The sequence below is a fragment of the Psittacula echo genome, assembly GCF_963264785.1.
Source record: "Psittacula echo genome assembly, chromosome: 29".
Taxonomy (NCBI): Eukaryota; Metazoa; Chordata; class Aves; order Psittaciformes; family Psittacidae; genus Psittacula; species Psittacula echo.
The window spans coordinates 634,131-698,588 of NC_137764.1; the positions used below are offsets into that span (position 1 = coordinate 634,131).

General features: G+C 60.8%; 10 protein-coding genes across 21 annotated transcripts in view; 7 read left to right on the forward strand and 3 right to left on the reverse strand.

Annotated features, from left to right (window-relative positions):
- The window catches only part of SAMD4B (sterile alpha motif domain containing 4B), a gene marked incomplete at its 3' end in the record, with an annotated part of 5,278 nt that extends 3,798 nt beyond the window's left edge, over positions 1–1,480 (reverse strand). The window contains exon 1 of the mRNA XM_080636078.1: positions 1,029–1,480. Within this exon, the coding sequence (XP_080492204.1) occupies positions 1,029–1,224 (196 nt within the window). The remainder of the gene's footprint in view (positions 1–1,028) is intronic.
- A 3,476-nt stretch (positions 1,481–4,956) lies between these two features.
- Positions 4,957–12,044, forward strand: LRFN1 (leucine rich repeat and fibronectin type III domain containing 1; the record flags this gene model as incomplete). The annotated part of the gene is made up of 2 exons (XM_080636044.1): positions 4,957–6,302; positions 11,447–12,044. 2 exons carry the CDS (start codon positions 4,957–4,959, stop codon positions 12,042–12,044), a joined length of 1,944 nt encoding a protein of 647 aa, XP_080492170.1.
- Positions 12,045–13,814: 1,770 nt separating this feature from the next.
- SYCN (syncollin) lies at positions 13,815–14,210 on the forward strand (the record flags this gene model as incomplete). Its single annotated transcript, XM_080636079.1, has 1 exon — positions 13,815–14,210. The coding sequence occupies one exon, from the start codon at positions 13,815–13,817 to the stop codon at positions 14,208–14,210; it is 396 nt and encodes a 131-aa protein (XP_080492205.1).
- A 685-nt stretch (positions 14,211–14,895) lies between these two features.
- Positions 14,896–25,406, reverse strand: PAK4 (p21 (RAC1) activated kinase 4). 6 transcript variants are annotated; one of them, XM_080636058.1, is made up of 11 exons: positions 25,301–25,406; positions 25,096–25,158; positions 24,653–24,796; positions 19,190–19,402; positions 17,888–18,496; positions 16,605–17,021; positions 16,368–16,501; positions 16,036–16,162; positions 15,829–15,954; positions 15,609–15,743; positions 14,896–15,526 (listed from the first exon to the last, which is right to left on the reverse strand). In XM_080636058.1, exons 4-11 carry the CDS (start codon positions 19,391–19,393, stop codon positions 15,371–15,373), a joined length of 1,908 nt encoding a protein of 635 aa, XP_080492184.1. In that variant the 5' UTR covers positions 19,394–19,402; positions 24,653–24,796; positions 25,096–25,158; positions 25,301–25,406; the 3' UTR covers positions 14,896–15,370. The 6 variants fall into 6 exon arrangements, with proteins under 6 accessions (XP_080492184.1, XP_080492182.1, XP_080492179.1 ...); XM_080636056.1 differs by having other exon boundaries at positions 15,829–16,162; positions 24,653–24,793; XM_080636053.1 differs by having other exon boundaries at positions 15,829–16,162.
- Positions 25,407–25,573: 167 nt separating this feature from the next.
- Positions 25,574–26,562, forward strand: MRPS12 (mitochondrial ribosomal protein S12). Of its 3 annotated transcripts, none has more exons than XM_080636006.1 (3): positions 25,574–25,640; positions 25,713–25,793; positions 25,863–26,325. In XM_080636006.1, the coding sequence occupies exons 2-3, from the start codon at positions 25,745–25,747 to the stop codon at positions 26,225–26,227; spliced, it is 414 nt and encodes a 137-aa protein (XP_080492132.1). In that variant the 5' UTR covers positions 25,574–25,640; positions 25,713–25,744; the 3' UTR covers positions 26,228–26,325. The 3 variants fall into 3 exon arrangements, 2 of the variants coding, with proteins under 2 accessions (XP_080492132.1, XP_080492131.1); XR_013958597.1 differs by adding an exon at positions 26,545–26,562 and having other exon boundaries at positions 25,575–25,793; positions 25,863–26,283; XM_080636005.1 differs by having other exon boundaries at positions 25,575–25,793.
- A 5-nt stretch (positions 26,563–26,567) lies between these two features.
- On the forward strand, positions 26,568–30,560 carry SARS2 (seryl-tRNA synthetase 2, mitochondrial; the record flags this gene model as incomplete). The annotated part of the gene is made up of 16 exons (XM_080636003.1): positions 26,568–26,825; positions 26,945–27,040; positions 27,887–27,916; positions 28,023–28,163; positions 28,244–28,298; positions 28,409–28,472; positions 28,557–28,662; positions 28,766–28,813; positions 28,933–29,041; positions 29,114–29,159; positions 29,298–29,385; positions 29,475–29,587; positions 29,676–29,769; positions 29,859–29,951; positions 30,038–30,103; positions 30,188–30,560. The coding sequence occupies 16 exons, from the start codon at positions 26,568–26,570 to the stop codon at positions 30,305–30,307; spliced, it is 1,527 nt and encodes a 508-aa protein (XP_080492129.1). The 3' UTR covers positions 30,308–30,560.
- Positions 30,561–30,574: 14 nt separating this feature from the next.
- Positions 30,575–32,394, reverse strand: NFKBIB (NFKB inhibitor beta). The gene is made up of 5 exons (XM_080636004.1): positions 32,064–32,394; positions 31,862–31,967; positions 31,541–31,760; positions 31,350–31,438; positions 30,575–31,262 (listed from the first exon to the last, which is right to left on the reverse strand). The coding sequence occupies exons 1-5, from the start codon at positions 32,279–32,281 to the stop codon at positions 30,819–30,821; spliced, it is 1,077 nt and encodes a 358-aa protein (XP_080492130.1). The 5' UTR covers positions 32,282–32,394; the 3' UTR covers positions 30,575–30,818.
- A 435-nt stretch (positions 32,395–32,829) lies between these two features.
- SIRT2 (sirtuin 2) lies at positions 32,830–35,713 on the forward strand. 4 transcript variants are annotated; one of them, XM_080635989.1, is made up of 15 exons: positions 32,832–33,067; positions 33,157–33,196; positions 33,287–33,403; positions 33,537–33,578; positions 33,660–33,766; positions 33,851–33,907; positions 33,994–34,062; positions 34,165–34,294; positions 34,521–34,580; positions 34,674–34,729; positions 34,841–34,913; positions 35,039–35,090; positions 35,212–35,279; positions 35,368–35,434; positions 35,534–35,713. In XM_080635989.1, the coding sequence occupies exons 1-15, from the start codon at positions 32,879–32,881 to the stop codon at positions 35,553–35,555; spliced, it is 1,149 nt and encodes a 382-aa protein (XP_080492115.1). In that variant the 5' UTR covers positions 32,832–32,878; the 3' UTR covers positions 35,556–35,713. The 4 variants fall into 4 exon arrangements, with proteins under 4 accessions (XP_080492114.1, XP_080492116.1, XP_080492115.1 ...); XM_080635987.1 differs by having other exon boundaries at positions 32,833–33,067; positions 34,841–34,917; XM_080635988.1 differs by lacking the exons at positions 34,521–34,580; positions 34,674–34,729 and having other exon boundaries at positions 32,830–33,067.
- A 610-nt stretch (positions 35,714–36,323) lies between these two features.
- HNRNPL (heterogeneous nuclear ribonucleoprotein L) lies at positions 36,324–42,917 on the forward strand. Its single transcript, XM_080635986.1, is given in 14 exon segments — positions 36,324–36,847; positions 37,266–37,384; positions 37,462–37,699; positions 38,191–38,367; positions 38,372–38,377; positions 38,381–38,521; positions 38,641–38,713; positions 40,907–40,978; positions 41,121–41,401; positions 41,492–41,613; positions 41,696–41,897; positions 42,332–42,389; positions 42,475–42,570; positions 42,653–42,917. Coding segments are annotated over 14 exon segments (1,863 nt in total). The 5' UTR covers positions 36,324–36,628; the 3' UTR covers positions 42,712–42,917.
- Positions 42,918–43,037: 120 nt separating this feature from the next.
- ECH1 (enoyl-CoA hydratase 1) lies at positions 43,038–45,809 on the forward strand. 2 transcript variants are annotated; one of them, XR_013958590.1, is made up of 10 exons: positions 43,038–43,217; positions 43,751–44,009; positions 44,097–44,185; positions 44,329–44,453; positions 44,535–44,583; positions 44,655–44,719; positions 44,862–44,932; positions 45,026–45,092; positions 45,177–45,327; positions 45,672–45,807. XR_013958590.1 is itself a non-coding variant. In XM_080635975.1 (10 exons), the coding sequence occupies exons 1-10, from the start codon at positions 43,187–43,189 to the stop codon at positions 45,774–45,776; spliced, it is 1,017 nt and encodes a 338-aa protein (XP_080492101.1). In that variant the 5' UTR covers positions 43,038–43,186; the 3' UTR covers positions 45,777–45,809. The 2 variants fall into 2 exon arrangements, 1 of the variants encoding a protein (XP_080492101.1); XM_080635975.1 differs by having other exon boundaries at positions 45,026–45,097; positions 45,672–45,809.
- Positions 45,810–64,458: the final 18,649 nt, after the last annotated feature.

Genomic DNA, 64,458 nt, shown 5'->3' on the forward strand with positions numbered 1-64,458 from the left:
TGAGCCCTTATGGGTGGCCCTGGGTGGTCACTGAGCCCTTATGGGTGGCCCTGGGTGGTCACTGAGCCCTTATGGGTGGCCCTTGGTGGTCATTGAGCCCTTATGGGTGGCCCTTGGTGGTCATTGAGCCCTTATGGGTGGCCCTTGGTGGTCACTGAGCCCTTATGGGTGGCCCTGGGTGGTCACTGAGCCCTTATGGGTGGCCCTGGGTGGTCACTGAGCCCTTATGGGTGGCCCTGGGTGGTCACTGAGCCCTTATGGGTGGCCCTTGGTGGTCATTGAGCCCTTATGGGTGGCCCTTGGTGGTCATTGAGCCCTTATGGGTGGCCCTTGGTGGTCACTGAGCCCTTATGGGTGGCCCTGGGTGGTCACTGAGCCCTTATGGGTGGCCCTTGGTGGTCATTGAGCCCTTATGGGTGGCCCTTGGTGGTCATTGAGCCCTTATGGGTGGCCCTTGGTGGTCATTGAGCCCTTATGGGTGGCCCTTGGTGGTCACTGAGCCCTTATGGGTGGCCCTTGGTGGTCATTGAGCCCTTATGGGTGGCCCTTGGTGGTCACTGAGCCCTTATGGGTGGCCCTTGGTGGTCACTGAGCCCTTATGGGTGGCCCTGGGTGGTCACTGAGCCCTTATGGGTGGCCCTTGCTGGTCATTGAGCCCTTATGGGTGGCCCTTGCTGGTCACTGAGCCCTTATGGGTGGCCCTGGGTGGTCACTGAGCCCTTGTGGGTGGCCCTTGGTGGTCATTGAGCCCTTATGGGTGGCCCTTGGTGGTCATTGAGCCCTTATGGGTGGCCCTTGGTGGTCATTGAGCCCTTATGGGTGGCCCTGGGTGGTCATTGAGCCCTTATGGGTGGCCCTGGGTGGTCACTGAGCCCTTATGGGTGGCCCTGGGTGGTCATTGAGCCCTTATGGGTGGCTGTGGGGTCACCCCCCGCAAGGCCCCCCCCCAGCACCCCCATGCCCCCCGGAGCCCCGTCCGGAGCCCCTCACGCTCCCATCGCCGCCCCCCGCTCCCCGGCCGCGCTCACCGGCGCTGTTGGCCTCGGCCTCCCGGAGGTGGATGTCGGTGCAATCGGCCAGCGAGTGCTCGAGGCAGAGCTGCAGGAACCGCGCCTGGGTGCGGGTGACGCGCTTGAGCAGCGAGAGCAGCGCCACGGTCTGCTCGCACTCGTTCCACGCCTTGAACCACCCCGCCACGATCCCCACCTGGTCCCGGAACATCATCACGGGGGCCCCCGGCGGCACCGGGTCACCGGTTACCGCGGAGGGGCGGACGCGGGCCCGGCCCTCACATGGCGGCGATGGCGGCAGCTGCTGCCGGGGCCGGGGCGGGCGGAGGCCGCGGGAATGGCCGGGCCCGGTGCGGGGGGAGCCGGGGCCGAGGCCGCGATCGTGCCCCGGGGCCGCCGCTCACCCGCCGCCGCCGTCAACGTCAGCGCGTAAGTGCGCGACTGCGTCACCGCGCGTGCGCCCGGCGATGCCACCCCGCCCCCTTCCGCCGCACGCACGGAGATGGCCAATGGGAGAGCGCGGCGTGGGGGGTTCCGGGCACTGATTGGGTGGTGGAGATGTCAATCAGGGGGCACGGGGGAGGTGGCCGGCAGGCTGGGAGGGACACGCCCCTTTGCGACGAACACGCCCCTTCCCCAGGCAGAGGCCACACCCCCTTCTGGGTTGGCTCCGCCCCTCCCGCGCCGGGAGGGCGGGGCTTACTTGAGGGGGCGTGGTCTGTGCGGGAGGGTCTGTGGCGCCCCCTGCTGCGGGGAGCAGGGCCCCAGAGTGACCCCGTGTCCCCAGTGCGGCCCCAGTGTCCCCAGTATAACCCAGTATAACCCACTATAGCCCCAGTGTCCCCAGTATAACCCAGTATAACCCAGTATAGCCCCAGTGTCCCCAGTGCGGCCCCAGTGTCCCCAGGATAACCCAGTATAACCCAGTATAGCCCCAGTGTCCCCAGTGCGGCCCCAGTATAACCCAGTATAGCCCCAGTGTCCTCAGTATAGCCCCAGTGTCCCCAGTATAACCCAGTATAGCCCCAGTGTCCCCAGTATAACCCAGTGCAGCCCCAGTGTCCCCACTATCGCCCCAGTGCGGCCCCAGTGTCCCCACTGTAGCCCCAGTGTCCCCAGCATAGCCCCAATGCGTCTGCAGGGTCTCCAGCACAGCCCCAGTGCGGATCCAGTGTCCCCAGTACAGCCCCAGTGCGGCCCCAGCGTTCCCAGTCCAGGTCCCGCAGTGTCCCCAGTGTAACTGCAGTGGCCCAGTGGCTCCCAGTGAACCCCCAGTGTGGCCGCAGTGGCCCCCACTGCAGCCCCCGTGGCTCTCAGTGTCCCCCACTGAACCCCAGTGTCCCCAGTCCATGACCCCAGCATCCCCGGTGTCCTCAGTGCTTCCAGTCCATGTCCCCAGTGCCTCCCAGTGCCCCCCAGTGCCCCCCAGTACGCTCTAGCCCAGGCCCCCAGTGCCCCCAGCCGGTGTCCCCGGTGTGACCCGGTATCCCCAGTGCATCCCATTGTCCCCCATTGTCCCCCATTGTCCCCCATTGTCCCCAGCGTGCCCCAGCGCCGGGATCGGCCCGAGGTACCGGTAGCTCCGGGCCCCGCCGCGTCCGCGGCTCCGCCCCCCCGGCCCCGCCCCGGCGGCTTCTGCGGCTCCAGCGGCGGCGGCCTGGACCGGCGGGCGCGGGGCTGCACCGGGACCCGCCCGGGACCCCGCGGGGACCCCCCGGTAACATCCGGTGCCCCCCCCAGCACCCGGTACCCCCCCCCCCCCCCATCCCGGTGCCCATCCCTGCATCCCGGTGCCCCGATCCCGGCATCCCCCGCCACGATCCCGACCCCCGGTCCCCCCCCGGCGTCCCGGTACCGGCATCTCGGTGCCCCCCTCAGCATCCCGGTCCCCATCCCTGCATCCCGGTACGCTCCGGTAACCCCCGCTGCCCCCCCCAGCATCCCCATCCCTGTATCCCGGTGCCCCCCCCTCCATCCCCATCCCGATCCCTGTATTCCGGTTCCCCTCCATCCTGATCCCGATATCCCGGTGCCCGCCCCATCCCCTGATATCCCCGTGCCCCCCATCCCTGTATCCCGGTTCCCCCACCCCGATCCCGGTATCCGGGTCCCCCCCATCCCGGCCATGGTCCCCCCGCGGGGCGGGGCCTGAACCGGGCCCGTTCCCCCCCCCGGAGCCGCGATGGGAACGTCCGTGGGCTGAACCCCAGGTACGGGGAGGGGAACTGGGCTCTGCTGCGCTGTACTGGGCTGTACTGAGCTGTACTGGGCTGTACTGGGCTGTTCTGGGCTGTACTGGGCTGTACTGGGCTGTTCTGGGCTGTTCTGGGCTGTACTGGGCTGTACTGGGCTGTTCTGGGCTGTACTGGGCTGTACTGGGCTGTTCTGGGCTGTACTGGGCTGTACTGGGCTGTTCTGGGCTGTTCTGGGCTGTTCTGGGCTGTTCTGGGCTGTACTGGGCTGTTCTGGGCTGTTCTGGGCTGTACTGGGCTGTACTGGGCTGTTCTGGGCTGTACTGGGCTGTACTGGGCTGTTCTGGGCTGTTCCGGGCCGTACTGGGCCATGTGCTTTCATACTGGGCTGCGTGCTCTCATACTGGGGCTGTACTGGGCCATACTGGGCTGCACTGGGCTGTATTAAGCTGTGCTAGGCCTTGTTAGACTGTAATGTGCCATGAAGAGTATTGCCAGGTGATACTGGGCTGGACTGGGCTGGACTGGGCTGGACTGCAGTGCATGGAGCTGTATTGGGCTGGACTGGTCCATTCTGGTCTGTACTGGTGGGTCCATACTGGTCTGTACTGGTGGGTCCATATTGGTCCATTCTGGTCTGGACTGGTCCATTCTGGTCTGGACTGGTCCATACTGGTCTGTACTGGTCCATCTGCTCCCACAGGCCCCGCGGCGACACCCAGAAGGGACCAGGATGGAGCCTTGAGAGGTGAGAGGTCACAGGGGGACACATGGGATCCTATGGGACATACGGGGACACGGGATCACATGGGATCTCCTGGGATGTCATGGGATACACAGGATCACACGGGATCACATGGCATCATGTGGGATGGCACAGGACACGTGGGATCACAAGGGATCATGTGGGATGGCACAGGACACGTGGGATCACAAGGGATCATGTGGGATTGCACAGGACACGTGGGATCACAAGGGATCATGTGGGATTACACAGGACACGTGGGATCACAAGGGATCATGTGGGATTGCACAGGACACATGGGATCACAAGGGATCATGTGGGATTACACAGGACACGTGGGATCACAAGGGATCATGTGGGATGGCACAGGACACGTGGGATCACAAGGGATCATGTGGGATGGCACAGGACACGTGGGATCACAAGGGATCATGTGGGATTGCACAGGACACGTGGGATCACAAGGGATCATGTGGGATTGCACAGGACACGTGGGATCACAAGGGATCATGTGGGATGGCACAGGACACGTGGGATCACAAGGGATCATGTGGGATTACACAGGACACGTGGGATCACAAGGGATCATGTGGGATGGCACAGGACACGTGGGATCACAAGGGATCATGTGGGATTGCACAGGACACGTGGGATCACAAGGGATCATGTGGGATGGCACAGGACACGTGGGATCACAAGGGATCATGTGGGATGGCACAGGACACGTGGGATCACAAGGGATCATGTGGGATGGCACAGGACACGTGGGATCACAAGGGATCATGTGGGATTACACAGGATCTCCTGGGATGTCACAGGGTGCATGGGATAGCACAGGATCACACGGGATCTCTGGGGTGTGGGAGCTCCCAGGGGCGCCCAGGATCACAGGGACCAGATGGGGATGCTCCTGGCCCCATGGCCCCCCCCGCACCCCATGAGCCCCATCCTGCCCCTCGTCCGCCCCACGCCTGACCCCGCTCTCACCGCAGGCGCCGCGGGGCGCAGGATGGCGAAGCTGCTGGTGCCGCTGGTGGTGCTGGGGGCGGTGGCGGGGGGGCCCCCGCGCTGCCCCCCCCGCTGCCTGTGCCCCGCGGCCGCGCCGAGCCCCACGCTGCTGTGCGCCCGCACGGGGCTGCTGGCGGTGCCGCCGCTGCTGGACCGCGGCGCCGTGGAGCTGCGCTTGGCCGACAACTTCATCGGCGCCGTCGGCCGCTCCGACTTCGCCAACATGAGCAGCCTCGTGCACCTCACGCTGTCCCGCAACGGCCTCCGCCGCCTGGCGCCCGGCGCCTTCGCCGACCTCCGCGCCCTCCGCGCCCTGCACCTCGACGGTAACCGGCTGCCGGCGCTCAGCGGCGCCCAGCTCCGCGGCCTGGCCAACCTGCGCCACCTCATCCTGGCCAACAACCAATTGGCCGCCATCGAGCCGGCCGCCTTCGCCGCCTTCGCCGCCACCGTGGAGGACCTGGACCTGTCGCACAACAACCTCCCGGCGCTGCCCTGGGACGCCGTGGCCTCCATGGCCAGCTTGGCCACGCTCACGCTGGACCACAACCTCCTGGAGCGCATCCCCGCCGGCACCGTGGCGCGGTTGCCGCGCTTGGCGCGCCTCGACCTCACCGCCAACCGGCTCCGCGCGCTGCCGCCGGTGCCGGGGCCGCCGGGCCCCACGTTGGCGGCGGGGGGGAACCCGCTCCATTGCAACTGCGAGCTGCTGTGGCTGCGCCGCGTGGCGCAACCGGACCGGCTGGAGAGCTGCGCCTCGCCGGCACCGCTGGCCGGGCGCCTGCTGTGGGCAGTGCCCGAGGAGGAGCTGACGTGCAGCGCGCCCGCCATCGCCACCGCGGCCGCGCACCCGCCCGCCGTCGTCGAGGGGCAGCCCTTGAGGCTGGCGTGCGCGGCCGGGGGGGACCCGCCGCCGGCGCTGCATTGGCTGGGCCCGGACGGGCGCTTGGTGCAGAACGGCTCTCGCCGCGCCGTGGGGCACGACGGCACCTTGGAGCTGCGCGTGGCCACGCTCGGGGACCACGGCGCCTTCACCTGCGTGGCCTCCAACGCCGCCGGCGAGGCGGCCGCGCGCGTGGCCGTGGCCGTGCTGCCGCTCCCGGTGCCTCACGGCGAGGCCGGCGGTGACGGCGCTGGCGGTGCCGCCGCCGCCGCGGGACCCGGCGCCTCGGACATGGCGCGCGCCGGGGGCAACGAGACGCGGGCGCCGGGCGAGCGGCGCGTGGTGGCGGCCGAGGTGACGGCGGCATCGGCGCGCATCCGGTGGCTGCCGCAGCGCCACGTGCCCGGCGTCCGCGTCTTCCAGATCCAGTACAACAGCTCCGGGGACGAGGCGCCCGTCTACAGGTACGGGGGGGAGGGTACAGGGGGCTATGGGCAGACCCTATGGGGTGGGCCTAGGGGGTCCTGGATGGGTTTTGGGGCTCCCTTTCGGGGTTTGTGGGGCCCTGAGGAACTCAGGAGTGTCCGGGGGGGTCCTCAAGGGGGTTTATGGGGTCTGGGGGGCTCCTGAAGGGGTTGGGAGGGGCTGAAGGGACTCTGAGGGGTCTGGCTTGTTCTGTGGGTGCCTGGGCAGGCTTTGTGTGCTCTGCGGGTGCTCTATGGATGCTCTATGGATGCTCTATGTGTGCTCTATGGATGCTCTATGAGTGCTCTATGGATGCTCTATGGATGCTCTATGTGTGCTCTATGCGTGCTCTATGTGTGCTCTATGCGTGCTCTATGTGTGCTCTATGGATGCTCTATGTGTGCTCTATGTGTGCTCTATGCGTGCTCTATGGATGCTCTATGAGTGCTCTATGTGTGCTCTATGTGTGCTCTATGCGTGCTCTATGGATGCTCTATGTGTGCTCTATGTGTGCTCTATGCGTGCTCTATGTGTGCTCTATGTGTGCTCTATGAGTGCTCTATGGATGCTCTATGGATGCTCTATGTGTGCTCTATGGATGCTCTATGAGTGCTCTATGGATGCTCTATGTGTGCTCTATGCGTGCTCTATGGATGCTCTATGTGTGCTCCATGTGTGCTCTATGGATGCTCTATGGATGGATGCTCTATGTGTGCTCTACGGATGCTCTATGGATGGATGCTCTATGTGTGCTCTATGCGTGCTCTATGGATGCTCTATGAGTGCTCTATGTGTGCTCTATGTGTGCTCTATGCGTGCTCTATGGATGCTCTATGTGTGCTCTATGTGTGCTCTATGCGTGCTCTATGTGTGCTCTATGTGTGCTCTATGAGTGCTCTATGGATGCTCTATGGATGCTCTATGTGTGCTCTATGTGTGCTCTATGGATGCTCTATGGATGCTCTATGTGTGCTCTATGTGTGCTCTATGTGTGCTCTATGTGTGCTCTGCGGGTGCTCTATGGATGCTCTATGGATGCTCTATGTGTGCTCTATGTGTGCTCTATGCGTGCTCTATGGATGCTCTATGGATGCTCTATGTGTGCTCTATGTGTGCTCTATGGATGCTCTATGGATGCTCTATGGATGCTCTATGTGTGCTCTATGTGTGCTCTATGTGTGCTCTGCGGGTGCTCTATGTGTGCTCTATGGATGCTCTATGTGTGCTCTATGTGTGCTCTATGTGTGCTCTATGGATGCTCTATGGATGCTCTATGTGTGCTCTATGTGTGCTCTATGTGTGCTCTATGGATGCTCTATGGATGCTCTATGTGTGCTCTATGTGTGCTCTATGTGTGCTCTGCGGGTGCTCTATGTGTGCTCTATGGATGCTCTATGTGTGCTCTATGTGTGCTCTATGTGTGCTCTATGAGTGCTCTATGGATGCTCTATGGATGCTCTATGTGTGCTCTATGGATGCTCTATGGATGCTCTATGTGTGCTCTATGTGTGCTCTATGTGTGCTCTATGAGTGTTCTATGGATGCTCTATGGATGCTCTATGTATGCTCTATGGATGCTCTATGAGTGCTCTATGGATGCTCTATGGATGCTCTATGTGTGCTCTATGTGTGCTCTATGTGTGCTCTATGGATGCTCTATGAGTGCTCTATGTGTGCTCTATGGATGGATGCTCTATGTGTGCTCTATGGATGCTCTATGTGTGCTCTATGTCTGCTCTATGCGTGCTCTATGGATGCTCTATGTGTGCTCTATGGATGGATGCTCTATGAGTGCTCTATGTGTGCTCTATGGATGGATGCTCTATGAGTGCTCTATGTGTGCTCTATGTGTGCTCTATGTGTGCTCTATGCGTGCTCTATGGATGCTCTATGTGTGCTCTATGCTCTATGGATGCTCTATGTCTGCTCTATGCGTGCTCTATGGATGCTCTATGTGTGCTCTATGGATGCTCTATGGATGGATGCTCTATGTGTGCTCTATGTGTGCTCTATGGATGCTCCATGTGTGCTCTATGTGTGCTCTATGTGTGCTCTATGTGTGCTCTATGCGTGCTCTATGGATGCTCTATGTGTGCTCTATGTGTGCTCTATGTCTGCTCTATGCGTGCTCTACGGATGCTCTATGGATGCTCTATGTGTGCTCTATGTGTGCTCTATGTGTGCTCTATGCGTGCTCTATGTGTGCTCTATGTGTGCTCTAAGCGTGCTCTATGGATGCTCTATGTGTGCTCTATGGATGCTCTATGGATACTCTATGTGTGCTCTATGGATGGATGCGCTATGTGTGCTCTATGGATGCTCTATGTGTGCTCTATGTGTGCTCTATGCGTGCTCTATGCGTGCTCTATGTGTGCTCTATGGATGGATGCTCTATGTGTGCTCTATGAGTGCTCTATGTGTGCTCTATGTGTGCTCTAAGCGTGCTCTATGGATGCTCTATGTGTGCTCTATGGATGCTCTATGGATACTCTATGTGTGCTCTATGGATGGATGCGCTATGTGTGCTCTATGGATGCTCTATGTGTGCTCTATGTGTGCTCTATGTGTGCTCTATGCGTGCTCTATGGATGCTCTATGTCTGCTCTATGTGTGCTCTATGTGTGTTCTATGGATACTCTATGTGTGCTCTATGGATGCTCTATGTGTGCTCTATGGATGCTCTATGGATACTCTATGTGTGCTCTATGGATGCTCTATGTGTGCTCTATGTGTGCTCTATGCGTGCTCTATGCGTGCTCTATGTGTGCTCTATGGATGGATGCTCTATGTGTGCTCTATGAGTGCTCTATGTGTGCTCTATGTGTGCTCTAAGCGTGCTCTATGGATGCTCTATGTGTGCTCTATGGATGCTCTATGGATACTCTATGTGTGCTCTATGGATGGATGCGCTATGTGTGCTCTATGGATGCTCTATGTGTGCTCTATGTGTGCTCTATGTGTGCTCTATGCGTGCTCTATGGATGCTCTATGGATGGATGCTCTATGGATGCTCTATGGATGCTCTATGGATGGATGCTCTATGTGTGCTCTATGGATGCTCTATGTGTGCTCTCTGGATGCTCTATGTGTGCTCTATGTGTGCTCTATGTGTGCTCTATGCGTGCTCTATGTGTGCTCTATGGATGGATGCTCTATGTGTGCTCTATGAGTGCTCTATGTGTGCTCTATGTGTGCTCTAAGCGTGCTCTATGGATGCTCTATGCGTGCTCTATGGATGCTCTATGTGTGCTCTATGTGTGCTCTATGCGTGCTCTATGCGTGCTCTATGTGTGCTCTATGGATGGATGCTCTATGTGTGCTCTATGAGTGCTCTATGTGTGCTCTATGTGTGCTCTAAGCGTGCTCTATGGATGCTCTATGTGTGCTCTATGGATGCTCTATGGATACTCTATGTGTGCTCTATGGATGGATGCGCTATGTGTGCTCTATGGATGCTCTATGTGTGCTCTATGTGTGCTCTATGAGTGCTCTATGTGTGCTCTATGTGTGCTCTAAGCGTGCTCTATGGATGCTCTATGTGTGCTCTATGGATGCTCTATGGATACTCTATGTGTGCTCTATGGATGGATGCGCTATGTGTGCTCTATGGATGCTCTATGTGTGCTCTATGTGTGCTCTATGCGTGCTCTATGCGTGCTCTATGTGTGCTCTATGGATGGATGCTCTATGTGTGCTCTATGAGTGCTCTATGTGTGCTCTATGTGTGCTCTAAGCGTGCTCTATGGATGCTCTATGTGTGCTCTATGGATGCTCTATGGATACTCTATGTGTGCTCTATGGATGGATGCGCTATGTGTGCTCTATGGATGCTCTATGTGTGCTCTATGTGTGCTCTATGTGTGCTCTATGCGTGCTCTATGGATGCTCTATGTCTGCTCTATGTGTGCTCTATGTGTGTTCTATGGATACTCTATGTGTGCTCTATGGATGCTCTATGTGTGCTCTATGGATGCTCTATGGATACTCTATGTGTGCTCTATGGATGCTCTATGTGTGCTCTATGTGTGCTCTATGCGTGCTCTATGGATGCTCTATGTGTGCTCTATGGATGCTCTATGGATACTCTATGTGTGCTCTATGGATGGATGCGCTATGTGTGCTCTATGGATGCTCTATGTGTGCTCTATGTGTGCTCTATGCGTGCTCTATGGATGCTCTATGGATGGATGCTCTATGGATGCTCTATGGATGCTCTATGGATGGATGCTCTATGTGTGCTCTATGGATGCTCTATGTGTGCTCTATGTGTGCTCTATGGATGCTCTATGTGTGCTCTATGCTCTATGGATGCTCTATGGATGGATGCTCTATGTGTGCTCTATGCGTGCTCTATGGATGCTCTATGGATGGATGCTCTATGTGTGCTCCATGTGTGCTCTATGGATGCTCTATGGATGGATGCTCTATGTGTGCTCTATGGATGCTCTATGTGTGCTTCATGGATGGATGCTCTATGTGTGCTCCATGTGTGCTCTATGGATGCTCTATGGATGGATGCTCCATGTGTGCTCTATGGATGCTCTATGGATGGATGCTCTATGTGTGCTCTATGGATGCTCTATGTGTGCTTCATGGATGGATGCTCTATGTGTGCCCTATGTGTGCTTCATGGATGGATGCTCTGGGTGCTCTAGGTGTGCTCTACGGATGCCCTGTGCACGAATGCTCTATGGATGGTCCAAGTGCCTCTATATGTCTCTATGCGTCTCTGTGTGCCTTTATGTGTCTCTATGTACCTCTATATGTCTCTATGTGCTTCTATGTGTCTCTGTATGTGCCTCGCTTCTATGTGTCTCTCTCTGTGCCTGTCTCTCTGTGCCTGTATCTGTCTCTCTGTGTCTCTATGGCTCTCTCTGTGCCTGTGTCTCTGTATGTGTCTCTATGGCTCTCTCTGTGCCTGTATGTGTCTCTGTGTCTCTGTATGTGTCTCTATGGCTCTCTCTGTGCCTGTATGTGTCTCTGTGTCTCTGTATGTGTCTCTATGGCTCTCTCTGTGCCTGTATCTGTCTCTCTGTGTCTCTATGGCTCTCTCTGTGCCTGTATGTGTCTCTGTGTCCCTGTATGTGTCTCTATGGCTCTCTCTGTGTCTCTATGGGTCCCCCATCACGCTCTCCCCCCGCAGGCTCCTGCCACCCTCCAGCCGCAGCTTCACGCTGCGGGACCTGGCCGCGGGCCGCGAGTACGAGCTCTGCGTGGCGGCGCTGCAGGGCGCGGGGGGCTCGGCTCCGCCCGTCACCCACCCCCTGGGCTGCGTCCGCTTCAGCACCGCCCCTGCGGGCTCCGCCTCCCCGCCGGGCTGCGCCGCGCTGCCCCGGGCGCACTTCCTGGGCGGCACCGTCATCATCGTCATCGGCGCCGCCATCGCCGCCTCCGTCCTGCTCTTCATCCTCATCCTCACCGCCCGCTACAAAGCGGCGGCGGCCTCGCGCCGCCTCCCCGCCGTCACCAGCGTCTGCTCCCAGACCAACGGCGCGCACCGCAGCCCGGACCCGGACCCCGCGGCCCCGGAGCCGCCCGCGGCGGCGGCGGCGGCGGCGGCGGCGGGCGCGGTGCCCCTCGGGGCGCCCCTGGCCGTGGGCTCGGGCAGCCACAGCTTCCCGCGGCGCGCCCGGACTCGACGCCACGGCTCCCTCCCGCGCCTGGACCAGGGCGGGGAGGCGGCGCCCGCGCTGCGCCCGAGCTTCGGCAGCACCCATTGGATGCTGGAGAGCACCGTGTGAGGGGTGCGGGGGGGAACGGGGCCACCCTGGGGTGCGCCCGGACGCAGCTCGGGTGCTCCTGGTGGCCCGCGCGCACCCTCGGGCGCTCAAGTGAAACCTTGGGTGCTCCTGGGTACCTTCGGGTGCTCCAACGCAGCCTTGGGTGCTCACAGGCACCTCCTGCGGTCTTAAACCCACCCTTTGGGTGTCTTCAGTGCACCTTCGGGTGCCGGAGCCCCCCCCTCGCCAGGACCCCGCTGCACCCATGGGTGCTGGTGGGTGCCAGGCGCCCCGCCACGCGTGTGTGCCCCTGACCCGTGTGTGCGGGCCTCAGCAGGGGATCCGTGCCCTGGGACTCTTGCGTGCCCCGAACACGTGTGTGCACCCTGACATGCGTGTGGGCCTCCCCAGGGGCTTCCCTCCGTGGGACCGCCGTGCTCCCCGACCATGCGTGACACGCGTGTGCGCCCCCGACACGCGGTGCCTTTGGGGGTCCCGCACACGCCACTGACATGTCTGCACAGATGACACGAGACCCGCAGCCCCCCCCCCCAAACCCAACCCCATTGGGGGTGCCGGGGGCGTCCCCGGGTGTCCCCCCCCCATGTCCCCTTGTCCCCCTCCCCCGGGGGCTCCCATCTGGCTGGTCTGGATCCCCCCCCCCCCCAGCCCCATTTCCCCTCCCCCTTTTGCCCTTTGACCCCCCAAACGCTGCCCCCCCAGCCGCCCCCCCCCCCCCCCCCCGGGCCCCCTCCGTGTTGAACACAAGTTTTTACATTAAAAACCTGTGCCCCCCACCCCCCCCCCCCGGATTAAACCTTTTGTGTGCGAAAAGAGGGGGAGCCGCTCTCTCTGTGGGGGTGCCGGGGGGGGTTAAATTTGGTGTGGGGGTCCCCTCTATCTTATATGAGGAGCGCGGGGAGCGAGTGCTCCACCTCATACGAGCCCGCAGAGAATCGCCTCTCCGGCACCCCGCCCGCCCCCCCCCCCCCCCGAAGCGGCCGCATGCAAATGAGCTCATTAACATGTAAATGAACTCGTTGAGGCCACCAATGAGAGGGGTGAGGTTATGCTAATGAGGGAGGGGTTAGTGACAGCCCTGTTACTAGGAGACCGCTGATATGGGGGGGGCGGTGGGAAATAGGTGAATTGATATGCAAAGAAGGGGGCGGAGCTTGGGAACACCCCCCCCCCCGAACCCCATCAGGCTTTGGCCTCGGTTAATTACCTCCCCAGCCTAATTACCCCTCCCAGGGTAATTGCCCCCCTGCCTTGCTGCATTCTGCCCTTCCAATTACCAGTTATGCCCCTCCCTTGACTAATTACCCCCCCCCGGCTCATTACCCCCCTTCTTGGCTTTAATCCCCCCTCCCCCTTAACTAATCACCTCCTTCCCGACATGATTACCCCCTCATTTACATACCCCGCCCTCATCCCCCCCCACCCCTGCCCTTGCCCCCCTTCAGTGCCTGTTTCCCCAAGGCCAAGGCGAGGGGCAGGTGTGGGGGGGTCACACCTGGTCCTTTCCCATGGGATTGGGTGCACGTTGCGGGGGGGCTGTTCCACACCTCCGGGGCCCTTCCCATGGGATTGGGTGCACATTGGGGTGGTGCCATCCCATCTGCTCCCTTCCCACGCGCGGTGTCCCCACACGTGTGCCCATTCCCGTGGGTGTCGAGGGCCCATCCGGGCCCCTTCCCACTCCCCCGCCCCCCCCCCCCCCCCCCCCCCCCCCCGCCATGACCTTGTCCGCGGCTATATCTGCGGTGCCGGTGCTGGGGCTCGGTGGCGATGGCGGCGCTGGTGGTGACGGTGCTGGTGGCGCTGGTGACCGTGGCCGCGGGGCAGTGCCCGGGCCCGTCCCAGCTGCAGACGGCCGATGGGACCCGCGTCTGCGCCCTGCTCTACACCGAAGACAGCGTCTACTACGACAACTGCTGCCGCGGCAAATCCGTGGTGGTGGACCCCGGCTCCGACGTGCCCTACATGCCCGTGGGGTACTCGGGGCGCATCTCCTCGCTGGTGGTGGGCACCGACTGCGAGCTGACCGTGTGGTCCCGCAGCGGCAAGGAGGGCAACAGCCACTTGTTTCTGGCCGGCACGGTGCCGCGGCTGCAGGAGGTGGAACGGGGCATCTTCAGCAACTGGGATAACGCCATCAGGTCCTACTACTGCACGTGCTACTGAGGAGCGGGCGCGGGGCCGCCACCGGGAGGTGAAGGGAACCCAAGTCAATGCAGGTCAACCCAAGCCAAGTCAACAGAGAGCAACCCAACCCAACCTGGGCTAACACAAGCTGGTGAAGGGCAGCTCCGGTCATCACGGGCCACTGCGAGTCAACCGCGGGCAAGCCAAGTCGCTGCGGGCTCTGTGAGCCAACGAAGGCCAAGCCAGAACAGGCCCGGCCAAGGCAACGTGAGTCAACCTCAGCCAAGCCAACAGGAGGCAACGGGGGTTGAGACACCCCAACAGGTCACCGCGAGCCCACTGGGTCAACGGATGTCAGCCAACGTGTGCTGACACACACTGATGTGTGCTGACACGCGTTGACAGGTGCTGACACACGCTGACACGCGTTGACATGCGTTGACGTGGCACTGCCACCCCCCCCCTCTGCCCGCCCCAACCTCAACCAATAAAAGAGCTCCAGCAGCTCCCGCCTCCTCCGTGCCTTAGTGGGAGTTGGGGGGTGGGAAGTGGGGTCCCCCCCGTCACCCCCCATGGTGCGACACACGTCCTTCAGCTCCGCACACGCGTGTGACCCAACACACATGTGTGACCCAACACACGTGCGTCCATCCCACGAAAGAAGGCACTCGCCACAGCGCTGTCTCCAAAAGGACATGTGGAATCTTGGGGGGACCCCCCCATGTGCCGGCCCCGGGGCCCCCCCATACCGCGGCGCTACAAAACGACAATATAAATAGCTTTAAAAAACAAAATGGGGGGGAAACCCCCCCCAACCCCCCCCCAAGAACCAGGTTTGGGGTTAGGGGAACCCCAAGACCCGTGTTTGGGGTGGGGGAACCCCAAAACCCATGCTTGGGGTGAGGGGACCCCCTGCATCAGTAGTGTGGCCATAGGGTTGGAGTTTGGGGGGGTCCCACCCCGCTTTGGAGACACCACAGGGGTGGAGGGGGCTAAAAAAGTGGGGTTTAGAAGAAGAACGAAGTTTGGGGCCTCCACCAAATGGCTCCCCAAGGCTGAGGAGGCCCCCCCCGGCCCCCCAAGGCTGCGGTGGGGCTGCTCGCAGTGGGCTTGCCCCCTCCCTCAGTAGTACGTGTGTTCCAGGGGCCACCAAGCAGCGTCCCAGCGTGGCGAGGATGAGGATGGTGGCGGCGGCGGCCTCACCGCAGGCGGTTCTGGCGCATGAGGGGGACGATGGCTGACGGGGGCCCTGCCTTGCCCAGGAACGGGTGCTTCAGCAGCTCGGTGGCCGTGGCGCGCTGGCCCGGGTCCCGCACCAGCATGCGGTCCAGGAAGCCTTTGAGGGATGGAGAAACCTAGGGACAAGGTGCACGGGTGGTCAGCAGCGCCCCAGAAGATCATGGGAAGCCCCTTAGAGGGGTGTCCCCCCGCCATTACCTTATGGATGTTCTTAAGCTTGGGGGGCAGGTTGTCCCGGATCATCTTCATGGCCTTGAGGGGTGGCTCATTGAAGTAAGGTGGTTCCCCATCGACCATCTCGATGACCATCACGCCCAAGGACCAGATGTCCACCTGTAGAGTGGGGAGGACGTGGTCAAAGTGGGCTTAACGTGGGGGTGAGGACCCCCCAAGGCCACCCCGAGCCCCCCAAGGCCACCTCTGGTCCATAGGGGAGGCGGGAGATGAGCTCTGGTGCCATCCAATAGGGCGTCCCCACCAGGGACTTGCGGCGCGGCACCTCCTTGTTCACTTGGGCGCAGAACCCGAAGTCGGAGAGTTTCACCTGGGAATGGGGTGGGAAGGAGGATGTGAGGGGGGGGGGTGTCACCACCAGAGCCTGGGGTGCTGGGGGGTCCCTGCTCACCCGCCCGTCGTGGGTCAGGAGGATGGAGTCGCTCTTGATGTCGCGGTGGATGACACCTTGGGCGTGCAGGACAGAGAGGGCCTTCAAGACGGCCAAGCAGACGGCGGCGATCTGCTCCTCGCTCATCCTGGGGCACGGAGAAGGTTGGAGAGGACAAGCAACGGCACCGGGGGGGTGGAGGAGGGAAGGGCGAAGGTTGTGGTCAAGCCGGTGGGAATGAGGGAGGGAGAGCAGGAAGAGCTGGTGGATGCTTTGGAGACAAGGATGGGGCTGGTGTCTTCAGGTTGGAAAGACCTTCCAGGGCAGGGAGGGAGAGGGAAGTGGGGCTGTACCTGGTGTGGGTGACGATGTCGGTCAAGGCGCCGCCTTCCAAGAACTCCATGACCACCCAGAGCTCGTCGCCCACCAAGTAGCTGTTGTACATCTCCACCACGTTCTCGTGCTGGTAGTCCCTCATGATCACCACCTGCAGAGGGAGCCCCCAAAGCACCCTTGAGTGCTCACAGCCCTGGGTGCTCACGCGAGCCCTGGGGTGTTTGAAGCCACCCTTGCGCGCCCCGGGTGCCCACCTCGTTGAAGAGCAGCTCGCGGCGCTGCTGCTTGCGCAGGTCCATCTTCTTGACGGCCACCAGCTTGCCCGAGCTGCGCACGGTGGCGATGCAGACCACGCCGGTGGAGCCCTCGCCGATCTTGATGAAGTTGTCCAGGTAGGTGCGAGGGTCCCCGGGGTCCACCACCATCTGCAGCGCCGCCCGGAACTGCTCGTGGGACACGCGCTGGGGCTCCCGCTGAGGGCCCCCCACCGCCGGGGGGGCTGGAGCTGGCGCAGGGCCGGGGGGGGGCTGTCGGGCCAGTTGGGGGTCAGAGGCGTGGGGGGTGAGCTGGGGATGGGGGGGTGTCTCCTGGGTGGAGCGGGCTGGAGCTCGGGAGGCGCTGGTGGGGCCGTTGGAGGCCAGCTCCTGCGGTCGGCCCGGGCGATGCTCTGCCTGGACATGGAGAAGGAGTCAAGCACCAGCAGCAACAGGGGGGGGTTGAGGGTTGGCCCCAAAAGCAAGCGGGGGAAGAGGGGGGGAAGGAGGGAGGAAGAGGAGCAGTCGGATGCTTTGGAGACAAGGATGGGGGTGGTGCCTTCAGCCCATGCCGGTCATAGATCAACCAGGTTGGGAAAGACCTGGTAGGGAGGGGACAAGGAAGAAAACTTCCAACTGGAAAAGTTGGATGAGACACGGGGAGGAAGTTCTTCACTCTGAGGGTGGTGGGACACCGGCATGGGTTGATGGAGAAGATGTGGATGCTCCATCCCTGGCAGTGTTCAAAGCCAGGCTGAAAGCAACCTGCTCTATGGAAGGTGTCCCTGTGGGCTGGGACTGGAGGAGCTTTAAACTTCACTCCAGCACCAAACCGTCTCTGTGAGGGACCCTCATCCCATTGATCCAGATCCCTCTGTAGAGCTTCTGCCCCTCCAGCAGCTCAACGCTCCCACCCAACCTGGTGTCATCCATAGAACTGTGGGATGGTTTGACTGGGAAAGGACCTTAAAACCCATCCAATTCCAAGCCCTGGCTCCCAATCCCAACCCCTGATGACCACCACTCATCACCGATCTCCACTTGGCCATGAAGCCGTTGCCCACAACTCTTTGGAGTGCCACCATCCAGCCAACCCCTATCCACAGGGCCAAATCCTGCCTCTGCCACCAGAAATCCAGGTAGATCCTCAATGAAGACACTCAACCAGATGAGGCCCAGCACCTTGGAGAAGCCTTCTTAATGGGTTTAAGGCAGGAAGAGGAGGAAGAGCAGTTGCTTGAGGAGGAGGAGGAGCAGCCCCTTGGGGCAGGAGGACACGTTACCTGCGGGCCGGGGTCGGTCTCAGCCCGGGGGTAGGTGTTGAAGGCCCGCCCGGTCTGTTGAGCTGTTTTCATCACCCCTTCCGAGATGGGAATGTTGGGAGTGCGGATACTGGGCCCAGAGAGCGGGCGCTTGTCCCGGGGGGAGGGGGGGCTGCTCCCACCAGCACCCAAGGTGGACTTGGGGCGCTTCTCAGCGGCTTCGGGGCGCTCCCGCCGCAGCACCCGCTCCTGCTTGGAGTCCCTCTCCAGGGGGGCTTTGGGATAGTCGGGAGGCGGGCGGCCGCCGGGAGCGGCTTTGGGAGCGGGGCACTGTTGAGACTGGTGCTGGCCATGGTGCTCCTCCTTGTGCCGAGGTCTCTCCTTGCCCTGTTCTACCTCATGCCCGGCCCCGGGGCGGCTCTTCCTGCTCCTGCCGGCATCTTCTTGGGCTGGAGCTGAGGTCAGGCCTTGGGAGAGGCCGTTCTCCTGGTGGAGCTGGTGGCGGCGGGGCGGGAAGGGGGGGCTGTCCCTGCGCAGGGAATTGGAACGGGACACGGACATGTTCTCAAACTCATCCAGGAGCCAGGTCAAGGAGCCGTCCTTGGAGGCTTTGCTGCCCCGGACAATGGTCTTGGAGGAGGACGAGGGACGGGAATGACGGAGACGGACACAAAGGAAACAAAAAAGGGGGAAGAAAATAAAAATGAAGAATGCAAATGGAATGTTGGGATGGGGACATGGATCACACGGAGGGGACACGGGGAGGGGAGACGCTGGGGCCACCACTATGGGGGGGGAAGCCCAGCAAAGCTCCTGCCCTGGGTGCCGCTGGAGGAGGATGCAGGTGGGGGCCAAGGGTGTGATCCCAGCTCTTGGAAAGGGATCTGAGGCAGTGAGAGGCGAGGAGGAAACCCATCCACAAAGACTGAGGAGGAAGAGGCCTTCCCCTGCCCTGAGCCCCCTCCTCTTCCTCCTCCCACAAGGGTGAAGGTGGGAAAGAGCTGGTGGCCGGCAAAGCAACATGAAGGTGCTGGAGGACACACGGGGATGGGGATGAGATGGGAAGGGGCAGCCGCGGCTTTGCCAGCGCTTTCCTGGTGGCCGCCGGGATTTTTCCAGCTGCTGGGAGAAGCTTCCACCCCTGCTGCTGCTCCTTGTCCCGCATGGAGCAGGGAATGGGTTGGATGCGCCCGCTGCAGACCAACCTGCTCACGACACCCCAAGGAGAAGACGAGGAGCCTAAACCGACCCCCACTTTGGCCTTCCTGCCCCAGCAGCAGCCTTCCCAAAGAGGCCCGGTGCCGGAGCAAGGGAGCTGCCTACCTTCTGGGAAGCGTGCTGGATGGTGGTGATGCAGACGGGATCTACCAGGGGCTTGGGGCGCTTGGCTGACTCCTCGATGAGGCCCTGCCATTGCCGGGGCAGCCCCGTGAACTTCTGCTCGTGTTGGTCGTAGCCGGTGTGGACGCGGTGCTCGAAGTTGGAGGGAGCCGAGATCTCCAAACGCTTCTTCTTCTTGCTGAACATGGCGAGGACCTGGCCAGGGGCAGAATAAAGCAGGGAATCATGGAGCGGGTTGGCTTGGGAATGACCCTGAGCGCATCCAGGGATCCACAGGGCAGGCTGCCCAGGCCTCAGCCAAACCTCCTCCATGCAGCCGCCACCCCCAGAGCCAGGGATTCCCTCCCGTTCCCCCCTCAACTCTTCCCGTTGGAAGCTGCTTTTCCTCATCCCATCCCTACAGGCTCCTGGAGAAGCCCCTCTCCGAGCTCTCAAGCTGCTCCAAGGACTTCCAGAAGCTTCCCCAGCCCCTCTGCGCCCATGGCCCCGGGTGGATCCGCACTGCTTTTCCTGGTGTAAACACCCGCAGCCGGTACAATGGGACTTGTTTATCCCATGGAAGCACAGGCTGGAGCCTGCCCTGCCGGAGCCGGGAGCGTTGGGAACCCCCCCTTGAATCAACAATTCCAGAGCGGGGGAATTGAATTGTGGCAGGAGCTGCAGATGAAGCCACCAGGGCCAGGGTGAGGAGCCAGCCTCTGTGTGCTGGGCATATTCCAGCCGGGATGAGGTCGGAGCCAAGGGGAAGGGTTCAGTGCCCCAAACCTGCTCCTAAAGCAGCTCCGTGTCCTGAAATCCTGGTTTTCCAGCCCAGCATCCCAGGACGCTGGAATCCTGCTGTGGATTTGTCCCCTTTTTCCCTGCCTTTGGGTGGCACTGGGGCTGTTTCCTTCCATTTTCAGTCTCCTGAATCGGCTTCCTACAGGTTTCCCGGTGGAAAACTCAGCAGCTCCTGACACAATTCCCTTTCTCCATGCAGGAAATCCCTGCAGTGCCCCAAACCAGGCTGGAGCAACCTGCCCCAGTGCAAGGCGTCCCTGCGGGATGGAGCTGCAGGAGCCTGAAGGTCCCTCCCAACCCAAAGCATTCCATGATTCCAGGGCTGTGCAGGTGGATGTGCAGCCAACAAGGCAACAAGGGTGCATGGGATTCCTGAGCTCGGGATGGTGGGATGGAGCTATGGAAATGGGATGAGCTCGGGATGGTGGGATGGAGCTATGGAAATGGGATGAGCTCGGGATGGTGGGATGGAGCTATGGAAATGGGATGAGCTCGGGATGGTGGGATGGAGCTATGGAAATGGGATGAGCTCGGGATGGTGCGATGGAGCTATGGAAATGGGATGAGCTCGGGATGGTGGGATGGAGCTATGGAAATGGGATGAGCTCGGGATGGTGGGATGGAGCTATGGAAATGGGATGAGCTCGGGATGGTGCGATGGAGCTATGGAAATGGGATGAGCTCGGGATGGTGCGATGGAGCTATGGAAATGGGATGAGCTCGGGATGGTGCGATGGAGCTATGGAAATGGGATGAGCTCGGGATGGTGGGATGGAGCTATGGAAATGGGATGAGCTCGGGATGGTGCGATGGAGCTATGGAAATGGGATGAGCTCGGGATGGTGCGATGGAGCTATGGAAATGGGATGAGCTCGGGATGGTGCGATGGAGCTATGGAAATGGGATGAGCTCGGGATGGTGCGATGGAGCTATGGAAATGGGATGAGCTCGGGATGGTGGGATGGAGCTATGGAAATGGGATGAGCTCGGGATGGTGCGATGGAGCTATGGAAATGGGATGAGCTCGGGATGGTGGGATGGAGCTATGGAAATGGGATGAGCTCGGGATGGTGCGATGGAGCTAAGGAAATGGGATGAGCTCGGGATGGTGGGATGGAGCTATGGAAATGGGATGAGCTCGGGATGGTGCGATGGAGCTATGGAAATGGGATGAGCTCGGGATGGTGGGATGGAGCTATGGAAATGGGATGAGCTCGGGATGGTGGGATGGAGCTATGGAAATGGGATGAGCTCGGGATGGTGCGATGGAGCTATGGAAATGGGATGAGCTCGGGATGGTGGGATGGAGCTATGGAAATGGGATGAGCTCGGGATGGTGCGATGGAGCTATGGAAATGGGATGAGCTCGGGATGGTGGGATGGAGCTATGGAAATGGGATGAGCTCGGGATGGTGCGATGGAGCTATGGAAATGGGATGAGCTCGGGATGGTGGGATGGAGCTATGGAAATGGGATGAGCTCGGGATGGTGGGATGGAGCTATGGAAATGGGATGAGCTCGGGATGGTGGGATGGAGCTATGGAAATGGGATGAGCTCGGGATGGTGCGATGGAGCTATGGAAATGGGATGAGCTCGGGATGGTGGGATGGAGCTATGGAAATGGGATGAGCTCGGGATGGTGGGATGGAGCTATGGAAATGGGATGAGCTCGGGATGGTGGGATGGAGCTATGGAAATGGGATGAGCTCGGGATGGTGCGATGGAGCTATGGAAATGGGATGAGCTCGGGATGGTGGGATGGAGCTATGGAAATGGGATGAGCTCGGGATGGTGGGATGGAGCTATGGAAATGGGATGAGCTCGGGATGGTGGGATGGAGCTATGGAAATGGGATGAGCTCGGGATGGTGGGATGGAGCTATGGAAATGGGATGAGCTCGGGATGGTGGGATGGAGCTATGGAAATGGGATGAGCTCGGGATGGTGCGATGGAGCTATGGAAATGGGATGAGCTCGGGATGGTGCGATGGAGCTATGGAAATGGGATGAGCTCGGGATGGTGGGATGGAGCTATGGAAATGGGATGAGCTCGGGATGGTGGGATGGAGCTATGGAAATGGGATGAGCTTGGGATGGTGGGATGGAGCTATGGAAATGGGATGAGCTCGGGATGGTGGGATGGAGCTATGGAAATGGGATGAGCTCGGGATGGTGGGATGGAGCTATGGAAATGGGATGAGCTCGGGATGGTGGGATGGAGCTATGGAAATGGGATGAGCTCGGGATGGTGGGATGGAGCTATGGAAATGGGATGAGCTCGGGATGGTGGGATGGAGCTATGGAAATGGGATGAGCTCGGGATGGTGCGATGGAGCTATGGAAATGGGATGAGCTCGGGATGGTGCGATGGAGCTATGGAAATGGGATGAGCTCGGGATGGTGGGATGGAGCTATGGAAATGGGATGAGCTCGGGATGGTGCGATGGAGCTATGGAAATGGGATGAGCTCGGGATGGTGGGATGGAGCTATGGAAATGGGATGAGCTCGGGATGGTGCGATGGAGCTATGGAAATGGGATGAGCTCGGGATGGTGGGATGGAGCTATGGAAATGGGATGAGCTCGGGATGGTGCGATGGAGCTATGGAAATGGGATGAGCTCGGGATGGTGCGATGGAGCTATGGAAATGGGATGAGCTCGGGATGGTGGGATGGAGCTATGGAAATGGGATGAGCTCGGGATGGTGGGATGGAGCTATGGAAATGGGATGAGCTCGGGATGGTGGGATGGAGCTATGGAAATGGGATGAGCTCGGGATGGTGGGATGGAGCTATGGAAATGGGATGAGCTCGGGATGGTGGGATGGAGCTATGGAAATGGGATGAGCTCGGGATGGTGGGATGGAGCTATGGAAATGGGATGAGCTCGGGATGGTGGGATGGAGCTATGGAAATGGGATGAGCTCGGGATGGTGGGATGAGGCTCTGCAACAGCAGGAAGGGGTTAAGGAGCAGCCCGCGTCTCCCTCAGGTTCCTCCCTCCTGGCCGGGCACATTCCAGCTCCTTTATCTCCTGTGCCTGCCATTACCCAGCTCCGGAGCAAACAGGATCCTTGCCAGCAGCTCCTTCCCAGCACCACAAGCTTCTGCTCATTCCAGCTGGGAAGCACTGGGAAGCCCTTTACCCCACTGCCAAAGGGCTATCCCGCCTTCCAACCCCCCCACCCCGGCAGCTCCCTGCTCACCAGCACCGGGATATGATCCCAAGTTGTTTGGGATCCACGTCCCAGAGCCTCAGCTCCCTCCAGATCCCAACAAGCCCACAGGGGAACACGGACTTGCCGTTTTCCAGGACCCTGCTACATGGGGAGATTGGGAATGAGGGAAGGCAAATCCCAGCGGGGAGGTGGGGAGGGGGTTAAAGAGGAAGCTGGGAGCGGGAACAGAGTGGATTTGAGCCGGGAACCAATGAGGCAGCAAAAGCCGGAACAAAGCAGCCTCCGGGAGGCTGGAGACCAGGAACAAGGAAGGAAGGAGAGGGAAAGGGCAGGGAAGAGCTGGAAGAACCCAGCCCCAGTGCCCAAGGGCTACAGGAAACCTGGAGAGGGGCTTTGGGCACGGGATAGGACAAGGAGGAACAGCTCCAATGGGAAGACTTGGGTGGGACACGGGGAGGAAATTCCTCCCTCTGCCGGCAGTGGGACACTGGGATGAATGGGAAGGTTTGGATGCCCCATCCCTGGCAGTGCCCAAAGCCAGGCTGGACCAAGCTGCTCCATGGAAAGTATTCCTGTGGGTTGGAAGCGGAGGAGCTTGAAGGTCCTTCCACCCCATTCCATGGCTCCATGCTCCTATCCCAAAGGCACAGCCTCAGGCCCCCCGTCCCCTTTGATTTGGTAATGGCCTCCTCAGCCCTTCGGAGCTTCCCCCTTCCCCAGGGCTGGAAGCCTGGCAGGAGGCTCCCGGGCGGGCACCGCGCTGGTCGGACTGGCCCGGCCGGCTTTGCACAGCCCAGCCTGAGGAGAGGCAGCCTCAAAGGGGAGCAGGAGAGGGCTGGGAGCTCCAGGAGCTGGAGGAGGCTCCGGGCTGGGAGGGATTCGGTGCCGAGTTATCCCTGCGCTGAGCCACCGGCGTGGAAGAGGAATCCTGGAATTCAAAGCATGCGAAGCGTTGAGGAACCCCTGCAAAGGGGCCTCGGTGGCTTTCATCCTCTTGTCCCAAAGGAAAACTTCCGGGAATTGGGACTTCAGAGCTGCAGCTTGGCAGCAGGTTAACCCTGAGGGACAGCTGGATTCATGCCACAGGATCCTGCCTCTTCCCAGCCCTGGGCCTTGGGGAAGCTCCCAGCTCTTCTCCCACCTCCCTTCAGAGGAGACTTCCAGCTTCTCCGTGGTGACGCAGAGCTCCGGGGTCCTCAGAGCAGCCGGTAGGAAAGGACCCAAATCCCTTGTGCAGGAAGTGAGAGGAGCTGATGGGAGCTTCCCATCTAGTGCAAGGTTCCATGGAATGCCAGACAGGGTTGGGTTGGAAAGGACCTTAAAGCTCCTCTAAAGCCATGGGCAGGGACAGCTTCCATAGAGCAGGTTGCGCCAAGCCGCCCTTGGGCATTCCAGGGATGGGGCATCCAAACCTTCTCCATTCAACCCAATGTCCCACTGTCCTCATAGAGAGGAGCTTCTTCCCAAGCTCCCATCCTCATCCTCACCAGAGCCAACAGAATTCCCCTCGGAAGCCCCCAGGATCCGGGACAAACGATCGGCAGCGACTCCTTGGCCTTGGTTTAAATCCTTCTTGTGCTTTCCCGTCAATTCCCACCGCCGAGGGGGCCCTCGGGACCCCCCATTTCCTGCTATGGATGATCCCATCAGCAGAATCCCTGCAGCTCATCCTTCCCGATGAGCTCAAAGGCAGGGAAAAGCCCCACTTCCATGGAGCCCGTGGGTTATGAGCGTGAGTGGATGGGGGTGCCCCCCTTTCCGTGCTGCAGCGACGGGAGGGACTCCACGAGCCCCATAGCCCCCGGGGTTCCACCCTCCTGAGCGTGGGGAAGAGCCTCCCCCCTGCTCCAGCACGGGAAGATCCCACAGAACACACGGGATAAGGGCTTCCAGGGCTCCTCCGGGGGAAGGCTTCACCCCCGTTTCCTACCTGTGGAGAAGGGGAGGCTCTTCCCAACTCAGCGCAGCATCGCGGGATCCTCGGGGGAAGACGCTGCAGGAACACAAGGCAATTCCGTCAGGGAATTGCGCACGGAAACCCCTCCAGCCCACAACCTACAACCGGGACTCGCTTAAGGCCATTGCCTCCTGGCCCCCGGCCCTCGCCCCGCTCCTGGGCCCCGCTCACTCCTCACCACGGGCCCGACGTTGCCGCTGCCCCCCCCACGCAGCTCACTCGGCCGCCGCCATCTTGCGATCGAGCCACATCCGGGCAATCCGCCCTACCCGCGTTGCCGTGGCGACAAGCACTGCCCCCTGCGGGGGCGGGGATTGGCTGAGGGGGCGTGGACGCGGAAGGGGATTGGTGGAGAGGGGAAGGAGAAGGGCGGGGCATTGCTGCGGCGCTGAAGGCGGGTGTTAAAGGCAGAGCAGCCAATCACAGAGAGGAAAGGGGGAGATTGGCGTTGGTGCTGGCCAATCAGAGCGCGGAGCGGATGCGGCTGGAGGGGTGCAGTAAGATGGCGGCGCTCTGAGGTGAGGGCGGCCCCGCCGCCGATCCCCGCTGCCGCCCCGGGGCAGCGCTCACCGCCCGCTTCCCCCCCACAGACCCCGCTGGTCCCCGTGTGCCCGCCCGAAGGATGCCGCTCCGCGCTCTGCTGAGGGCCGCGGCTTCGCTGCGCGGCTGCGGTGCGTATCCCACCTCCCCGTCCCCTCCCCGGGGGTCTCGCAAAGTCTGAGCCCCGCTCTCCTCCGCAGCCGCTCCCGGGGGTCTGCAGCCCGCCGCCAGTATGGCCACGCTGAACCAGATGCACCGGCAAGGCCGGCCCAGGCCTCCTCCTGCGAAGCTGGGGGCCACGTTCGGGCGGCCGCAGATCAAGGGGGTGGTGATCAAGAATCTGATCCGAAAGCCCAAGAAACCCAACTCGGCGAACCGCAAATGCGTCCGGGTGCGGCTGAGCAACGGCAAGGAGGTGGTGTGCTTCGTCCCCGGCGAGGGCCACAACCTGCAGGAGCACCACGTCGTGCTCGTGCAGGGCGGCCGCACGCAGGACCTGCCCGGCGTGAAGCTCACCATCGTGCGGGGCAAGTACGACTGTGCCCACGTCCAGAAGAAGAAGTGAGAAGGGAAAGAAGGGGATGGGGATGGACCCTGCTGTGCTCAGGAGGTGGCCCCCAGGTGATGGAGGGAGAGCGCCTCCATTAAAGGCTGTTGTGTGGATGTGGACTGGTGCTGAGAGGGCCTGGGGCGATGCGGGGGGACATGGGAAGGGGACGGAGGGACACGGAGAGGAATGAGGGCGCCATGAGGGGCAATGGGGGGGCCGTGGGGGGCACTGGGAAGGGCGCTCGGAGGGGGGGTCCAGGGCCAGTAGGTGGCGCGCTGGGGGCATGCGACGGGAGGGGGCGTGGCCCAGCATTGCTCCGCCCCTTCCGGCAGATGACGCACGCCAGACATCCAAGATGGCGGCGCCCAGGGCGCTGGCTGCAGCTCGGCGGGCGGCGGCGCGGGGGTGGCGCGGTGTTGGGGGGGGCGGCGGTGGGATCGGTAGTCCCGGTGTTACCGGGGGTACCGGGGGGCCGAGCCCGGTGCGAAGCCGCCTGTACGAGCACGTCCGCGAGGGCCGGAGCGCGCGGCCGCAGCTGGAGGTGTCGGCGCTGAGCGAGCGGGAGCTGGAGCGGCGGCAGGGGGCGCTGCGGGGCCGCGACCTGCGCGAGATCGTGAGCGGGGCGGGGCCTGGAGGGGAGGGGCGGAGCCTCGGGGAGGGGGCGTGGGCTTGCCTGAGAGGGGGGCGGGGCTTAAAGGAAAGGGGTGTGGCTACGGCAGGCTCCGCCCACAGGTGCAGACGTGGACTCGGCTGCGGGACGTGCGCGCCGCCATCGCCCGGCTGGAGCAAGAGAAGGGACAAGTGGCCGGAGGGGTGCGGGCCCTGATGGTGAGACAGTGTGCCCCACAGCACCCATAGTGCCCCACAGCGTGCCCCACAGCACCCCATAGTGCCCGACAATGTGCCTTACAGCATCCTATAGTGCCCCACACCACCCCATAGTGTCCGTCAGTGTGCCCCACAGCACCCATAGTGCCCCACAGCGTGCCCCACAGCACCCATAGTGCCCCACAGCGTGCCCCACAGCACCCATAGTGCCCCTCAGTGTGCCCCACAGCACCCTTACTGCCCCTCAGTGTGCCCCACAGCACGCATAATGCCCCACAGCGTGCCCCACAGCACCCCATTGTGCCCGACAATGGGCCTTACAGCATCCCATAGTGCCCCACACCACCCCATAATGTCCCTGAGTGTGCCCCACATCACTCCATAGTGTCCCTCAGTATGCCCCACAGCACCCATAGTGCCCCACAATGTGCCTTACAGCATCCCATAGTCCCCTCAGTGTGCCCCACAGCACCCTGTAGTGCTGCACATCCCATACTGCCCCACAGTGTGCCCCACAGCAGCCCACAGTACTGCACATCCACCCCATAGTGCCCCACAGCAGCTTGCAGTGCTCCACATCCACCCTATAGTGCTCTTCACCCACCCCACCGTGCCCCGTGGTACTCTGCATCCACACTCTCCATCCACCCCACAGTACTCCACATCCACCCCATAGTGCGGCACAGTGCCCCACAGCCACCCCACAGTGCTCCATAGCACCCCACAGCACTCCATATGCACCCCACTGCACCCCACATCCAGGCCACAGCACCCCATAGCGCCACACAGCACCTCCCCTGGGGACCCCCCCACCTGTATTTCACCTCTTTCTCTCTCCCTCCACAGGCAGCCCATGACAAGCAGACAGTGGAGGCGGTAGGACACAGCAGAGGGGGGGTCCCTGCTCCCAGCTGGGGGGTGCAGGCGGGTTGGGGAGGGGGTTTAAACCCCCATTTACCCCCCAGCACCGTTTCCCCCCCAGCTTCCTGCCTATGGAGCGCTCCGGGCCCGCGGGCGCCAGATCCGGCTGGAGCTGCAGGAGCTGCTGGCCCAGGAGGCGTCCCTGGATGAGAGCTTCTACCTGAGAGCCCTGCAGCTCCCCAACAGCACCCACCCCGAGGTGGTGAGTGCGGAGAGGGGGGGGGGACACTCTATTGTGGTGTCATCCCCGCCCCCGACACCCTCTGTACCCCTCTGAAACAGCCCATCGGGGACGAGAGCCAGGCCCGAGTGCTGGAGGTGGTGGGGGAGAAGCCAGGTACGGGGGGGCTTGAAGAGGAGGAGCGCTGCGGATGGAGAAGGCTCTAACGGGGAGCAGAGGAGGGTCTATGGGGTGATGAAGGCTCCTGCTCTTCCCCTGTCCCCCAGCGTTTGACTTCAAGCCGAAGGGGCACTTGGAGCTGGGCGAGGGGCTGGACATCATCCGGCAGCGGTGAGCGCCGACACGCGTGACGCACGCGTGTGCACGCCCCCGGAGCGCGCGCCCCGGCCCTGACACGCGTGTCCCGTCCCGCAGGCGCCTCTCGCACGTCTCCGGCCATCGCTCCTATTACCTGTGCGGGGCCGCGGCGCTGCTGGAGCACGCCCTGGTTCGCTTCGCCATGGCCAAGCTGCTCAGCAAGGTCAGGAGGGGGCACACGAGGCTGTTGGGGTCCCCACAAGGCTCTGGGGGGGCCCCTCCAGGCTTTGGGGTCCCCGCACACCCCTTATTCCCCCCCCCGCCAGGGCTTCCTCCCCATGACAGTCCCGGACCTGCTGCGTGGCGCTGTCTTTGTGAGTGCACCCCTCTACCCCCCCGTTTACCCCCGTATCCCCCCCCCCCCATACGCTCCCTCCCTGTGTGGGTCACCCCCCGGGGACCCCCCCAAACCCCTCCGTGCCTCCCATTGCAGGAGGGCTGCGGGATGCAGCCGCAGCTCAGCCCCTCGCCCGTCTACACCATCGACCCCGCGCGCTTCGAGGACCTGAGCCTGGCCGGGACGGCCGAGGTTGGCATCGCTGGTGAGCAGCGGGGGCCCCGGGGGAGCTGAGGGTCCCTGGGAGGACCCCACTGATCCCATCGCTCTGCTCCAGGGTACTTCATGGACCACGCCGTGCGGCTGCAGGATTTACCCATTAGGTTTGGGGGATCCCCTCCCTGTGCTAATAGGGGGGATTCTGGCCATTCCCATCCCTCATAGGAGGAGCTTTGGGGCCTCCCTACCTTAATGGGGGGGCTTTGGGGCCCCCCCAACCGGGTCCCCCTTTCCCCACACAGGGTCGTCTGCTCCAGCACTTGCTACCGCGCTGAGACGGACACGGGGCGGGAGCCATGGGGGCTGTACCGGGTGCACCAGTTCACCAAGGTACTGGGCAAACTGGGAGGGGAAGGCCTGACCCCCCCGGGGAGGGTGTTGGGGTGACCCTGGGGGGGGGTCCCTTTGCTCACCCATAGGTGGAGATGTTTGGGGTGACGGCGGCTGAGAGCGGGGCCGAGAGCGGGGCGCTGCTGGCCGAGTTCCTGGCAATGCAGAAGGAGATCTTCTCCGAGCTGGGCCTCCATTACCGGTGAGGGCAAAGTGGGGGGGTCCCCAGAGCCCCCCTAAACCCTCCCATATCCCTGCACCCCCCCATGTTCTGTCATTGCCCCCCACAGCATCCTGGACATGCCCACAGAGGAGCTGGGGCTCCCTGCCTACCGCAAGTTCGACATCGAGGCCTGGATGCCGGGACGGGGCAAATATGGGGAGGTGAGAACATGGGAGGGGGGCACCTCAAAAGCCGGGGGGCTCCCCCTTTACTGGGGGGAGGTTCCCAAATTCTCCTGCTTCCCTTTTAGATCTCCAGTGCTTCCAACTGCACCGATTACCAGAGCCGGCGCCTCAACATCATGTACAGCGATGGGGACGGGCGGCTGCGCCACGCACACACAGTGGGTGCTGGGGAGGGCACCCCCCCAAATTCGGGGTCCCCCCCCCCCGTTTCTGCCCCCCCATAACTCCCCCCGCCCCCCCATAGGTGAATGGCACAGCCTGCGCCGTGTCCCGCATGCTCATCGCCCTCTTGGAGTGCAACCAGCTACCGGTGGGTGATGGGGGGGGGGGGTTTTGGGGGTGCCCTCCCCCGTTTTTGGGGTGTGGGGGGGCTCACCCTGTGCTGTACCCCCAGGATGGCCGCGTGCGGGTGCCCCCGGCCCTGCAGCCCCTGGTGGGGCTGGATGTGATTCCCCGGCCCCCAGCGCCGCGCCTGCGCTACATTGGCCCCAACCAGCCCGGGGGGGGACCCTGAGGAGCCCCCCAAGTGTGGGGCGGACCCCTCAGTGGCCCCCAGCGATGGGGGGACACCGCGGGTGTGGAGACAGGAGGAGACGTCGGGGACGGGGACATGCATGGCCCCACAGAGCTGTCCCCTGAGCACACGGGACACTCGAGATCCGCTGGAATAAAGCTCCTGGAGCACACGGGCTCCCCCCCGCTTCCCACGCGTGTTCGGACGGGCACGTGCAGAGAACACGGATCCACACCCGTGTGCTTGTGGCATCACCCACGTGAAGAGGGGGGGGTGTCCCAGGGGTTAGGACTCCCCAGCTGATGCTGGGAGGAGGAAGAAGGGGGGGGGGCTATGAGGAGGCCGAAGGCTCCTTTTATTGTACAATCCATATAAATCCTCTATCGCTACCACCAGGACCGGGGGGGGATATTGGGGAAGGTCCTTTTTTTGGGGGGGGGGGGAGCTCCCCTAAAGTCCAGGCAGCCGGAGCAGGAGCCCCCAGATAAATAGGGGGAGACTTGGGGGGGGTTCAGTCCCCGCAGCGGCCGCTGTTGATGACGATGTCGTCGTATTCCTCCTCCTCCTCCTCTTCCTCTTCCTCCTGGGGTGGGGGGGGACGACGACACCCAGAGCTCAGCACCCCCCCAGGACTTGGGTGGGGGACCGAGGGGCTTTGGGGGCTAAAATAGGCATTTGAGGGGGGAAAGCAGCATTTGGGAAGGGGAGAGAGGCGTTCCGGGGCACTCACATCGCTGCTGTCCCCGTCCTCGTCGCTGGAGGGGTCCTGCGCCCCGAAGCGCCGCAGCAGGGGGGGCAGGCGGGGGTCGGGCCGGTGCCGGGCGCTGTACAGCGCCGTGTACCCCACGTACATGCGGGCGCCGGGGTCGGCTCCGGCGCGGAGCAGAACCTCAGCCACCTCCGGGCTCTGCGCTTCCACCGCGAGGTGCAGGGGGCTGCGCCCACAGCTGGGCTCCTTTGGGGGGGCACAAGCAGACGTTGGGGGGGGGGTTAAAGGACCCCCCAGGGTTTTCCCCCCTCTCCTCCTCGCTCCGGCTCTCACCGGTTTGTTGAGGTCGGCGCCGGCGCTCAGCAGCAGCTCCACCATCGCCACGTCCTTGCGCAGCACCGCGATGTGCAGCGGGGTGTAACCTGCACAAGGACAGGGGCCGGGCGGGGGGGGTGTCACTGCGGGTACCCCCCCCCCCCCCCCGCCAAACCCCATCCCGACCCCGTCCCTGCCCCATCCCGCACCGTCGTAGTTGACGCTGTCGAGCTGAGCCCTCGCCTCGGGCTCCGTGCAGGGGGGGTGCCCGCCGAGCAGGAGGCGGGCGCAGGCCGGGTGCCCCTCGCGGCAGGCCAGGTGCAGCGCCGTGTGCCCCCCCCGCTCCTGCGGCCCCAGCCCCGCGCCGGCCGCACGCAGCTTCCGCACGAAGCTCTCCAGGCCCAGGATGACAGCGAGGTGCAGCGCGGTCTGCGGGCACAGGGACCCCATCAGGAAGGAAGGGCTGGAACCGGGGGGGGGGGACGACACCCGCCCCGTCGTGACCGCTTCTCTTCCCCCCCGCCCCGCACCTGCCCCAGGTCGTTCTGCAGGTCCAGGTACTCCGTGCCCGCCGTGTGCTGCAGGATGGAGTCCAGGAACGCCTCGTGCTCGTGGATAACGGCCAAGTGCAGCGCCCTGGGGACGGGGGGGGGGGCGATGGAGGGGGGGGTCCCCCTTAAGTCCCGTGCGAGGGACACGGGGTGCGTGTCCCGCAGCCCCCCCCGCACTCACGTGTCTCCGTCCTCCGTGAGGAAGCCCAGGACGTGCCGGAGCCAAGCGCCGGGCTCCGCGCTGGGGGACGCGGCCTCCGCGGTCTCGTCGGGCCCGGGGCTGGCGGGCAGCGGCCCCAGCGCCCCCTCGCCCAGCGAGCCCAGGCCGCTGTCGCACCACTCCTCCGCCTCCGCCCGCTTCACGTCGCCCGGGGGCGGCGGCGCCTCCGCGGCCGCCATCGGGGCCGGGCCGGGCCGCGTCAGGCGGGAGCCGCCATCGAGGAGCCGCCGCCGGCGCCGGGAATCCCCCGACGGGCCCTGCCGTGACCCGTAGTTCGCGCAACACTTCCGGTGGTCTCAGCCAATCAGCGGAGGCGTGGCTCTAAGGACAATGCAGAACGCTCAGCCAATCAGATCCTCCCCTCCTGCATGCCGGGAGGCGTGGCTGTAAGAACGATGGCGGAGCGCTCAGCCAATCAGCGCCGCCCTTGGTGCATGCCGGGAAGTGTGGCTGCAAAAAAAAGATGGCGGGACCCTCAGCCAATCAGCGCTGCCCGCGCGGTGCACGCCGGGAGGAGTGGCTGTAGGAAAGCTGGTGGAGCGCTCAGCCAATCAGCGCTGCCCGCGCGGTGCATGCCGGGAGGAGTGGCTGTAGGAAAGGTGGCGGAGCGCTCAGCCAATCAGCGCTGCCCGCGCGGTGCATGCCGGGAGGAGTGGCTGTAGGAAAGGTGGCGGAGCGCTCAGCCAATCAGCGCTGCCCGCGCGGTGCATGCCGGGAGGAGTGGCTGTAGGAAAGGTGGCGGAGCGCTCAGCCAATCAGCGCTGCCCGCGCGGTGCATGCCGGGAGGAGTGGCTGTAGGAAAGGTGGCGGAGCGCTCAGCCAATCAGCGCTGCCCGCGCGGTGCATGCCGGGAGGAGTGGCGCCGGCCGCCGCCGCTGCCCATGGCCGAAGGGGACGGTACCGGGGGGGAGCGGTGTCCGCGGCGGGGCCTTGGGGACGAGGCCGAGCGGGACGCGGAGTCACCGGTAAGTTCGCGGTCGATTTCCGCTGCTGCCCTCGCAGGGCCCCCCCCGCCGCCGGTGTCCGCTGACCCCCCCCCCCCGCTGTCCCGCAGGGCTCCGACCCCGAGCTCGGCGCTTCGGCCGACTCTGACAGTGAGTGGGGGCGCGGGGGGGGCTGCGGGGTCCCGCTCCCCGCACACCGGGGGTGGGGTCCCCGGGCCTGACCCGGACCCGCTCCCGCAGTGGAGCTGCTGCGGAGCCTCCTGTCCCGGACGCTGGGGCTGGGCGGGGAGAAGCCCGAGAAGGTGCTGGAGGAGCTGACGCTGGAGGGAGTGAGCCGCTTCCTGCAGAGCGAGAGATGTACGGGAGGGGGGGGGGTGTTGGGGGGGTCGCAGGAGGGATTTGGGGGGGTTAAAGGGGTCTCCGTGGGGCCAAGCTCAATGTGGGGTCCATGGCAGGGTCCCTTTATCTGCCCCCCTTTCCTCCCCCCCAGGCAAGAACGTGGTGTGCATGGTGGGCGCCGGGATCTCCACTTGTGAGTGCGCTGCGGGGGGCGGCTTTGGGGGGGTCCCAGCGCGGAGGGGGGGTTCCTGACACCCCCCCCCCCCCCCCGCAGCCGCAGGGATCCCCGACTTCCGCTCTCCCGGCACCGGCCTTTACTCGAACCTGCAGAGCTACGACCTGCCCTACCCCGAGGCCATCTTCGAGATCAGCTTCTTCAAGGTAACCCCCCCGAACTCCCCCATCAGGTTTGGGGGAGCCCCTTCCCTTGGGGCCCCTCCAACGCCGCCTCTCCCCCCCCCATAGGAACACCCTGAGCCTTTCTTCGCTCTGGCGCGGGAGCTCTACCCGGGCCAGTTCAAGGTAACCCCCCCCTTAAGTGTTCCCCTTCTCCGGGGCCCCCCCTAATCTTTGGGACCCCCTGACCCTCTTTGCTTCCCCCCCCCCAGCCCACGCTGTGCCACTACTTCATGCGCCTGCTGCAGGACAAGGGGCTGCTGCTGCGCTGCTACACACAGGTCGGCCGCCCCGACGTGGTTCCTGATGGGATGGAGGGGTGCTGGGGGGGGACGGACCTTGGGGTCCCCTGACCCCCCCTTTTCCCGCTGTGCCCCCCCCAGAACATCGACACGCTGGAGCGGGTGGCGGGGCTGGAGCCCGAGCGGCTCGTGGAGGCTCACGGCTCCTTCTTCACCTCCCACTGCCTGCGCCCAGGCTGCCGGCGCCAGTATGGGCTGCCCTGGATGAGGGGTGCGATGGGGGGGACATGGGGGGAAGTGGGGCTGGATGGGGGGGGGTGGCCATAGAAATGGGTCCTGCTAAGAGCTGGAACAGCCCCCCCCATGTACCTGTGGGTCTTCCCTTGACCCCGCTATTTCTCTGACCCCTTTATGTGCCCCTTGAGCTCTCCTCCCCCCCATGTCCCTCCATGCCCCCCACATTCCCCCATGGCCCCCCATGCCCCCACCTCTTGCAGAGCGCATCTTCTCCTCGCTGGTGCCCAAGTGTGAGCAGTGCCAGGGCCTGGTGAAACCCGGTGAGCTTGGGGGGACCCCCCAACCCTCATACTCCCCCCCCCAGTCGTTAGGGCCCCCCCAAAGCTCTGCTCACCTCCTGTGTCCCCCCGCAGACATCGTGTTCTTCGGGGAGAGCCTCCCCTCGCGCTTCTTCACCCTCCTGCAGTCGGTGAGGTTGGGGGGTCCTGGAGCCCCCCCTCCCCATTCTTTCCTTTAGGATTTGGGGGGGATGACACCCCAGTGCCCCCCCCCTTCCTGACACCCTCTTTTCCCCCCCCAGGACTTCCAGCAGGTCGATCTGCTCATCATCATGGGCACCTCGCTGCAGGTCCAGCCCTTCGCCTCCCTTGTCAGCAGGTTGGGGACCCCCAAACCCCACCATTAATGCCCCCAGACCCCCCCAGACCTCCTTTAACCTCCTCCAACCCCTTTCAACCGCCCCCCAGCCTCCCCATAACCACCTCTTGTCCCCCCACAGGGTCCCCACCAACACCCCCCGGCTCCTCATCAACAAGGAAAAGACGGGGCAGGTAAGGAATTTGGGGGGGGGGCTGCTAAAATTGGGGTGGGGGGGGTGTAGATGGGGTTTGGGGGGCTCTGGGAGGACAAGAGCTGTTGTGTCACCCCCATTTTATGTGGTGTCTCCACCAGAGTGACCCCCTTATGTCCCTCATGGGCTTTGGCTGTGGCATGGACTTTGATTCAGACAAGGCTTATAGGTAAGGGGGGCTTGGGAGGTTCTTGGGGGTCGTTCCCCCCCCCCTAGCACGTTTTGAGGATCCCCCCTTGGCCTGCACCCCCCCGCAGGGACGTGGCTTGGCTGGGGGAGTGTGACAAGGGGTGCCTGGAGCTGGCGGAGCTGCTGGGATGGAAGGTACTTACCCCCCCCATAGCGATTTGGGGACCCCCCCCGTTAATTTGGGGAGCCCCCCACCTCTGCACCCCCATTTACTCGCTGTGTCCCCCCCCGCAGAAGGAGCTGGAGGAGCTGGTGAGGAAGGAACACGCCGCCATCGATGCCAAAGCCACCCAGGGGGGCAACGGCAAGGCCGGGGGGGGCAGTCAGGACCCCCCCCCGCAATCTGGGGGGGGCACTGGGGCCCCCCCCCATTGACCCGGTGGGGCTGCGGCATTAAACGGGGGCTTCTCAGCATCGGCTGTCGCCTTTTTGGGGGCCTGGGGGAGGGAATGTGGGGTTTGGGCCCCCGAATGTGTGCACCTTGTTGGGGGGGGGGGTCCCAGCGCATGGGGGTGACTGCGATGGAAGGGTCCAGTGGGGTGGGGACGGGGGGGCTCTGCCTTTGCCCCGTTCTGTGTGCAATAAAACCGTCTTATTCTTGCATTTTGGCTGGGTCCTGACCAGCGTTTGGAGCCCGGGCTGTCCGTGCCCGTTCCCGGGGTGTCCGTGCCCGTTCCCGGGGTGTCCGTGCCCGTTTTTGGGGTGTCCGTGCCCGTTTTCGCGCCCTGCTTTGGGTTCCTGCAGCCGTCGCTGGGGGGGGGGGGGGGGGCGGGGGGCCTACTCTATTTGAGCGCGGTGGGAGGGGCCAGCGCCAACACTCACCGGCCAATCCGAGGTGAAAGCTGAGAGAGGCGGCCAATCGGAGCCTGGAGCGGCAGGCGCGAGAGTTGATAGGCAGGCGAGTTGGCCAATGGGCGAGGGGAGAGGCTGAAGGGGTTGAAAGGGGCATAAAAGGAGCCAATCAGAGCCAAGGGAATTGATTTGCGTTGGCTCTGACCAATAGCCTGGAAGAGGCGGTGGGCGGGGGCGGAGCCTGAGCGCTGCGCCCTGAAGGCGGGCGGGGCGCCGCATGGACAGGCGGCACCTCCACCCAATCAGCTCGGTGGGCGGGCGGACAGGCGCACCTTGCAGCCAATAGGAGGCGGCAGTGCAGTTGACGGGCAGAAGCGCGGGCGAATCAGCGCGGTCTCGTCCGGCCGACGAGCCCAATGGCGGCGGAGAGCGGGCCCGGCTGCGGAGCGGAGCCAATGGGGTGAGAGCCCCGCCTTGAGTGGCGGTGGGGCGGGCCAATAGGGGCGTGGCGGAGGCGGCGCGGCGGACAGAGGCGCCATGTCGCGGCGGCGGTGGCGGGGCCCGCAGAGCGCTGAGGGCAGCGGCCGCGGGGCCGACATGGGGAAGATGGCGGCGGGCGGCGGCGGCGGCTCCGGCCGCTACTACGGCGATGGCGGCCGAGCTCCCAAGCGCCAGAAGACCGAGAACGCGGAGCCGCCGCCGCACGGGCCTGGCGGGCCGGGGGGGGCTGGCGGAGGGCCCGGTGCCGCTGGAGCGGTGAGAGCGGGCGGCTGGGGGGGGGGAGTAAAGCGGCCCTGGGAGGTAGAACGGGGCCTGGGGAGTAGAAAGGGACCGAGGGGGTGTAAAAGAGGGCCAGGAGCGAAGAACGGCGCGGAGGGGGGGGGGGGGTAAAACGGGGCCAGGAGGAGTAGAATGGGGCGGGGCGGGGGTAAAACGGGAACGAGGACGTCAGAAACGGGGCGAGGAGAGGCAGGATGGGGCTCAGGGGGTGAAAAATGGGGCCTGGTGGGGGGGGGCAAAGATGCGGCCTGAGGTCACATCGGGGTCCAAACCGGCCTCTGTGGTGCAGCCGGATGGGAGCTGAGGCCGCGGTGATGGGCGCAGAGCGGGTCCGGCTCCTCCCTTCAGGCCGCCGCGGTGGGTTCTGCTGACCCAGTGCCTCGGTTCCTAGCAGGAGAACTACGATGACCCCCACAAGACGCCAGCGTCGCCGGTGGTGCACATCAGGGGCCTGATCGATGGCGTCGTGGAGGCTGATCTGGTGGAGGCTCTGCAGGAGTTCGGACCCATCAGGTGAGGAGCCGCCTCCGGGGCTGTGTTTGCTGGGGAGGAGGGTGATGGTGAGCCCATGGTCGCGTGCCCTCTTCCAGCTACGTGGTGGTGATGCCCAAGAAGAGACAAGCCCTGGTGGAGTTCGAGGACATCCTCGGCGCTTGCAACGCTGTCAACTACGCTGCCGACAACCAGATCTACATCGCCGGGCACCCGGCCTTTGTCAACTACTCCACCAGCCAGAAGATCTCCCGCCCTGGCGACACGGACGATTCCCGGGGCGTCAACAACGTCCTGCTCTTCACCATCCTCAACCCCATCTACTCCATCACGACGGTGGGTGGTGCCTTGGAGGGGTTTGGGGGTACCAATGCAAAGGGGGAGCTGGTGGAGTGAGCCCGTGGTGATGGTCAGGAGCTGGAGCAGCTCTGCTCTGGAGCCAGGCTGAGAGAGCTGGGGTGGTTGAGCCTGGAGAAGAGAAGGCTCCTTAAGGAGAGACCTTAGAGCAGCTCCAGTGCCTAAAGGGGCTCCAGGAAACCTGGAGAGGGGCTTGGGACAAGGGATGGAGAGAATGAGGAGAAACAGTTTCCAACTGGAAGGAGGAAGAGTTGGATGGGATATGGGGGGAAGCTCTTCACTCTGAGCATGGTGGGACACTGGGATGGGTTGAATAGAGGAGGTTTGGTTCAAGGCCAGGTTGGACGGGGCTTGCAGCAACCTGGTGGGTTGGATCTGGGTGATCTTCAAGCCCTTCCAACCCAAACCATTCCGTGCTCTCTGCTGCTTTGGAGGGTTCCTCACACCTCCTCCCCTGTCCCCCCTCCCAGGACGTGCTCTACACCATCTGCAACCCCTGTGGTCCTGTGCAGAGAATTGTTATCTTCAGGAAGAACGGTGTCCAGGCCATGGTGGAATATCCTTCCGTGCTCCAGGAGCTCTGGAGCTGCCTTTACCTGCCAGGGGTTGCTTTGGCTCCGGCTCAGGGAGCAATCAGAGATCCCAGATAATGAAACCTGAAACCCTCTTTGGTGGCCACAAAGCTCCTTAACCCTCCCCTCAACGTTTGACTCGGTGCAGAGCGCCCAGCGCGCCAAAGCGTCCCTCAACGGCGCTGACATCTACTCGGGGTGCTGCACCCTGAAAATCGAGTATGCCAAGGTAAGAGCTGGCCCCCCCCGCCCGTGACAAACAGCCACGTGGGGTGGCCCCGCGCCCGTTGTGGGGTGACGGCACCCCCCCTGCCTCTGCTTCATCCCCACCTCCTCCCCCTCTCGCAGCCCACGCGCCTCAACGTTTTCAAGAATGACCAAGACACCTGGGACTACACCAACCCCAACCTCAGCGGACAAGGTAATGGCCAGTGAAGCCCCTTGTGCACCTACACTCGGGCACCACGACCCACCACACCTCATGGCCCATGCCTCCATCCGGAGCTGGCCCCGGGCTCGCCGGGGAGGGGGTGAATGGAGGTGGAGAACTGAGCGGCGGCGGCTTTTGGGGGGGGCGTTCCTGTGTTTTCTTGGTTCCTTCGCTGCGTTCCTTGATGATGGATCTCACGGGGGGGGTTGCAGCAGCTGCACTGCCGGTGCGTGGGGTTGGAGGGGTTGCTGTGCATTTCATCAGGTTTGGGGGGTTTGGGTGGGAGGTGCCGTTGCTTCCTTGTGCCTGCCCCGCTCCCTGAGTCTTTGTGGGCTTCGTCTTCCCAACTGGAGTTAATCCGAAGTGGAGCTATGGAGCGAGTTGGGAATGTTCTTGCCTTCGCTATGGGCATTCCCAGCCCCTGTAGAACCAGAAGGGAGACACCAGCTCCCTTGAGTTTATGGAAGGGGTGGAAAAAGACCCCCACCCCCCTGGAAAATCCCCTTTGGAGCTGATGCCTCCACGTTGGGTCAGTGCTTTTTGGGGGGGTGATGGGAAGGAGAAGAACCCCCTTTGTGTTCTGAAACCGGGGGGTGAGCGTCGGGTGCCTTTGAGGGGGGGACTGGGGGCGTTGGGGACCTTGGGCTGGGATGTTGAGGCTGGCGGGAGCGGGCTTCGCCGGCCGCTTTCGGAAGAGTGCTTGAAGGAGGGTCATGAGGGGCTGGGGGTGCAGCTCCCCCCCTCTCTTCTTGCTGTGTAGGATGTGTGGAGCTGGGGGGGGGGCTCTTGGGCTGGGGGGTGGGATGCCATAACGTGGCCTTTCCCAGCTCCGAGCAGTCCTTTTGCACGTACACCAGCGGAAAACCCGAGCGGGCGTCACCTTCTTCCGCACATTCCTTCCTCCACCTTCCTCCTCCTCCTGCTCACACCACACAAGTGTAGGAACAAAACCAAAGTGGAGGAAACACGCAGCAGCCAGCAAAAAAAAAACCACCCCAAGCAGCACCATGAGCTCATTGCAAGGACACAACCACCATCCAAGGACTCTCCTGCAGCCAAGTGCCACCACATCAGCGCCAAGCGGAGAACACCAAAACTAGCCCCAACCCAAATCCCAGCTTAAGGCAAAACTCAACCCAAAAACACCACACACAAGCCCGTAGGAGGCTGGAGCTGGGTCTGGCTCGAGCCGAGACACATTGTCCATGCTCAGAGGAGACACGCACACGGGACAGAACTCCACAGAGCCCGACGCACCACACAGTGGCAGGAATGGAGGGACACACTTCTCACCACCCCTTTGTGGCCTCCTTTGGTACCTCCTGAGGAGCAAACAAACCGGCAGCGAGACTTAACGTTTTTTTGCTAAGAAAAAAGAGTGTTTTTTTCTCTTTTTTAAAGTGGAATTGTGGCGGGTTTGGTGCCTTTGGACCTGTGTTTGTGACTCTGAAACCATGTGATGCAGGGTCGCAGTGTTTGTTTGGTGGGACGCCCATCTTTCCCAACTGTCCTAACTCTTGAAGCGTCCAAGGGTAAGAGAAAGACAGCGAGATCATTCCATGTGCCAAAACTGGACCTTGTACTATTGTAAACCCCCCCCTCTATGCTGTAAGTAGCCCCCCAACCCCCCCCTTTTCCCAAGCTTTGTATCCAACTGGGAATAAAGCTCTACGGAAGCGGGAAGGGATCAAGAAGAGCAACTGGATTGGTGCCGTGGTCGTGGTCGATGCCTTGGGCCGTGCTGGCTCCTTGAAGCTGGTTCTGCTGTTGCTTTGCTGCCTGAACCCCCACTTGTTTCGGGGGGGTCGGGAGGTGTTTTTGCCACTTTAATGACTTAATTAGCAGTAATTCATGTCCTTTATTCTCCTTTCTGTACCTTAATTGTCTATTAATGAGCAGCATCCCAATGGGGCCTCGCCGGACCCCCACTTCCATAGGGCAGCTTGGGGGAGGGGGAAGACGGGACCAGATCCTCTGGGGGGTGATGGTGGTGTTGGGGAGGGGGGGCAGCTCCCAGTATGGGCCCCCCTCCCTCTCCATCCCCACTGGTTGGAGATGGGGGGGATCCCCTAAAGCCACCCTGGGGCTGTTGATGGCTGGAGGGGGGTCCGCAGCACCTTTGGGAGCGGTGCTAGGGCCCCCGTCATCCTCAGCCCCCTCCATAACCTCTTCTTCTCCCCACAGGAGACCAAGGAGGGAACCCCAACAAGCGCCAGCGGCAGCCCCCGCTCCTTGGGGATCACCCTGCGGAATATGGTACGTGTGGTGGGGCTCAAAGCCTTTGCTTTTGCAGGGGGACCCCATAGAGGTGGTGTTTGGGGGGGGCTCCAACCTCCTGCCTGTGCAGGAGGAGCCCACAGAGGTGGTGCTGGGGATCTCCAACCTTCTCCCTGTGCAGGAGGACCCCACGGTGGGTACCACGGGCACTACCACGATGAAGGCTATGGGCCCCCACCGCCCCACTATGAAGGCAGGAGGATGGGCCCTCCAGTTGGGGGGCACCGGCGAGGACCCAGCCGCTATGGTCCCCAGTATGGGCACCCCCCACCCCCCCCGCCACCCCCGGAGTATGGGCCCCACGCCGACAGCCCCGTCCTCATGGTGTACGGCTTGGACCAGTCCAAGATGAACTGCGACCGCGTCTTCAACATCTTCTGCCTCTATGGCAACGTGGAGAAGGTTGGCGAGGGGCTTGGAGGTTTTGGGGGTCTCCCATGGGGGGGTTGGGGTCTCAAGGGGGTGTTTCTGATGCGCCCCATCCCGTTGCAGGTGAAGTTCATGAAGAGCAAGCCAGGAGCAGCCATGGTGGAGATGGCCGATGGCTACGCCGTGGACAGGGCCATCACCCACCTCAACAACAACTTCATGTTTGGCCAGAAGCTCAACGTATGGTAGGTGTTGGTTGGGGTGGGTGGCTCATGGTACCCCCCAGTGCCGCGCTGACCCCCCCATGCCCGCTCCCACCCCTTGCAGTGTCTCCAAGCAGCAGGCCATCATGCCCGGGCAGTCCTATGGGCTGGAGGATGGCTCCTGCAGCTACAAGGACTTCAGCGGCTCCCGCAACAACCGCTTCTCCACCCCGGAGCAGGCGGCCAAGAACCGCATCCAGCACCCCAGCAACGTCCTGCACTTCTTCAATGCTCCCCTTGAGGTCACCGAGGACAACTTCTATGAGGTGAGGCCTCCTTTTCCTCCTCTTCCTCTTTCTTCTGCTCTTCCTTCTCCCTTTGCAGGAGCTCTCCATTCACTGTTTTTCTTCCCTTCCTCATCCTTCTTGCTTCTTGGCCTTCTCTTTTCCTCCTCTTTTCTTCCCTTTCCTCCTTCTCTTCCTTTTCTTCTGCAGTCTCTTTTGCTCTTCTTCCTTGTCTTTTTCCTCCTTTCCTTTCTTCTCCAGTCTGTTCTCTTCCTTGTCCTCTTCTCCTCCCGTCTTTTTCTTCCCTTCCTTGTCCTTCTCTTTACCTCCTTTCTTGGTTCTTGTCCTCCTTCTTGTCTTCCTCTTCCTTCTCTTCCTTTCCTCCCCTTCCCTGTTTCTCTTCCTTTCTATTCTCTCCCCTTTTCCCCTCTCCTCCTCCCTTGTTCTTCCTCCTCACCCTTCTCCTCTGTCCCCAGATCTGCGACGAGCTGGGCGTGAAGCGCCCCTCCTCAGTCAAGGTCTTCTCGGGGAAGAGTGAGTATGGGGGGGCCGGGGGGGGCAGCCCGGGGAGCTGCAGGCCGTGGGGGGGGCGCTGAGGAAGGGGCCCCCTCTTTTCCAGGCGAGCGCAGCTCCTCAGGGCTGCTGGAGTGGGACTCCAAGAGCGACGCCCTCGAGACCCTCGGCTTCCTCAACCACTTCCAAATGAAGAACCCCAGTGAGTGCCCCCCAACCCCCCCCAAATACACCCCAGCCCCCCCCGGACCCCATTAACCCTCCCTTTCTCTCACCCCCCACAGATGGGCCGTACCCCTACACGCTCAAGCTCTGCTTCTCCACCGCCCAGCACGCCTCCTAACCAGGACCCCACCAGCGGGGGGTGCCCCCCAACCCCCCCAGGACCCCCCCATCCCCTCGGGAGGTCCCTCCCCCCCCCTCCTTTTCCCCCCCCCCCTTGTTTTTTTAAGGCTGATCTTCCCCATTTCCCCCCCCCGACCTGTTTCCCCCCCCATTTTTAAGGCTGTTTGTGTGCTCCCCCCTTCCCCTTCAATAAACTCGTTTGGAAAACAAGCTGCGGCTCGAGGGGGGGGTCGCGTCCCTGCGCCCCCGCTTCTGGGGGGATTTGGGGGGGGATTTGGGGCAATTTCAAGGTGCGTTTCGGGGTGGGCATGCGCACGATGGGCTTGGAGGTCTCCGCTGGATGCGCCGGTAGGGGGCAGCAATAGAGCGCATCGGTCTCGCTGAGAGGGAGTGGTCTTGCATGCCGTCACGTGACCGGCAGTGGCCGGCCCTCCTCCCGCCCGTCTCGCTGCTCCGGCCCCGGTGGAGGACTGATGGCGGCGGTGGCACCGCGGCTGCTGCGGGGTACGCGGGAGTCGGAGGAGGCCTGACCTTAAGTGACCCCCCCCCACCCCCCACCCCATGGGACGGCTCCGGTCTCGTGTGACCCCCCCCCGTGACCTTCACACTGACCTTGACCCCCGGCTGCCCTCCCCAACCCTCTTGTGACCCCCCCAGGCCCTCCTTTAGCCCCTGTACCCCCCAACCCTTCCATAACCTGCCCCTGTGCGCCCCCCAGGGCCCCCCAACCCTCTTGTGACCCCCCAGGCCCTCCTTTAGCCCCTGTACCCCCCAACCCTTCCATAACCTGCCCCTGTGCGCCCCCCAGGGCCCCCCCAAGCCTCCCAGGACCCCATTAGACTGCCCAAACCCTCTTATGGCTCCCCCCGGACCTCCTAACCCTTCTATTTCCCCCCCCCCCCCAACTCCTCCGGGCCCCCCCCATTGCCTTGACCATTGCCCGTGCTGGGATGATGATTAACGAGGCCTCGCTGCCCCAGGCCCGTGCCAGTGGATCCCAGTTCATCTCCCAGGCTCTCCCAGTGCTTTTCCAGCAGGTTTGAGCCTTGGCCCAGTCCTTTCCCCGTGGGTCCCAGTGCCCCCCAGGCCCTGCCCAGTGCTGGCGGTGACTTGGGCCTGTGCAGCGCTGGGGGGGCTCCCGGGGCTGCGCCGGCTCATGGCGACCGAGGCGGCGGCCCAGGAGCGGCTGCGCCGCGGGTTCGAGACGCTGCGGGTGAGGCCGGAGCGGGAGCACGTCCTGCACGTGCAGCTCCACCGCCCCGACAAGAGGAACGCCATGAACGGCGCCTTCTGGAGGTGCTCGGGGGGGGGGGGGGGGCTTGGGGCGCCTGGGACCCCTGGGAAGGCCCCGGTGCCATTCCCACCGTGGCCCCATTCCCATAGGGAGATGGTGGAATGCTTCCAGGCCATCGCCCAGGACTCCTCCTGCCGCGCCGTGGTCATCTCTGGGGCAGGGAAGGTTTTCAGTGCTGGTGAGGGCTTTGGCTCCCTTTTGGGGGGGGCCTGAGGTTACCCTGACCTCATCTTAGGGGGCGTTTGGGGGTTTCTTCCCCCTTGGGGGGAGCTCTGGGGTATCTGTTCCCAGCTCGTGGGGGTGACGCTGTGAACCCAACAGGGCTCGACCTGATGGACATGGGCGGCGAGCTCCTGATGGTGGAGGGTGATGACCTGGCCAGGAAGGCCTGGAACCTGCGCAGGAAAATCTGCGCCTTCCAGGAGAGCTTCTCCGTGCTGGAAAAGGTGGGAAGGAGGGAGGGCTGATGGCTGGGTGATGGTTGGATGGATTTGGGGGTGTCCCCCTGTCACCCGTGTGTCTCACAGTGCCCCAAGCCGGTGATCGTGGCTGTGCATGGTGCCTGCATCGGTGCAGGTCAGTTGGGGTGGGATGGGGGGACAATGGGATCCCTCTGTGCCACCGACTCATGGGCTGCTCCGTGCCAGGAGTCGACCTCATCTGTGCCTGTGACATCCGGTACTGCAGCCAGGACGCCTGGTTCCAGGTGAAGGTGGGTTTGTGGGGACCCGGCGGTGGCCACGTGGCCCATCAGGTCTCTTGGGGCTTCCTTGGGTGTCCCCAAGAGCCCTCAGATGCCCCTGTGGCCCCTTCCGTGTCCCTTCACATGTCCCCTCCTGTCTCCATCCCTGCAGGAGGTAGACATTGGGCTGGCAGCTGACGTGGGCACCCTGCAGCGTCTCCCCAAGATTGTGGGCAGCCAGAGGTGAATTGTGGGGGCACCAAAGCGGGGGGACGTGGGGACACCAAGGGAAGGGTCCCCCGTGTTACCTCACAAGCTCTTTTCCTTCCCAACAAGCCTGGTCAATGAACTGGCCTTCACGGCCCGCAAGATGATGGCCCCCGAGGCGCAGAGCTGCGGGCTGGTGAGGTACTGCAGCCCCGGGCTGGCCCCTGCGTGTCCCCTGCTGTCCCCTCGGTGTCCACCATGTCCCCATGTCACCCCACAGCCGCGTGTTCCCGGACAAGGGCTCTCTGGTGCAGGCGGCCATAGCAGTGGCCGAGGCTATCGCTGCCCGTAGCCCCGTGGCTGTGCAGGGCACCAAAGAGAACCTGCTCTACTCCCGGGACCACTCCGTGCCCGACAGCCTGCGCTACATGGTGAGGGGGACAGGTCACCCCTGTGGGGATGGGTCACCCCTCCGTGCGTTGGCATCAACCCCTGGGCAACCACAACAGCCCCAGCTCCGCGCTGTTGCCATCCCACTTCCCATCTTCGTCTCCCCCGGTGTCCTGTCCCCATTGTCCCCATGCCTGCGGGTGTCCTGTCCCCACTGGCATCCTCTTCCCAAAGGTGTCCTGTTCCCGAGGGTGTCCTGTCCCTGTCCCCCTTGCCGTTGGCATCCCATTCCTGTCCCCAAGGGCATCCTGTCCCCATTCCCAAGGGTGTCCCATTCCCATCCCATTCCCAAGGGTGTCCCATCCTGTTTCCATCCCATCTGCAGGCCACCTGGAACATGGGAATGCTGCAGAGCCAGGACGTGGTTGCTGCAGCTCAGGCAGCCATGGACCGGAAGGACCCCGAGAGTGTCCCATTCAGCAACCTTTAGGGACCCCATGGGGGGACCCCAATAAACCTGCTTGGACCCATGGCTGCCTCTTCCTGGGGTCTTGAGGGGCCAGGGGGCTGTTGTGGGGCTGGAGGTGTCTCCAGGGTGCTTCCATGGGGTGTTCACAGCATGAGGTGTAGGTGGCAAAGCCAGGGTGGATTACCACGGTGGTGGCACCATTCCGGAGCTCACCGTGTGTAGGTGATTCCCAGCACCAGCTTTCTGTCCTGGCTCCTTAGGCTTAGGAGCAGGGGCTGGATGTTTGCCCTTTGGGATCTGGTGGTTTGGGGGTAATTTGGGGAGTTTCGGGGCATTACAAGGTGGTTTGGGGGCTTTTCTGGAAGGTTTGGGGCAATTTGGGCTGTTTGTGCATAATAGGGGGTAATTCCAGCAGTTTTGGGGTACTTGGAGCTGCCTTGGGGACCTTTGGGGAATTTGGGGCTATGTAGGGCCTGCCTTAGGACAATTAAAGCCACTTTTGGAGTAATTTGAGCTGTTTTGGGGCAATTTGGGTGGGGTTTTGTGCAGTTTTGGGGCATTCCAGTCTGTTTCGGGCTATTTTGGGACGCTTTCAGCTCCTTTTGGGGCATTTCAGGCTTTTTGAGGGCAATTTGGGTAGGTTTCGGGGTGCTTGGGGTGGGTTTGGGGCATTTCTGGCTGCTTTTTAGGGGCATTTTGGACACTTGGGGGCAGTTTGGGGTCAGTTTGGGTTGGTTTTCGCTCTTTGGGGGCAATTCAAGCTGGTTTTGGCTGTGTTTGGGGCACTTTGTGTGGCTTTGGGGGCGATTCCGGCCGGCTTCCAGGGAAGCCGGACGTGATCGAGTCAACGCGCGGGTTTCAATCAGGTCCGGCCTTCCCGTCGCGCACCAGCCTCGGGAGGCGCCGCGGGCTTCAATCAGGTCGGACCCAGCTTCGCTTCGGCTCCCCCCCCCCCCCCCGCTCCGCTGGGTCCTAGAGCCCGACCGCAGGACATGGAATTCCGCAATGGGTTGGGATGGAAGCGGCGTTCTTCCCCATATTCCATCTCAGCCTCCCCTCTGGCAGGTTAAAGCCATTCCCCTTGGCCTGTCCCTACAGGCCCTTGTCCCAAGCCCCTCTCCAGGTTTCCTGCAGCCCCTTTAGGCACTGGAGCTGCTCTAAGGTCTCCCCTTCAGGAGCCTTCTCTTCTCCAGGCTGCCCCAGCCCAGCTCTCTCAGCCTGGCTCCAGAGCAGAGCTGCTCCAGCCCTCGCAGCAGCTCCGTGGCCTCCTCTGTCCTTGCTCCAACAGCTCCACGTCCTGGGGAGGTCTGGGGCACCCCAAAACCCACCCCTCAAGCTGGTGGGGATGTTGTGAAGCTCCCCTTGTAGAGGCGATGCCTTTCCCATATGGATGAGGAATAGGGCAGGAGGGGTTTGGGTACATGGAGGGGGGTGACACAGCAGTGGGGACATTCAAAGCCACCCAAAAGACCAGGAAGGAGCGAGGGGGTGACACAACAACCGACATTTATTAGAAGGGGGATGACACTGGTGGCTTGTAACAGTTGGATTTGGCCACAGCTTGTCCTTCTTCCATTATAAGAGTGGGAAAAACTGTGGGGGGAGTTAAAGTCAGCTTTTGGAGGAGTCTGTGGTGTCAACAACTCATAGGAGACAATGAGAAAGGGGCCCTAGGGTGCCCAAAAGAGGCCCCTGGATGGAGCAAAGATCCCTAGGGGTGCCCAATAGAGACCTAGAGCTGTCCAAAAGGGGCCTAGGGGTGACAAAAAGGGACAGATGAGTCCCCAGAAGAGACCTTGGGAGCACAAAAAAAGACATTGAGATGTCCAAAAAGTAGAAGTGGAGACAGAAAAAGGCCTTGGGTGCCCAACAGGGGCTTGAGAGAGCACACAGAGGCCCTGGAGAAGACAAAAGAAGCCAAGAATAAGATGCCAAAGGAAGGAGGTATTGTCATGGTGACAGCAAAATTCCGGAGCTAACTGTGTGTAACAGATGAACAACAGAGAGCTTTGCAAATCTGACTTTCTGCAGAAGAGGCACAGCTCAAGTTTTTTGCCCTGGCTCTTCGGCTGTGGGAGCAGAGGCCAACCGTTCGTGCTCTACTCGCTGGGATGCTGGGCAGCCGAGCACGGGTGCCAAAGAGGTTCCATTGTAATGGACTTTGAGTTGGGAAATGGAGGAGCGACAGCAATGCGGATGGCACCGTTGCAAAGCTGACTTTCTGCAGAAGAGGCACAGCTCAAGTTTTTTGCCCTGGCTTTTCAGCTGTGGGAGCAGAGGCCAAGCGTTCGTGCTCTACTCCCTGGGATGCTGGGCAGCCGAGCACGGGTGCCAAAGAGGTTCCATTGTAATGGACTTTGAGTTGGGAAATGGAGGAGCGACAGCAATGCGGATGGCACCGTTGCAAAGCTGACTTTCTGCAGAAGAGGCACAGCTCAAGTTTTTTGCCCTGGCTCTTCGGCTGTGGGAGCAGAGGCCAACCGTTCGTGCTCTACTCCCTGGGATGCAGGGCAGCCGGGCACGGGTGCCAAAGAGGTTCCATTGTAATGGACTTTGAGTTGGGAAATCGAGGAGCAACAGCAATGCGGATGGCACCGTTGCAAAGCTGACTTTCTGCAGAAGAGGCACAGCTCAAGTTTTTTGCCCTGGCTCTTCGGCTGTGGGAGCAGAGGCCAACCGTTTGTGCTCTACTTCCTGGGATGCTGGGCAGCGAGCACGGGTGCCAAAGAGGTTCCATTGTAATGGACTTTGAGTTGGGAAAGCGAGGAGCGACAGCAATGCGGATGGCACCGTTACAAAGCTGACTTTCTGCAGAAGAGGCACAGCTCAAGTTTTTTGCCCTGGCTCTTCGGCTGTGGGAGCAGAGGCCAACCGTTCGTGCTCTACTGCCTGGGATGCTGGGCAGCTGAGCACGGATGCCAAAGAGGTTCCATTGTAATGGACTTTGAGTTGGGAAATGGAGGAGCGACAGCAATGCGGATGGCACCGTTGCAAAGCTGACTTTCTGCAGAAGAGGCACAGCTCAAGTCTTTTGCCCTGGCTCTTCGGCTGTGGGAGCAGAGGCCAACCGTTCGTGCTCTACTCCCTGGGATGCTGGGCAGCCGAGCACGGGTGCCAAAGAGGTTCCATTGTAATGGACTTTGAGTTGGGAAATGGAGGAGCGACAGCAATGCGGATGGCACCGTTGCAAAGCTGACTTTCTGCAGAAGAGGCACAGCTCAAGTTTTTTGCCCTGGCTCTTCGGCTGTGGGAGCAGAGGCCAACCGTTCGTGCTCTACTCCCTGGGATGCTGGGCAGCCGAGCACGGGTGCCAAAGAGGTTCCCTTGTAATGGACTTTGAGTTGGGAAATCGAGGAGCGACAGCAATGCGGATGGCACCGTTACGAAGCTGACTTTCTGCAGAAGAGGCACAGCTCAAGTTTTTTGCCCTGGCTCTTCGGCTGTGGGAGCAGAGGCCAACCGTTCGTGCTCTACTGCCTGGGATGCTGGGCAGCCGAGCACGGATGCCAAAGAGGTTCCATTGTAATGGACTTTGAGTTGGGAAATGGAGGAGCGACAGCAATGCGGATGGCACCGTTGCAAAGCTGACTTTCTGCAGAAGAGGCACAGCTCAAGTTTTTTGCCCTGGCTCTTCGGCTGTGGGAGCAGAGGCCAACCGTTCGTGCTCTACTCGCTGGGATGCTGGGCAGCCGAGCACGGGTGCCAAAGAGGTTCCATTGTAATGGACTTTGAGTTGGGAAATGGAGGAGCGACAGCAATGCGGATGGCACCGTTGCAAAGCTGACTTTCTGCAGAAGAGGCACAGCTCAAGTTTTTTGCCCTGGCTCTTCGGCTGTGGGAGCAGAGGCCAACCGTTCTTGCTCTACTCCCTGGGATGCTGGTCAGCCGAGCACGGGTGCCAAAGAGGTTCCATTGTAATGGACTTTGAGTTGCGAAATCGAGGAGCGACAGCAATGCGGATGGCACCGTTGCAAAGCTGACTTTCTGCAGAAGAGGCACAGCTCAAGTTTTTTGCCCTGGCTCTTCGGCTGTGGGAGCAGAGGCCAACCGTTCGTGCTCTACTCCCTGGGATGCTGGGCAGCCGAGCACGGGTGCCAAAGAGGTTCCATTGTAATGGACTTTGAGTTGGGAAATCGAGGAGTGACAGCAATGCTGATGGCACCGTTGCAAAGCTGACTTTCTGCAGAAGAGGCACAGCTCAAGTTTTTTGCCCTGGCTCTTCGGCTGTGGGAGCAGAGGCCAACCGTTCGTGCTCTACTCCCTGGGATGCTGGGCAGCCGAGCACGGGTGCCAAAGAGGTTCCATTGTAATGGACTTTGAGTTGGGAAATGGAGGAGCGACAGCAATGCGGATGGCACCGTTGCAAAGCTGACTTTCTGCAGAAGAGGCACAGCTCAAGTCTTTTGCCCTGGCTCTTCGGCTGTGGGAGCAGAGGCCAACCGTTCGTGCTCTACTCCCTGGGATGCTGGGCAGCCGAGCACGGGTGCCAAAGAGGTTCCATTGTAATGGACTTTGAGTTGGGAAATCGAGGATCAACAGCAATGCGGATTGCACCGTTGCAAAGCTGACTTTCTGCAGAAGAGGCACAGCTCAAGTTTTTTGCCCTGGCTCTTTGGCTGTGGGAGCAGAGGCCAAGTGTTCGTGCTCTACTGCCTGGGATGCTGGGCAGCCGAGCACGGGTGCCAAAGAGGTTCCATTGTAATGGACTTTGAGTTGGGAAATGGAGGAGCGACAGCAATGCGGATGGCACCGTTGCAAAGCTGACTTTCTGCAGAAGAGGCACAGCTCAAGTCTTTTGCCCTGGCTCTTCGGCTGTGGGATCAGAGGCCAACCGTTCGTGCTCTACTCCCTGGGATGCTGGGCAGCCGAGCACGGGTGCCAAAGAGGTTCCATTGTAATGGACTTTGAGTTGGGAAATGGAGGAGCGACAGCAATGCGGATGGCACCGTTGCAAAGCTGACTTTCTGCAGAAGAGGCACAGCTCAAGTCTTTTGCCCTGGCTCTTCGGCTGTGGGAGCAGAGGCCAACCGTTCGTGCTCTACTCCCTGGGATGCTGGGCAGCCGAGCACGGGTGCCAAAGAGGTTCCATTGTAATGGACTTTGAGTTGGGAAATCGAGGAGCGACAGCAATGCGGATGGCACCGTTGCAAAGCTGACTTTCTGCAGAAGAGGCACAGCTCAAGTTTTTTGCCCTGGCTCTTTGGCTGTGGGAGCAGAGGCCAAGTGTTCGTGCTCTACTCCCTGGGATGCTGGGCAGCCGAGCACGGGTGCCAAAGAGGTTCCATTGTAATGGACTTTGAGTTGGGAAATGGAGGAGCGACAGCAATGCGGATGGCACCGTTGCAAAGCTGACTTTCTGCAGAAGAGGCACAGCTCAAGTCTTTTGCCCTGGCTCTTCGGCTGTGGGATCAGAGGCCAACCGTTCGTGCTCTACTCCCTGGGATGCTGGGCAGCCGAGCACGGGTGCCAAAGAGGTTCCATTGTAATGGACTTTGAGTTGGGAAATGGAGGAGCGACAGCAATGTGGATGGCACCGTTGCAAAGCTGACTTTCTGCAGAAGAGGCACAGCTCAAGTCTTTTGCCCTGGCTCTTCGGCTGTGGGAGCAGAGGCCAACCGTTCGTGCTCTACTCCCTGGGATGCTGGGCAGCCGAGCACGGGTGCCAAAGAGGTTCCATTGTAATGGACTTTGAGTTGGGAAATCGAGGAGCGACAGCAATGCGGATGGCACCGTTGCAAAGCTGACTTTCTGCAGAAGAGGCACAGCTCAAGTTTTTTGCCCTGGCTCTTTGGCTGTGGGAGCAGAGGCCAAGTGTTCGTGCTCTACTCCCTGGGATGCTGGGCAGCCGAGCACGGGTGCCAAAGAGGTTCCATTGTAATGGACTTTGAGTTGGGAAATCGAGGATCAACAGCAATGCTGATGGCACCGTTGCAAAGCTGACTTTCTGCAGAAGAGGCACAGCTCAAGTTTTTTGCCCTGGCTCTTCGGCTGTGGGAGCAGAGGCCAACCGTTCGTGCTCTACTCCCTGGGATGCTGGGCAGCCGAGCACGCTTGCCAAAGAGGTTCCATTGTAATGGACTTTGAGTTGCGAAATCGAGGAGCGACAGCAATGCGGATGGCACCGTTGCAAAGCTGACTTTCTGCAGAAGAGGCACAGCTCAAGTCTTTTGCCCTGGCTCTTCGGCTGTGGGAGCAGAGGCCAACCGTTCGTGCTCTACTCGGTGGCATGCTGGGCAGCCGAGCACGGGTGCCAAAGAGGTTCCATTGTAATGGACTTTGAGTTGGGAAATGGAGGAGCGACAGCAATGCTGATGGCACCGTTGCAAAGCTGACTTTCTGCAGAAGAGGCACAGCTCAAGTTTTTTGCCCTGGCTCTTCGGCTGTGGGAGCATAGGCCAAGTGTTCGTGCTCTACTCCCTGGGACGCTGCGCAGCCGAGCACGGGTGCCAAAGAGGTTCCATTGTAATGGACTTTGAGTTGGGAAATGGAGGAGCGACAGCTATGCGGATGGCACCGTTGCAAAGCTGACTTTCTGCAGAAGAGGCACAGCTCCAGTTTTTTGCCCTGGCTCTTCGGCTGTGGGAGCAGAGGCCAACCGTTCGTGCTCTACTCCCTGGGATGCTGGGCAGCCGAGCACGGGTGCCCAAGATGTTCCATTGTAATGGACTTTGAGTTGGGAAATGGAGGAGCGACAGCAATGCGGATGGCACCGTTGCAAAGCTGACTTTCTGCAGAAGAGGCACAGCTCAAGTCTTTTGCCCTGGCTCTTTGGCTGTGGGATCAGAGGCCAACCGTTCGTGCTCTACTCCCTGGGATGCTGGGCAGCCGAGCACGGGTGCCTAAGAGGTTCCATTGTAATGGACTTTGAGTTGGGAAATGGAGGAGCGACAGCAATGCGGATGCCACCGTTGCAAAGCTGACTTTCTGCAGAAGAGACACAGCTCAAGTCTTTTGCCCTGGCTCTTCGGCTGTGGGATCAGAGGCCAACCGTTCGTGCTCTACTCCCTGGGATGCTGGGCAGCCCAGCATGGGTGCCCAATATGTTCCATTGTAATGGACTTTGAGTTGGGAAATGGAGGAGCGACAGCAATGCGGATGGCACCGTTGCAAAGCTGACTTTCTGCAGAAGAGGCACAGCTCAAGTCTTTTGCCCTGGCTCTTCGGCTGTGGGAGGAGAGGCCAAGTGTTCGTGCTCTACTCCCTGGGATGCTGGGCAGCCGAGCACGGGTGCCAAAGAGGTTCCATTGTAATGGACTTTGAGTTGGGAAATCGAGGATCAACAGCAATGCTGATGGCACCGTTGCAAAGCTGACTTTCTGCAGAAGAGGCACAGCTCAAGTTTTTGCCCTGGCTCTTCGGCTGTGGGAGCAGAGGCCAACCGTTCGTGCTCTACTCCCTGGGATGCTGGGCAGCCGAGCACGGGTGCCAAAGAGGTTCCATTGTAATGGACTTTGAGTTGGGAAATCGAGGAGCGACAGCAATGCTGATGGCACCGTTGCAAAGCTGACTTTCTGCAGAAGAGGCACAGCTCCAGTTTTTTGCCCTGGCTCTTCGGCTGTGGGAGCAGAGGCCAACCGTTCGTGCTCTACTCCCTGGGATGCTGGGCAGCCCAGCACGGGTGCCAAAGAGGTTCCATTGTAATGGACTTTGAGTTGGGAAATGGAGGAGCGACAGCAATGCGGATGGCACCGTTGCAAAGCTGACTTTCTGCAGAAGAGGCACAGCTCAAGTTTTTTGCCCTGGCTCTTCGGCTGTGGGAGCAGAGGCCAAGTGTTCGTGCTCTACTCGCTGGGATGCTGGGCATCCGAGCACGGGTGCCAAAGAGGTTCCATTGTAATGGACTTTGAGTTGGGAAATGGAGGAGCGAAAGCTATGCGGATGGCACCGTTGCAAAGCTGACTTTCTGCAGAAGAGGCACAGCTCCAGTTTTTTGCCCTGGCTCTTCGGCTGTGGGAGCAGAGGCCAACCGTTCGTGCTCTACTCCATGGGATGCTGGGCAGCCGGGCACGGGTGCCAAAGAGGTTCCATTGTAATGGACTTTGAGTTGGGAAATGGAGGAGCGACAGCAATGCGGATGGCACCGTTGCAAAGCTGACATTCTGCAGAAGAGGCACAGCTCAAGTCTTTTGCCCTGGCTCTTCGGCTGTGGGATCAGAGGCCAACCGTTCGTGCTCTACTCCCTGGGATGCTGGGCAGCCGAGCACGGGTGCCTAAGAGGTTCCATTGTAATGGACTTTGAGTTGGGAAATGGAGGAGCGACAGCAATGCGGATGGCACCGTTGCAAAGCTGACTTTCTGCAGAAGAGGCAAAGCTCAAGTCTTTTGCCCTGGCTCTTCGGCTGTGGGATCAGAGGCCAACCGTTCGTGCTCTACTCCCTGGGATGCTGGGCAGCCGAGCACGGGTGCCTAAGAGGTTCCATTGTAATGGACTTTGCGTTGGGAAATGGAGGAGCGACAGCAATGCGGATGGCACCGTTGCAAAGCTGACTTTCTGCAGAAGAGGCACAGCTCAAGTCTTTTGCCCTGGCTCTTCGGCTGTGGGAGCAGAGGCCAACCGTTCGTGCTCTACTCCCTGGGATGCTGGGCAGCCGAGCACGGGTGCCAAAGAGGTTCCATTGTAATGGACTTTGAGTTGGGAAATCGAGGAGCGACAGCAATGCTGATGGCACCGTTGCAAAGCCGACTTTCTGCAGAAGAGGCACAGCTCCAGTTTTTTGCCCTGGCTCTTTGGCTGTGGGAGCAGAGGCCAACCGTTCGTGCTCTACTCGCTGGGATGCTGGGCAGCCGAGCACGGGTGCCAAAGAGGTTCCATTGTAATGGACTTTGAGTTGGGAAATGGAGGAGCGACAGCAATGCGGATGGCACCGTTGCAAAGCTGACTTTCTGCAGAAGAGGCACAGCTCAAGATTTTTGCCCTGGCTCTTCGGCTGTGGGAGCAGAGGCCAACCGTTCGTGCTCTACTCCCTGGGATGCTGGGCAGCCCAGCATGGGTGCCCAAGATGTTCCATTGTAATGGACTTTGAGTTGGGAAATGGAGGAGCGACAGCAATGCGGATGGCACCGTTGCAAAGCTGACTTTCTGCAGAAGAGGCACAGCTCAAGTCTTTTGCCCTGGCTCTTTGGCTGTGGGAGGAGAGGCCAAGTGTTCGTGCTCTACTCCCTGGGATGCTGGGCAGCCGAGCACGGGTGCCAAAGAGGTTCCATTGTAATGGACTTTGAGTTGGGAAATCGAGGATCAACAGCAATGCTGATGGCACCGTTGCAAAGCTGACTTTCTGCAGAAGAGGCACAGCTCAAGTTTTTGCCCTGGCTCTTCGGCTGTGGGAGCAGAGGCCAACCGTTCGTGCTCTACTCCCTGGGATGCTGGGCAGCCGAGCACGGGTGCCTAAGAGGTTCCATTGTAATGGACTTTGAGTTGGGAAATGGAGGAGCGACAGCAATGCGGATGGCACCGTTGCAAAGCTGACTTTCTGCAGAAGAGGCACAGCTCAAGTCTTTTGCCCTGGCTCTTTGGCTGTGGGATCAGAGGCCAACCGTTCGTGCTCTACTCCCTGGGATGCTGGGCAGCCGAGCACGGGTGCCTAAGAGGTTCCATTGTAATGGACTTTGAGTTGGGAAATGGAGGAGCGACAGCAATGCGGATGGCACCGTTGCAAAGCTGACTTTCTGCAGAAGAGGCACAGCTCAAGTCTTTTGCCCTGGCTCTTCGGCTGTGGGATCAGAGGCCAACCGTTCGTGCTCTACTCCCTGGGATGGTGGGCAGCCGAGCACGGGTGCCTAAGAGGTTCCATTGTAATGGACTTTGCGTTGGGAAATGGAGGAGCGACAGCAATGCGGATGGCACCGTTGCAAAGCTGACTTTCTGCAGAAGAGGCACAGCTCAAGTCTTTTGCCCTGGCTCTTCGGCTGTGGGAGCAGAGGCCAACCGTTCGTGCTCTACTCCCTGGCATACTGGGCAGCCCAGCACGGGTGCCAAAGAGGTTCCATTGTAATGGACTTTGAGTTGGGAAATCGAGGAGCGACAGCAATGCTGATGGCACCGTTGCAAAGCCGACTTTCTGCAGAAGAGGCACAGCTCCAGTTTTTTGACCTGGCTCTTTGGCTGTGGGAGCAGAGGCCAACCGTTCGTGCTCTACTCGCTGGGATGCTGGGCAGCCGAGCACGGGTGCCAAAGAGGTTCCATTGTAATGGACTTTGAGTTGGGAAATGGAGGAGCGACAGCAATGCGGATGGCACCGTTGCAAAGCTGACTTTCTGCAGAAGAGGCACAGCTCAAGATTTTTGCCCTGGCTCTTCGGCTGTGGGAGCAGAGGCCAACCGTTCGTGCTCTACTCCCTGGGATGCTGGGCAGCCCAGCATGGGTGCCAAAGAGGTTCCATTGTAATGGACTTTGAGTTGGGAAATGGAGGAGCGACAGCAATGCGGATGGCACCGTTGCAAAGCTGACTTTCTGCAGAAGAGGCACAGCTCAAGTCTTTTGCCCTGGCTCTTCGGCTGTGGGAGGAGAGGCCAAGTGTTCGTGCTCTACTCCCTGGGATGCTGGGCAGCCGAGCACGGGTGCCAAAGAGGTTCCATTGTAATGGACTTTGAGTTGGGAAATCGAGGATCAACAGCAATGCTGATGGCACCGTTGCAAAGCTGCCTTTCTGCAGAAGAGGCACAGCTCAAGTTTTTGCCCTGGCTCTTCGGCTGTGGGAGCAGAGGCCAACCGTTCGTGCTCTACTCCCTGGGATGCTGGGCAGCCGAGCACGGGTGCCAAAGAGGTTCCATTGTAATGGACTTTGAGTTGGGAAATCGAGGAGCGACAGCAATGCTGATGGCACCGTTGCAAAGCTGACTTTCTGCAGAAGAGGCACAGCTCAAGTTTTTTGCCCTGGCTCTTCGGCTGTGGGAGCAGAGGCCAACCGTTCGTGCTCTACTCCCTGGGATGCTGGGCAGCTGAGCTCGGGTGCCAAAGAGGTTCCATTGTAATGGACTTTGAGTTGGGAAATGGAGGAGCGACAGCAATGCGGATGCCACCGTTGCAAAGCTGACTTTCTGCAGAAGAGGCACAGCTCAAGTTTTTTGCCCTGGCTCTTCGGCTGTGGGAGCAGAGGCCAAGTGTTCGTGCTCTACTCCCTGGGATGCTGGGCAGCCGAGCACGGGTGCCAAAGAGGTTCCATTGTAATGGACTTTGAGTTGGGAAATGGAGGAGCGAAAGCTATGCGGATGGCACCGTTGCAAAGCTGACTTTCTGCAGAAGAGGCACAGCTCAAGTTTTTTGCCCTGGCTCTTCGGCTGTGGGAGCAGAGGCCAACCGTTCGTGCTCTACTCCATGGGATGCTGGGCAGCCGGGCACGGGTGCCAAAGAGGTTCCATTGTAATGGACTTTGAGTTGGGAAATGGAGGAGCGACAGCAATGCGGATGGCACCGTTGCAAAGCTGACATTCTGCAGAAGAGGCACAGCTCAAGTCTTTTGCCCTGGCTCTTCGGCTGTGGGATCAGAGGCCAACCATTCGTGCTCTACTCCCTGGGATGCTGGGCAGCCGAGCACGGGTGCCTAAGAGGTTCCATTGTAATGGACTATGAGTTGGGAAATGGAGGAGCGACAGCAATGCGGATGGCACCGTTGCAAAGCTGACTTTCTGCAGAAGAGGCACAGCTCAAGTCTTTTGCCCTGGCTCTTCGGCTGTGGGAGCAGAGGCCAACCGTTCGTGCTCTACTCCCTGGGATGCTGGGCAGCCGAGCACGGGTGCCTAAGAGGTTCCATTGTAATGGACTTTGCGTTGGGAAATGGAGGAGCGACAGCAATGCGGATGGCACCGTTGCAAAGCTGACTTTCTGCAGAAGAGGCACAGCTCAAGTCTTTTGCCCTGGCTCTTCGGCTGTGGGAGCAGAGGCCAACCGTTCGTGCTCTACTCCCTGGGATGCTGGGCAGCCGAGCACGGGTGCCAAAGAGGTTCCATTGTAATGGACTTTGAGTTGGGAAATCGAGGAGCGACAGCAATGCTGATGGCACCGTTGCAAAGCCGACTTTCTGCAGAAGAGGCACAGCTCCAGTTTTTTGCCCTGGCTCTTTGGCTGTGGGAGCAGAGGCCAACCGTTCGTGCTCTACTCGCTGGGATGCTGGGCAGCCGAGCACGGGTGCCAAAGAGGTTCCATTGTAATGGACTTTGAGTTGGGAAATGGAGGAGCGACAGCAATGCGGATGGCACCGTTGCAAAGCTGACTTTCTGCAGAAGAGGCACAGCTCAAGATTTTTGCCCTGGCTCTTCGGCTGTGGGAGCAGAGGCCAACCGTTCGTGCTCTACTCCCTGGGATGCTGGGCAGCCCAGCATGGGTGCCCAAGATGTTCCATTGTAATGGACTTTGAGTTGGGAAATGGAGGAGCGACAGCAATGCGGATGGCACCGTTGCAAAGCTGACTTTCTGCAGAAGAGGCACAGCTCAAGTCTTTTGCCCTGGCTCTTTGGCTGTGGGAGGAGAGGCCAAGTGTTCGTGCTCTACTCCCTGGGATGCTGGGCAGCCGAGCACGGGTGCCAAAGAGGTTCCATTGTAATGGACTTTGAGTTGGGAAATCGAGGAGCGACAGCAATGCTGATGGCACCGTTGCAAACCTGACTTTCTGCAGAAGAGGCACAGCTCAAGTTTTTTGCCCTGGCTCTTCGGCTGTGGGAGCAGAGGCCAACCGTTCGTGCTCTACTCCCTGGGATGCTGGGCAGCCGAGCACGGGTGCCTAAGAGGTTCCATTGTAATGGACTTTGAGTTGGGAAATGGAGGAGCGACAGCAATGCGGATGGCACCGTTGCAAAGCTGACTTTCTGCAGAAGAGGCACAGCTCCAGTTTTTTGCCCTGGCTCTTCGGCTGTGGGAGCAGAGGCCAACCGTTTGTGCTCTACTCCCTTGGATGCTGGGCAGCCCAGCATGGGTGCCCAAGATGTTCCATTGTAATGGACTTTGAGTTGGGAAATGGAGGAGCGACAGCAATGCGGATGGCACCGTTGCAAAGCTGACTTTCTGCAGAAGAGGCACAGCTCAAGTCTTTTGCCCTGGCTCTTCGGCTGTGGGAGCAGAGGCCAACCGTTCGTGCTCTACTCCCTGGGATGCTGGGCAGCCGAGCACGGGTGCCTAAGAGGTTCCATTGTAATGGACTTTGAGTTGGGAAATGGAGGAGCGACAGCAATGCGGATGGCACCGTTGCTAAGCTGACTTTCTGCAGAAGAGGCACAGCTCAAGTCTTTTGACCTGGCTCTTCGGCTGTGGGAGCAGAGGCCAACCGTTCGTGCTCTACTCCCTGGGATGCTGGGCAGCCGAGCACGGGTGCCAAAGAGGTTCCATTGTAATGGACTTTGAGTTGGGAAATGGAGGAGCGACAGCAATGCGGATGGCACCGTTGCAAAGCTGACTTTCTGCAGAACAGGCACAGCTCAAGTTTTTTGCCCTGGCTCTTCGGCTGTGGGAGCAGAGGCCAACCGTTCTTGCTCTACTCCCTGGGATGCTGGGCAGCCGAGCACGGGTGCTAAAGAGGTTCCATTGTAATGGACTTTGAGTTGGGAAATCGAGGAGTGACAGCAATGCTGATGGCACCGTTGCAAAGCTGACTTTCTGCAGAAGAGGCACAGCTCAAGTTTTTTGCCCTGGCTCTTCGGCTGTGGGAGCAGAGGCCAACCGTTCGTGCTCTACTCCCTGGGATGCTGGGCAGCCGAGCACGGGTGCCAAAGAGGTTCCATTGTAATGGACTTTGAGTTGGGAAATGGAGGAGCAACAGCAATGCGGATGGCACCGTTGCAAAGCTGACTTTCTGCAGAAGAGGCACAGCTCAAGTCTTTTGCCCTGGCTCTTCGGCTGTGGGAGCAGAGGCCAACCGTTCGTGCTCTACTCCCTGGGATGCTGGGCATCCGAGCACGGGTGCCAAAGAGGTTCCATTGTAATGGACTTTGAATTGGGAAATGGAGGAGCGACAGCAATGCTGATGGCACCGTTGCAAAGCTGACTTTCTGCAGAAGAGGCACAGCTCAAGTTTTTTGCCCTGGCTCTTCGGCTGTGGGAGCAGAGGCCAACCGTTCGTGCTCTACTCCCTGGGATGCTGGGCAGCTGAGCTCGGGTGCCTAAGAGGTTCCATTGTAATGGACTTTGAGTTGGGAAATGGAGGAGCGACAGCAATGCGGATGACACCGTTGCAAAGCTGACTTTCTGCAGAAGAGGCACAGCTCAAGTTTTTTGCCCTGGCTCTTCGGCTGTGGGAGCAGAGGCCAAGTGTTCGTGCTCTACTCCCTGGGACGCTGGGCAGCCGAGCACGGGTGCCAAAGAGGTTCCATTGTAATGGACTTTGAGTTGGGAAATGGAGGAGCGACAGCAATGCGGATGGCACCGTTGCAAAGCTGACTTTCTGCAGAAGAGGCACAGCTCAAGTCTTTTGCCCTGGCTCTTCGGCTGTGGGAGCAGAGGCCAACCGTTCGTGCTCTACTCCCTGGGATGCTGGGCAGCCGAGCACACTTGCCAAAGAGGTTCCATTGTAATGGACTTTGAGTTGGGAAATGGAGGAGCGACAGCAATGCGGATGGCACCGTTGCAAAGCTGACTTTCTGCAGAAGAGGCACAGCTCAAGTTTTTTGCCCTGGCTCTTCGGCTGTGGGAGCAGAGGCCAACCGTTCGTGCTCTACTCCCTGGGATGCTGGGCAGCCGAGCACGGGTGCCAAAGAGGTTCCATTGTAATGGACTTTGAGTTGGGAAATCGAGGATCAACAGCAATGCGGATGGCACCGTTGCAAAGCTGACTTTCTGCAGAAGAGGCACAGCTCCAGTTTTTTGCCCTGGCTCTTCGGCTGTGGGAGCAGAGGCCAACCGTTCGTGCTCTACTCCCTGGGATGCTGGGCAGCCGAGCACGGGTGCCAAAGAGGTTCCATTGTAATGGACTTTGAGTTGGGAAATGGAGGAGCGACAGCAATGCGGATGGCACCGTTGCAAAGCTGACTTTCTGCAGAAGAGGCACAGCTCCAGTTTTTTGCCCTGGCTCTTTGGCTGTGGGAGCAGAGGCCAACCGTTCGTGCTCTACTCCCTGGGATGCTGGGCAGCCGAGCACGGGTGCCAAAGAGGTTCCATTGTAATGGACTTTGAGTTGGGAAATGGAGGAGCGACAGCAATGTGGATGGCACCGTTGCAAAGCCGACTTTCTGCAGAAGAGGCACAGCTCAAGTTTTTTGCCCTGGCTCTTCGGCTGTGGGAGCAGAGGCCAAGTGTTCGTGCTCTACTCCCTGGGATGCTGGGCAGCCGAGCACGGGTGCCAAAGAGGTTCCATTGTAATGGACTTTGAGTTGGGAAATGGAGGAGCGACAGCAATGCGGATGGCACCGTTGCAAAGCTGACTTTCTGCAGAAGAGGCACAGCTCAAGTTTTTTGCCCTGGCTCTTCGGCTGTGGGAGCAGAGGCCAACCGTTCGTGCTCTACTCCCTGGGATGCTGGGCAGCCCAGCACGGTTGCCAAAGAGGTTCCATTTTAATGGACTTTGAGTTGGGAAATCGAGGATCAACAGCAATGCTGATGGCACCGTTGCAAAGCTGACTTTCTGCAGAAGAGGCACAGCTCAAGTTTTTTGCCCTGGCTCTTCGGCTGTGGGAGCAGAGGCCAACCGTTCGTGCTCTACTGCCTGGGATGCTGGGCAGCCGAGCACGGGTGCCAAAGAGGTTCCATTGTAATGGACTTTGAGTTGGGAAATCGAGGAGCGACAGCAATGCTGATGGCACCGTTGCAAAGCTGACTTTCTGCAGAAGAGGCACAGCTCAAGTCTTTTGCCCTGGCTCTTCGGCTGTGGGAGCAGAGGCCAACCGTTTGTGCTCTACTCCCTGGGATGCTGGGCAGCCGGGCACGGGTGCCAAAGAGGTTCCATTGTAATGGACTTTGAGTTGGGAAATCGAGGAGCGACAGCAATGCGGATGGCACCGTTGCAAAGCTGACTTTCTGCAGAAGAGGCACAGCTCAAGTTTTTTGCCCTGGCTCTTCGGCTGTGGGAGCAGAGGCCAAGTGTTCGTGCTCTACTCCCTGGGATGCTGGGCAGACGAGCACGGGTGCCAAAGAGGTTCCATTGTAATGGACTTTGATTTGGGAAATGGAGGAGCGACAGCAATGCGGATGGCACCGTTGCAAAGCTGACTTTCTGCAGAAGAGGCACAGCTCAAGTCTTTTCCCCTGGCTCTTCGGCTGTGGGAGCAGAGGCCAACCGTTCGTGCTCTACTCCCTGGGATGCTGGGCAGCCGAGCACGGGTGCCAAAGAGGTTCCATTGTAATGGACTTTGAGTTGGGAAATGGAGGAGCGACAGCAATGCGGATGGCACCGTTGCAAAGCTGACTTTCTGCAGAAGAGGCACAGCTCAAGTTTTTTGCCCTGGCTCTTCGTCTGTGGGAGCAGAGGCCAACCGTTCGTGCTCTACTCCCTGGGATGCTGGGCAGCCGAGCACGGTTGCCAAAGAGGTTCCATTGTAATGGACTTTGAGTTGGGAAATGGAGGAGCGACAGCAATGCGGATGGCACAGTTGCAAAGCTGACTTTCTGCAGAAGAGGCACAGCTCAAGTTTTTTGCCCTGGCTCTTCGGCTGTGGGAGCAGAGGCCAACCGTTCGTGCTCTACTCCCTGGGATGCTGGGCAGCCGAGCACGGGTGCCAAAGAGGTTCCATTGTAATGGACTTTGAGTTGGGAAATCGAGGATCGACAGCAATGCTGATGGCACCTTTGCAAAGCTGACTTTCTGCAGAAGAGGCACAGCTCAAGTTTTTTGCCCTGGCTCTTCGGCTGTGGGAGCAGAGGCCAACTGTTCGTGCTGTACTGCCTGGGATGCTGGGCAGCCGAGCACGGGTGCCAAAGAGGTTCCATTGTAATGGACTTTGAGTTGGGAAATGGAGGAGCGACAGCAATGCGGATGGCACCGTTGCAAAGCTGACTTTCTGCAGAAGAGGCACAGCTCAAGTCTTTTGCCCTGGCTCATTGGCTGTGGAGCAGAGGCCAACCGTTCGTGCTCTACTCCCTGGCATGCTGGGCAGCCGAGCACGGGTGCCAAAGAGGTTCCATTGTAATGGACTTTGAGTTGGGAAATCGAGGAGCGACAGCAATGCTGATGGTACCGTTGCAAAGCTGACTTTCTGCAGAAGAGGCACAGCTCAAGTTTTTTGCCCTGGCTCTTCGGCTGTGTTAGCAGAGGCCAAGTGTTCGTGCTCTACTCCCTGGGATGCTGGGCAGCCGAGGACGGGTGCCAAAGAGGTTCCATTGTAATGGACTTTGAGTTGGGAAATGGAGGAGCGACAGCAATGCGGATGGCACCGTTGCAAAGCTGACTTTCTGCAGAAGAGGCACAGCTCAAGATTTTGGCCCTGGCTCTTCGGCTGTGGGAGCAGAGGCCAACTGTTCGTGCTCTACTCGCTGGGATGCTGGGCAGCCGAGCACGGGTGCCAAAGAGGTTCCATTGTAATGGACTTTGAGTTGGGAAATGGAGGAGCGACAGCAATGTGGATGGCACCGTTGCAAAGCCGACTTTCTGCAGAAGAGGCACAGCTCAAGTTTTTTGCCCTGGGTCTTTGGCTGTGGGAGCAGAGGCCAAGTGTTCGTGCTCTACTGCCTGGGATGCTGGGCAGCCAAGCACGGGTGCCAAAGAGGTTCCATTGTAATGGACTTTGAGTTGGGAAATGGAGGAGCGACAACAATGCGGATGGCACCGTTGCAAAGCTGACTTTCTGCAGAAGAGGCACAGCTCAAGTTTTTTGCCCTGGCTCTTCGGCTGTGGGAGCAGAGGCCAACCGTTCGTGCTCTACTCCCTGGGATGCTGGGCAGCCCAGCACGGTTGCCAAAGAGGTTCCATTTTAATGGACGTTGAGTTGGGAAATGGAGGAGCGACAGCAATGCTGATGGCACCGTTGCAAAGCTGACTTTCTGCAGAAGAGGCACAGCTCAAGTATTTTGCCCTGGCTCATTGGCTGTGGAGCAGAGGCCAACCGTTCGTGCTCTACTCCCTGGCATGCTGGGCAGCCGAGCACGGATGCCTAAGAGGTTCCATTGTAATGGACTTTGAGTTGGGAAATCGAGGAGCGACAGCAATGCGGATGGCACCGTTGCAAAGCCGACTTTCTGCAGAAGAGGCACAGCTCAAGTTTTTTGCCCTGGCTCTTTGGCTGTGGGAGCAGAGGCCAACCGTTCGTGCTCTACTCCCTGGGATGCTGGGCAGCCCAGCACGGGTGCCAAAGAGGTTCCATTGTAATGGACTTTGAGTTGGGAAATGGAGGAGCGACAGCAATGCGGATGGCACCGTTGCAAAGCTGACTTTCTGCAGAAGAGGCACAGCTCAAATTTTTGCCCTGGCTCTTCGGCTGTGGGATCAGAGGCCAACCGTTCGTGCTCTACTCCCTGGGATGCTGGGCAGCCGAGCACGGGTGCCAAAGAGGTTCCATTGTAATGGACTTTGAGTTGGGAAATCGAGGAGCGACAGCAATGCGGATGGCACCGTTGCAAAGCTGACTTTCTGCAGAAGAGGCACAGCTCAAGTCTTTTGCCCTGGCTCTTTGGCTGTGGGAGCAGAGGCCAACCGTTCGTGCTCTACTCCCTGGGATGCTGGGCAGCTGAGCACGGGTGCCAAAGAGGTTCCATTGTAATGGACTTTGAGTTGGGAAATCGAGGAGCGACAGCAATGCGGATGGCACCGCTGCAAAGCCGACTTTCTGCAGAAGAGGCACAGCTCAAGTT

Excerpts from the sequence above, each read along its gene's own strand:
- PAK4 (XM_080636054.1), bottom strand. The coding sequence starts at position 19,393 with ATGTTCAGCAAGAAGAAGAAGCGTTTGGAGATCTCGGCTCCCTCCAAC. Across the intron at positions 17,022-17,887 it reads AGACCGACCCCGGCCCGCAG|GCAGAGCATCGCCCGGGCCG; the intron begins GTAACGTGTCCT and ends CTCCATGTCCAG. Across the intron at positions 15,744-15,828 it reads GCCTCCCCTATGGACCAGAG|GTGGACATCTGGTCCTTGGG; the intron begins GTGGCCTTGGGG and ends CCCACTCTACAG.
- MRPS12 (XM_080636006.1), top strand. The coding sequence starts at position 25,745 with ATGCCGCTCCGCGCTCTGCTGAGGGCCGCGGCTTCGCTGCGCGGCTGC. Across the intron at positions 25,794-25,862 it reads GGCTTCGCTGCGCGGCTGCG|CCGCTCCCGGGGGTCTGCAG; the intron begins GTGCGTATCCCA and ends TCTCCTCCGCAG.
- NFKBIB (XM_080636004.1), bottom strand. The coding sequence starts at position 32,281 with ATGGCGGCCGCGGAGGCGCCGCCGCCCCCGGGCGACGTGAAGCGGGCG. Across the intron at positions 31,439-31,540 it reads CGACAGCGTCAACTACGACG|GTTACACCCCGCTGCACATC; the intron begins GTGCGGGATGGG and ends GTCCTTGTGCAG. Across the intron at positions 31,263-31,349 it reads GCGCCGACCTCAACAAACCG|GAGCCCAGCTGTGGGCGCAG; the intron begins GTGAGAGCCGGA and ends GCCCCCCCAAAG.
- SIRT2 (XM_080635987.1), top strand. The coding sequence starts at position 32,879 with ATGCCGGGAGGAGTGGCTGTAGGAAAGGTGGCGGAGCGCTCAGCCAAT. Across the intron at positions 33,404-33,536 it reads CTTCCTGCAGAGCGAGAGAT|GCAAGAACGTGGTGTGCATG; the intron begins GTACGGGAGGGG and ends CCTCCCCCCCAG. Across the intron at positions 34,918-35,038 it reads TTCGCCTCCCTTGTCAGCAG|GGTCCCCACCAACACCCCCC; the intron begins GTTGGGGACCCC and ends GTCCCCCCACAG.
- ECH1 (XM_080635975.1), top strand. The coding sequence starts at position 43,187 with ATGGCGGCGGTGGCACCGCGGCTGCTGCGGG. Across the intron at positions 44,584-44,654 it reads TGGTGCCTGCATCGGTGCAG|GAGTCGACCTCATCTGTGCC; the intron begins GTCAGTTGGGGT and ends GCTCCGTGCCAG. Across the intron at positions 45,098-45,176 it reads CAGAGCTGCGGGCTGGTGAG|CCGCGTGTTCCCGGACAAGG; the intron begins GTACTGCAGCCC and ends GTCACCCCACAG.